Below are 68265 nucleotides of genomic sequence, written 5' to 3' on the forward strand. Positions count from 1 at the left end.
CCCAAATGCTTAAATTGCAAACCAGAATTAGCAGCGTATATAAATACAGATGAAGATTTCACATACATTTTGAAGATACCGTTTAATATCCTGTAAATACAGCATCACATAACAAGCAACCCATCGCTATTAAACAAAAGTAAAAGACAAACAGACGACAGGCAGAATGGTAATTAATTAAGTACACCCGCATGTCAGACCCAAGTTTATATTTGCTCCTCTTTGATTATAAATTCGCCCCATCCAATATTAACTCGGTGTGTGTAACAATGTACTGCAATACTTGAAGGTCGGTGACTTGGAGTTTCGTGGTCTCAGTATCACAAGAGGACGTGGATTAAATTTTTAATGTTACTTGTGTAAATTTATTTCAAAGTTGTTTAGTAAATTAGTATAAAACAAAGCTGTAGTGCGACTCTACTTATATTACGTTTCAGTTTAACGTCCTGTCTCTAGTTTATATCAAAAGTAGTCATCGTCGAAGTAGTCATTTACATAATGCAATATTTAATGCATTTGAGTGCTTTTATTTCTAACTAGCTTTTTCCCGCGGCTTCACCCGCGTTATATTTAGTGTCACAGATCGGCATAAATTATAGTCTTTATGTTAATCTGGGTTATAAACAATAATACCGTGAAGTTTTATCAAAATCCGTTCAGTAGTTTTTGCGTGAAAGAGTAACAAACATCCAGACATCCATACAAACTTTCGCATTTATAATACATATTAATAGGATCACTCTTGTTTACAAGACGCTATTGAAAATAATATCTCAGAAGAAACAAAACAATATAGGTAGAGTTCAATTAACAATCCTTAATATGAGTAGTTTTAATTATCTATGACTAATAATAAAGAGATAATCTTATCTTTTAATCATTCTAATGGCAGTTCAATTCCCATTGTAAGTCAGAGTACAACTTATGCTTGACTGGAGTTCCACGAAAAATCACACAACATCTTAAACAATTTAATTAAATCAGTTACAAATAGATCCCTCGTGCCGCTTCCAAAAACTTTATGCCCAAAAACAAGACAAAGGATTACAGATGAAAGATTACCGCTTTGTTGATGGGAAAATTTGATTAGCTGAGCAAACTATGCGCACGAGTCCAGAAGGGCCTTTGATGATCAAAGGGATAATTTGTCTCGGGCCAAAGTTCAGCTGCGAACTACCCGCAACAGTTTTAAAAGGTTCTCTACTTGGGGGATCCTATAGAGATAATGGGGTATGAATTGAAACAGATATTGTGCTTGCCATATAATATTCAGGGGGTTAAGGACATGTCCTGAAAAATGGCCTACATAATAGAATTTAATTTTAATAGAACAAAACTTTTAAAAGAAGTAAAACTCTCTACGTAGGCTTACGGCATGTAACGTAATCTGCAGCCCGTCCTTCTCTCTTAATAAAAAACATACACAAACAACTAGTTTAAAAACACTTAAAATATAGTACACGTCATAGTCATGAGAGAATTTCACCACTATGTGCATTGTACATGCTACACAAATATTAAAGCGTAGTTTCCCACAATAGCTCATAATTTCGACTAATCCGTTTGTGTTATCTCATAGCAGCTTCACCTCTGTTCATGATTATAAATATTCATGTGACGACGTCTGCTCCGTACGTTACTAGTAAATAAATTTGCATTTTGCATGATAAGAATTGCTCCGCAGTTACCTGCCATGGCAGAGTTGGCTAAAGCTAACTAATTACCCTTCTGACACCCTGTGGTGTTACATTCTAGACTAACAGTGGAGGTGAGAAACATCTTGTGTTTTGGACGAGGTACTTTTTTGCTTATTCGCGAAACCTAAATGTGAAATGTATTCATTAGCTAATAATTTCAGTTACTATAACTTTCCACTTGATGACGTTGCAGAGGCGATGTGGTCTGGGTGCAGAATTTGTTATGGAAATCTGTAAAAATTCTTTGCCCTGTAGTAAACATCTTTCGGATGAAAAGGATAGTAAAGATTACTAAATTCGATTTGACTTCTGAGTTTCTTCTGACACTTTTTATCAATTTGCTTTATTTGAGACGTGCATTAAGTGCGCTGTTAATGGCCCTCGCTCACGGCGACTAACGCGCGTTGGTCGCATTTGTAACGTACTACAGAAGTGATGCCAAAGCGCTACTAATGCGCTAATAGCAGCGCGACTGCATCGCTACAAAAAATCGCCGTGGGCGAGGGCCCTAAGGGTATACGTACGTACTTTACCCCCTTAGGGGTGGAGGTTCGTAAAATCCTTTCTTAGCGGATGCCTACGTCATAACATCTACCTGCATGCCAAATTTCAGCCCGATCCGTCCAGTGGTTTGGGCTGTGCGTTGGTAGATCACTATGTCAGTCAATCACCTTTGAGTTTTATATATTTAGATTTAGATTTGAAATGTATCACATCCAAAGATTCGCAGCTGCAGGACCGTCAGCGCCGTAAGTGACACAAATAGAGTGCCATCTCTGGCTGCATGCTGGCAATATAAAACGTGCCCTCGACTTATTACTCCCGATATTGTCTCTCGAGTGCGAAGTTAGATTTTATTACATCGCGGGAAGTGGCTTTCACTCTTTTATTGGGACTTAAAGCTTTTTTACATACAGGGTGTCCCAAAAAGTAGTGCCCAAGTGATGCTCTACCACTGGGCTTCGGCTTGACACTATACTTTTTGAGACATCCTGTATAAATTCGAATATTCCAAAGTTTGTTTGTTTGTTAGTCTTTCGCGCTTACTATTGGACAGATTCGGGTAACATTTGACAATAGGTTATTAAGTTAGAAAAGCAAGCACTAAGCTGTAACCAGTTAGGTATCTTTTTATAGAAATTTACGCAAAATTAGTTACCGGCTTCTTAGCTAACGGAACAAAGCTTAGCAGCGTCTGATTTGTTATACATCGAACCTTTGGATAATAGAATTACGAACATCCGACTTAATAATACTTTGATATTGTATTTATACGTTAACAATGTTAAAAAAGAGACACTATTTAATATTGAACGAAAAAATTATTTAGTTGATTGAACTACAAAAAGCAGTCAGCGGTAAAATGCGAACGTTTTATGCATAGAATATTTTATTTAATTAAAATGGTTCACGTGGCTGTAACATAACTGTTTTAGATTGGTTTGTTTTGTAACTGTGAGGGATTTAGCCGATATTCATTGTATGCTCAAACAAATACAAATAAACCAATTAAAAGTTATTTATAGTTAACATAAACTATACGTGGAATACTCATGAAAAATATCGAAGTTGTAATGACATTTCTTTAGATAAAATTGGTAATCAAACTTAAAAAATAAATGCAAAATGTTGTAACAACTGGAACTGTTAATCAACGTTTTCGCGCGTAAGAAGATGCAAGGTAATTAGCTTTCTTCTTTGCTATCTAACTAGATAAGTTATGAAAACAATTCATCAATTCAATTTCAGGTGTGCAAATTCTTTAAAAGGAATTTCTTACGTTTACCTACGTTACACTTTGTACGAGTAGTTATTCATTCTTTACTGAGGTTTAAAACAATAGGTAAGTATTTATTCAGACTCTAACTAAGAAGGTTTAAAACAATATCCGTTTCCTCACGACATAGTCACCTCCAATTGGAAATGCACCTAAGTGAAGTGGAAGGCTTACAACGTTAAGTAAACTGCTGCAAGTTCAGACAGGACAAAGGCTGCAGAGTTTGCGGCTTACGAGTGAACTACCTAACTTGTTTGGGCAAGGCAACCGGCGAAGTTAGAATAGCAGACACGCTACCTCTAGCTTGGCTATGGTGATTTAGCTTCTCTTTGGATTAGATGAAAACCTCACAAAAACCCCTTTTATGAAAAAATTTGTGGCGAGTACTATTTACTGTGTGTGTTAGAGTCCCAAACTCGTAATCAAAGTAAGTCATCCATCAAGACGTCCACCGCTGAACATAGGCCTCCCCCAATGCTTTCCATGTTGCTCAGTTGGTAGTGGCCTGTGTCCAGTCAATCAAAGAAAGTATTTCTTTAAAAACCACAAGGTGATCTCCCATGCCATTAAGGAAGTTAGTACCAACTCACGAATATGACTATAAAAATGCAATTCTATTTATTATAGGAATAGGTTTGGTTTTAAACGTACCTACATACCTACTTAAAATATACACCTTGAATAGCAGTAAACTACACTTAAGTAGACCAGCAGATAAATAGTAATTTAATTAACTTACGAGAAACCGGTTTTGTGACCGGTAGCGCCTTCTTCGAAAACATCTCGCACTTTAAAACTTCAAACCGCACTTGGCCGGATGTGTACCTACCAGTTTTTAAATAAATATTTTTTGTAATTAAATGCCAAATCATTAAAGAAACACACATCGCCTTGGGTTGCGCTACATTATCCGTTTCTCTCCCAATAATCTAAAAAACATTTTGTATTTAACAGCTCCTTTCAACGCATTAGTGTTACGGGGCGGCTTTATTTCCCTAAGTCGGCACATGAGGTGGACTTGTCCGAACTTCGAGGGGTTTACAGAAATAAGAAGTCTTAGTCCAGCCGCGGCTTAGCAGAGCTTTCAAGTTAATGGCTTGAATTGAAACTATAGCATTTCTCGAAAATGGGAATTTTACAGCAAGTTTCGAAAATATTTTTTTAGTTTTGAAAACCTTACTGATATTTTTCTATGAGCAATAATAAAATCAAACTTCAACGATTTTCTTACCTATATCGGTATATTTTACCCCTTAATGGGGGAAAACTAAGATTAATTTAATATTTCTGACATCAGGTTAAGAATATTTTCTAACTACTAACACATTTAATCGGTCATTCTCACGATTAGGCGTTCTCAGCCTAATTACCATATCATTTTTGAAATTTGGCTTAATTGACTTAAACTCATTTAAATATAAAACACATGAAAAGTACGAATTTAACAATCGTAAAGGCGTCAAATTATTCAAAGCGGTTTTCGCGTAAATGAGATCCAAAAATGTTATGGTCACGGTAATTAGATAAGGCTAATACTTAATATAACGGTAATTAGAAAAGCTATGTAAAATAGCAAAAAACCAACATCTTGCATAGATAAATTGTACACAAATATATAGCGTCATAAAAAACGCTGTAGGTACTCTTAATAACACTTTGAAAAAAGAAAAACACTAATTTCGATTATTTATTGTATCAAGATATTTTCAGTATACTGCAAGAATCGAGGCTTTAACAGGAACACTTAGTTTCAGCAAGAAGGGGCTACGTGTCACATTTCAAATGAGAGCATTTAGCTGAATCAAAATCTGAATCATCATTTATTTGCTTCAAATGTGGTACAAACGATGGATACAGATAATGGGTCAGGAGGTCTCACAAATTTGACTTTAAGGATATGCATATATCGAAAAATTTATAAATGATATTAGTGTTTTTTTCTCTTTATAATCAGCGATCACCCATTATCAGATTAAATTGAATTTGTAATAATGACAGTTCCAGGTCTGCATATCCCATGATTTGTCACCTCGATTCTTTTACAATAAGTTTACAGATTGATGCTATTCGCTTTCTCCTGAGCCTGAATGTAGAGTTCTCAGAATTGAGAAGGGCTGCAGCAAGTAGATTTCACTAGTCTTTGTTTGTAAGCTTTGCATGAATTTTCTACAACCTCTTTGACGTTTGGTATCACTTTAGTGGACTTTGTATGTAAACCAAGGTGCACAGCTCAGGATTTTTAATACTTTATTATTATCCCAGCGACGTCCTGCTGAAAGTGGATGTTAAAAATGCTTTTAATTCAGTTGATAGGGGCGTCTTGCTGACACAAATAAAAGAGCAGGCTCCGTTGATTTATCCTTTCCTTTGGCAGTGCTATAGCACCCCAAGCAAACTATTATATAAGGATAATATCATTGAGTCTGCTGTTGGGTGTCAGCAAGGTGACCCTCTTGGTCCAGCTATTTTCGGCCTATCAATTCATCCTTTCATAACCTTACTAAATTCCAAATTAAATGTGTGGTATTTAGACGACGGGACCCTTGGAGGAGACCCTAATACAGTTTTGGCCGATTTAAATATGTTAACACAAAACTTTGAAAAAGCCGGTTTAGATTTAAATTTTTCAAAATGTGAATTGTTTGTACCCGACTCCTGCCCTAATTCAGATAGGGTCATTTCGAATTTTAATTCCATAGCTCCCAATATTAAAATTATTAAAAGAGATTCCCTTCGCCTCCTTGGGTCTCCTATATTGGAGGAAGCGTTTGCTTCTTTCACAGACGAAAAATTACAGAGCTTTGAAAATGTTTCGGACCGTTTACTTAAAATTAACACACACATGGCGTGCACAATTATTCGATTTTGTCTTTTTGTCCCTAAATTCACATATTGCATTCGTTCTTCACAGTTTTGGAAATACCCTAGCTTAACTGCCAAATTAGATAACTCTATAAAACAAATTATTTCCTCCGTTTTAAATATTCCTTTAGATGATCGATCATGGACCCAAGCCTCTCTACCTATTAGGTTTGGAGGTTTGGGTATTCGCAAAATTTCCAGTGTTGCTCTACCGGCTTTTTTGTCTTCGGCTCATAGCACCAGTGGATTGGTTTCAAAAATACTGAGTAAGTGTTCTGACTCAACTACCATCCACCTAGCCGAAGGCATTAGCGCTTGGAGGCAGTTAAGCTCTGAAAATTTGCCGTTGTCTCTCATCTCACAAAGGCAGTGGGACGAGCCGCTCTGCAGACTTGTACGGAATAACTTATTAAACACGTCTTCCAGTTCTGCAGATCGAGCTCGTCTTCTGGCTGTAGCCGAGTGGGAATCAGGTCTTTGGCTTCACTCCCTACCTTCTCCTCATATTGGCACACTTTTGGATAATACCACTTTTAATTTAGCAGTCTCGCTCCGTTTGGGGGCACCATGCATTGTCCCCCATCGCTGTCCCTGCGGTGACATGGTTGACTCCCTTGGTCATCACGGACTGTCATGCAGCAGAAGTGCCGGGAGATTTTCCCGTCACGCCAGCCTCAATGACATCATACGCAGGTCTCTTTCTAGCGCTTCCGTACCGGCCATTCTTGAACCCAATGGCCTGGTTCGAAGTGATGGTAAGAGACCTGATGGTATGACTTTGGTTCCATGGAAGGTGGGACGGCCACTAGTGTGGGATGCAACCTGCGTAGACACACTGGCACCGTCTCATCTTCCGCAAACCTCGTCTGGGGCTGGTACTGCCGCTGCATCAGCGGAATCCCTCAAGCGACGCAAATATGTAGGTCTTAGTAGTACCTACATGTTTGAGCCATTTGGGGTCGAGACGCTAGGTCCGTGGGGACCAAGTGCTCATCGCCTGTACAAGGAATTAGCCAAGCGGCTGATTGACTGTACAGGTGATAGAAGAGCTGGCGCATTTCTTGGCCAACGAATCAGTTTGGCCATTCAGCGCGGAAATGCAGCCAGCATTCTGGGCACCATGTCGCGTTGTTTGGACAGCGATTTGGGACATATTTTTTATTTGTAAATATTTGTAAATATTTAATTTTAGTCTATGTAGGTTAATTATTTGTATTATTCTTAATCTCTTAATTCTATACTTTTAATAAACTTGTTAGGAATTTTGAAAACGTTAAAATATTTCTACATTTGCGAGGCTAAGTCGATGCTATATGTCTACATGGGTTTTAGGATGCATTTGTATATAGTTTGTTCTCCAAGCTTCTTCTGCCCAGTATCCATTGCATATCACGAAGTTTTTTCTTTGCATAAGAAAGCAGGTAGGATGCAGTCTAGGATGGTACAAAGTGCCTATACACTCTCGTCTTAAAAAGGCCCATTGTCTGTTCATTTGTTCCCTTTTGTTCTTAATGTGATCACGCCAGGTAGGTGTTACTGGAGGACAATCTCATCTTCTTAGGGCAAAGGTGATTAGGATAGATTTTAATGGTATTATATTAGAAAATTAATGATTTAACATGTTAATATCAATGATATTAATAGTAAAAATTAATATCTGGTACGAGACATGTTTCACGCAGGGGTGACATCTCCTGGCCATCAGGAAGCCCCGATTTCCCTCCAGCTAACTTCTTTTCGTGGGATTACCTTAGGGGTTAAAATATACTCCAACATTCAACAACCATGCAGCAACTGAAGCTGAACATTCGTCATGAAATCGAATCTATTTCGAGGTTACTCTAACGAAAGCTTTTCAAAATTTTGATGTCAGATTGGAAGAAAAGTCCGTAAGGTTGTTATGCGAAAGTCTAGGTATTTTATCAGGGTGTCCACTGCAAATGTTCGAAAAAATTCCCTGACTTTTCCCTGACTTTCCCTGACAATTTTTTCAAAATTCCCTGACCAACTATGTATACAACGTGTCCCAAAATTCAAGGATAAGCCGACGCCACAGGATGGACATAGTCATGACTACTTTAGGAAAAATAAGGAAAAAAATCTATCTCAATTATTTTTTAACTTACACAATAAATTATGAAATTCGACGAAAATTGACACCCCTTATGATATTTTACATTACCACGACCACAATTTTTCAATTATTCCTGGTTTTCTGTTTATATCGGCAACTTAAGTAGTGCTGCTGTTCACCCCAACTCTTAAAACCCCCAGAATCCTTGCAGTTTTTACACAAAAGTTAATCAAAATATGTTATTTCCTTAAAATTTTGAACGATTTTTACTTTCACTCCACTTTGACTCATCGTTTTGTAAAAAAAAAAGTATGAACACTACTGCGGCAAGTTTTTTATAAAGTTGACGCAACTATCCAAGATTCCAAAATGGTATAATACTCTAAGAAACCTAGTCGCAAAAAAGATATGCGTACCATTTTTACAAGCACTTCGCTTGTTAGTTAGTATGGGATAAATCTTACAACTGAATTTAAAACCAGTTCTCCTTAATCAATTGAGCTGAAATTTGGTATACTTGTGTAAGTACGATGACAATGCAATATTATGGTACCATTGAGCTGGATGGAGTCAGAGTCAGAGAGACATTGAGATAGGAACTCTTAACGAAACGGCGGAATTGCATCTAGTTTGGGTTCGTTGGACTTGTCTTTTCGAGCACTTTAGTGCTAGATGATGTCCAGGGTTCTGATGATGAAGTCAAGAGGTGGTAGGAGCTGGCCATAGGAAGTCCTAAACGAAACGGCGGAAGCTTATCGAGTTTGGGTTCGTTGGATTTTTCTTCCCGAGCACTTAGGCCATGAGATTGAGAAACAACTAAAAAGTTTAAAATAATGTTGTAATAAAAAAAAAACTTTTTTAAAAACAAGCTTGACTTCGTTGAAAATTATAATTGACTTCATCATCAGGACCCTGGACATCATCTAGCACTAAAGTGCTCTAAAAGACAAATCCAACGAACCCAAACTAGATGCAATTCCGCCGTTTCGTTTAGAAGTTCCTGTGGCCACCTCCAGTCTCCATTCAGCTCAATGGTACCATAATATTGCATTTTCATCGTAGTACTTACATAAGTATACCAAATTTCAGCTCAATCGGTTGAGGAGAACTGGTTTTAAATTCAGTTGCAAGATTTATCCCATACTAACTAACAAGCGACTATGTCCATCCTGCGGCGCCGGCTTATCCTTGAATTTTGGGACACGTTGACTTTTCGGATAGATCCAGTTAATTCTGTAACCTATTACTGATATCGTTTGAAAGAGCTCGTGAAGCACTTTCAAAATCAGTAAGCAGTTTTTCGATATCTTGTGTAGTTTAGAAATAATCGAATGAGATCACTTATCGTTTCCACCCTGTATTAATAGCACTCACAGTGAACTGCTCACTAGTTTGCACTCAATAATAAATCAATAAATAATTATAAAAAAATATAAATAAACATAAGTTATAGGTTGCACTTTCACATCGACAATAGAAAATATATCATTTTACTGAAACAAAAAAGTACAACTATTAAAAGAAAAAGGAGTAATCTAGTTATGACAAAAAAATCATAACATAGATCACTCTAATCCTGAAAGTAATCTAATTAAGAACAAAATTATGTCATAATTTAGATCAATCCACTTCATTAGATAAAAAACTAAAAAGGAGTAATATAATTATGACTAAAAACAAAGTCAAAATGTAGATCACTCCAAACCTGAAAAAAAAAATGCTTCGATAGTCAAGATCAAAGGTCTTTCTAGAGCAGAAATTAATTAAATCCCTCATTTTACAATCACTGGGAAATTTCGGGACACAAACAGTGTTTTGGTAGACAAAATCTCAATGTTTCCCTGACTTTCCAGGTGACCCCTCTATTTCACTGACTTTCCCTGACTGCTATGAGCTTCCCTGACTTTTCCCTGACTTTCCAGAATGTGGACACCCTGTTTATCATCATACTTATACGATCGTGAGTGCAATTTGTAGGTAATAATTTCATACAACGGTGATTATAAATATATGGTAATTAGTACATGGAAATTATAAAACGATAGTTTTTCTTCAAAATTTCCAAAATCTGCAGGGTTTGCAAATACTGTCTTACTACAACGTATGGAGGCCAGAGTACCGTTTCTATTTAAATTAACAATGTGGATCTACCTTCAAAAATCTAGTATAAAAATAAGGACATGGTAAATAGAAAAATTGAAAACCAAAGATATGGTAATTATACTCTTACGCAATTCATCGACGGTACGCCAACGCAATAGACATTTATTTGCTAACAGGTCATAGAACTAACTAATGGCTCGCGCCGCGCGCGTAAATGATGTGTCAAATATAAATAAATATGATTGTAATATGATTTAGGCTTGTGTGCCCAAAAACAGAAAACGTCGCGGGAATTAGGACTTTCGCTCGGACAAGCAGTTTTTTAATTCTAATTATTTACAGAATGGTTCTATTGAATTGATATTTTGCTATGCATGAGACAATCTTTTATACTCTTTAAAATGTTGATTGGAGTAAACCAAATCTATACGACATAAAAATTACAGCCAACTTTTAAACTTAAGTCGGTGTGCGGACGCGTAACGGTAATTAGAGAACAGAGGTTCATGAAATTAATTTAGTCACAAATACTTAAAATAGAGGCCTATGATTTAATGCACAACTGGATAGGGTTGTTAAGTAACATATAAAAATACTTGCATGTCTCTAATTTATCATTTTTAACGATTTAACAGCCCGGACACGCAAAAACTTGCTCATCTGAGAATGGCCGTATCCAGTCTCTTACCCTTTTAAAAATCTTTTCATTTCACTTGCATTATGGAAACCGTTGGCTATAAAATGCAATTATACCGCAACCCGCTCAAGCTCTCCACTCCACGCCGAGGAAAAACTATAGAAATACAACGATACGATTTACGAGTTGCCACCGCACTCTAGAAAGTCCACTACAAGTTGACATAATAGTGATTTGTTGACCAACTTCCCCCTACTTCCTCACACTAGCAGAAATAACTCCGCTCGTAGTTTCTTAACGAAATGATTGCCTACGTGTACGTTGTTAGCCCTATTTATTTGGGTGGGTTTTATTTGCCCTTTCTCCCCAGCGGATAATTCAGTTTCTAAGCATCCCGTATCGACCAACTGGGACGCATAAAGTATTTTTTCGCTTTTACAAAAGAAATAAAAGTTTCTGCGAATATGTACCTCTATGTACGGGGTGGAAGACAAGAAGGGTGATGGAATTATTGCCTATTTCTTAGATTGGTAAAACGTAGGGATACAAGTAGATGTGTTCAAAGTGAAATCTACTAACAGATGTCAGCAATGACTCAGAAATCTTAAAAATCTGTTTTCTTTGCAAAAATACTCATAGGAATCAAAAATCATATTTAGCTTGACGAGAATTTAAGAGACATCTGTTACTAAAAAGTTAGTGAGAAATCTGTGGCTGAGTTGCACCACCTAACTTTGAGCGTAACTATAACGATAACCGGTGTTTTTTGTATGGAGTTTGACAGATTTTTGACGTTTGTCAAAGTTAAAGTAAGATGCTGCAACTCAGCCTGTGAGTTCACGAGAATGGCTTTGGCTAATAATTGTGCTATAAAATGTAAATATAGGTTGTATCGTTAGATGTTAGTTATTATTGTGTACCTACCTAGAATAAGTTATGCTAAAGCATTTGATTTTCCATGTAAAGATAGTGAAAATAAATAAATTAATAAGTTTGTGCGTTTCATAAGGATATTTAATTGATTCAATTTCCGGAAATAAATAAATATCCTTGGGCAATTATCCCGCCAGTAATTACAAAGAGAATTGCGGAGATTATGAGCATTTGAGAGCATTCTGAGAAAGGAGCTAAATCAAATCAAATCCTTCAAGACAAAGTAAACGGAGTTTTACAAGCTCGTCAAAGGGTCTACTTTTGAGAATTTCCTAGCTCTGGTCACGAAAATTTCCTCATGTAAGTACTAAATACCCGTCTCACATATTAAACGGGCAGAAACACTTGACAAACTCCTGCGCTCATGAGAAATCCTAAAGAAAAATCGTTTAGCATTTACTTTGGGGATGTTATGGATATGTAGTTTCGGTTATGGATACGGTTACGGATATTTTTTTATTTCGGATATCCGAAAGTTTCGGTTACGGTTACAGATATTCTGTGCTTTAGAATGCAATTTGCAATAGTTGTCCAACACGGTTCATTCATGGCCGCACACTTTACAACAAACAAAAAGTGATAAAAAAAATTAAAATTAAAATACTAGATGGCATTATGAAGGTAAATCATGCTGTTATGCCTTTACATATGCTACCTAAAAACAATTTAAACTGCCTACATCCAAAACTATCCAAAACTTTTGAATCGGTTACGGTTACGGTTTCGGATATTTTTTTCTTTCGGATATCCAAAGTTTCGGTTACGGTTACGGATATCCATAACATCCCTCATTTACTTTACCAGCTATTCCGTAATACAAAGTACTATGCAATGAGGAGTTTTCTTAAAATTGAATGCAAAACCAAGTTGAACAACTTTGTGAGCTTACAGAGAGGTCTTGAGAAATTAAGAAGTTCGCCGAATGGTATATTTTGTTTGGAAAAAAATAAGTAAATTATTTAAGCAATACGGCAAGCACAAGAGAAGGCAGGGCCGAATAAAATTATTTACTCTTTTCTTTTCTCCCCTTTATATCTTGTCTCATAACTTTCTAATTAGGTAACAAATATCTATAATTATATGGGATATTGATTCGATACCTAAACTTGGAAAACGAAGTGTAAGACGTCCTTGTAATCAATTAAACTACAACCTTAAAAAGGTCACTGGCAATAATTGAATGAAACTAAAGTGTAGTAAATTAGTAGTAAATTCTAGATTTTTAAACATCCAGGATGAAAAGTTAGATAAGCCTTCACATGCAATTCAATAGTAATTATTATTAACCATTTGGATATAATATCATATGCATAGAGAATAAAGTTCAAATTAGAATCCAGTTCACCTATTAATATCACATACGAGCGAAGCTTTGGCAAGTATTTAAAATTTGATTGCAGTTTATATGAAAATTGGAGCCATCAACAATAAAGCTAACGGGCATCTGCCGCCATCATCGCAGTTACAGGCAGGTTATAACGTTTGCGCAGGGTTGCGTGGTGCTACTTTCAAGGGCGATGAAGCGGGCTATGCTCGGAGTTTCCCTGCATGATCGAATCAGAAATTATGAGATCCACAGGAGAACCAAAATAAGCTGCTGCAGCAAAATGAGCTGTGGGCGGGGCACATAGCTCGTAGAGACGATGGCCGTTTGGGCAGGAAAGTTCTTGAGTGGTGACCACGGGCTGGAAGACGTAGCGTGGGCAGGCCTCCTACTAGGTGGACCGACGATCTGGTAAAGGTCGTGGGAAGAGCTTGGATGTGGGCAGCGCAGGACCGTTCATTGTTGAAAACCTTAGGGGAGGCCTTTGTCCAGCAGTGGCCGTCATTTGGCTGACACGAACGAAAGAACGAACTTTTGAAGACGGGATAAAATTTATCCCGGTATAGGTTTTGATAAGTAACAAACTGTGAAATTGAATTGTAATTTCATTAAAGCTATGACAATGTCTGAAAATACGATGATTAATAAACTTTTTTGTAAATAATTATTAAAATGTTAATTGAAACAAAATAAGCATGTAAACCAGCAAGAATCATGACTTTGACAGTTTGAAGTTCAACCTGGGAAGACAGTGACGATATTGTAAGGTCGTCATTTCTTTGGACATTGCTTTAAGCATAAGCAGAGAAGGACTATGCCTAGCTGAATACTGAAGAAATCCATTATGTCTTCGAATCTGTTTATTCCTTTAGCTCAAAATTCCACCACGTTTTCTCCTACCGTTTGGCTCATGACCGATACCAAGTCAGTTACCAACCGAAAAATAACACCAAAATCACTGTCCTAGTATAGAAAGAAACTTAGGAGAAAAACTTTTAACTGACAACCCTGAACGTTTGTGATGCCTCCGGTTATTCGACACACGTGCCCCTCCCGCTTATTACGCAACTCAAGTAATTTGGAAGAGGGCGAATGGCTGTTCGTTCTTTTGTTTTTGTTATTACCAAAACTAAGCGCCGAATTTAATTCCACGCGAGTGTGAGCTAGCGTAAGCTCCTGAACGTTTCGATAACTGCCCGGGCGGGAAAGGGTACAGTGAAATCCGGGCAGTGGCTGCCATTGGTTTAATTTTGAAGTAGGCTTACAGAATTGTTACATTTTTATTTTGTTGCATATTTTTACCGTGCTACACTGCTTTGTTGCTTGTGGGCCCCATGCCTACCTACTCCCCTGATTATTTATTGATCCCTTTATTGTAATTGTTTAAAAATATTTATGGTTTTGATTAATATTTATTAAATTAATCAAACACAAACTAAGTATTAAATAAATTAATTAGGCTCTAAGTACTTACCTTCTGGGTCTTCGCGCTCGCTTTCGAACGATGTAGCTGGTCTCGTCTCCAACCCCTTGCCATGGTGAAAGTTCCGTTCCGCACTGCAGTTTCCATCCACCAGTTCGGCTTTGCACAAATAACAATAAGTCTTAAGAACACTAGGTACCTATGTCACAAATATTTGAATAATATGCCACAAAATCCACAAAGCACATAATATTTTTAATCATTTCTACGCGGTAGTCTGCTGCACACTGCATGAGTACTCAAAACACTTAATCAACTGCTGTTGATTTTTATTATTATTATTATTTATGATTTTTATTATTTTCTAGGAGGGTAGGTAACGAATATAAATTATTATTGAATTTGACATTACTATTTTTTTCTCGCGTATTAAAGCCGATGGCGAAGGAAATGCCGAAATCAACGACTTCGATTTTTACCCTTTTTTAAGGGGTTAGTCCCAACGACCCCGGTGGATTGCCCCGTCAACGGAGTCGATGGGAAAAAGTGTTTCATCGACCCCTCGATCGATCGATCGAAAGGATGCGCAAAGCGGACGGGTTTCCCATTGTCGCATTAACAATAAACTAAACAATGTTTTTTTACGTTCAAACGTCCTGTAATCTTTCAACCTTAACTTTACTTAATCAACTTCTACCAATGAATCGCCTTTTCCAGCGCCGCTTAGGAGTCATCGGTTCAAAAGGCGCGCAAACAGCGGATGATCGAGATTAGCAAACACCCGCGCTGTGGACTCAGCTCTCAGCCACTCTGCGGAGGGCTGCAGTTCACGCTGGAATCTAGCTTTGCTAAACGTTTGTGCTTTTTCGAGTACGGCTAAATGAAGGAATCAATGTTATTATAAGTGTTTAACTGACTTTATTTATTTGTCAACCGACCAAGTGCGATCAGGACTCGCGCACGAACCGAATCGCTAAAAGACGTAACGGCATTATAACTCCAGCGCAATCTACGCCTTGTTGTTGTGATTGTTTGTTATATATTTTCAATTAAATTATAGGCTAGATCAGTGGTTCCCAAAGTTCTCTGGGCTACGACTCATCTAATACAAGTTCCCAAACTCGGGTCCCACTTATAGGAAATTTTGCCCGCTGCCCAGTGGTTGGATCGGTAGGATGGTGTGTCGTTCTACAGGCAGGGCCCACTCAATGACCCATATTTTGGGAAACCCTGGGCTAGATCATTTGCATAAAAACTACTTACGATTCATATACTCCTCATACGTGCAAAAAACTTTTGGAAAGTTCGAGACTCGCTCAAATTCCAAGATCCCCGTATCGCTAAAAGGCGTAACGGCATTATAACTCCGGCGCAATCTACGCCTCGTTGTAATTGTCCATTAGCCGGCGAAGTAGCCAATTACGCGTCCATTAGGCGCGAATCTCCCTAATAGCAATTTTGTCACTAGAGACTGGTACCCGGTGTTGCCAGATTAAGGTGGGAGTTACAATTTTGGGTTTTAAACGAGGTAGAAGTGACGGGCTCATTGAAAATGCAAGAGGAGACATTAAATTGGTATTTGATCATTTATTTTTACTATAAACATTTTTATCTTGAACTTCATTTTTTTACGTATTTTGTTTAGATATGAATAATGCTACAATAATGACTGTTTCAGGTTACCTGTGACAAAAAACTGACTATGTAAAAGATATTTGTTGAAGTTTTGGAACTGAAAAAATAAACATTACAGAATGAAAATAATTCAATGAACTTTGTTTTCATTCAACTTGTTCGTTCGTTTTGTCGCTGATACCTTACTGTCGGATGATCATACTCATAATGTCTAGTTAAAACAGAGCAATACCGGTATAGCAGTAAGTTACGTCCCGTTTAATTCACGAAACAAGTCAAGGTCCACATTATGAACTTGAACAACTTCCTTATTATAATAGGAAAGTTCATGGGTCTAAAAGTTTAAAAAATAATAACTTGCAGTTGTTTGTGTGACATATACAAATAAGTTTTACTACATAAATTAATTGATGTTCAGTTGATTGCAGTTGTATTTTGGTCTACCTACCCAAGATGAGAAAATGTGCTATGACCTTTGTGGAGTCGAAATAACTCACTTATTAATTGTATTATTTACTTTTCTTAGAAAGCCTCATATCTCAGATCTTGTGACAGTAATTTAATAATATTAAACTTATCCGAGCTTTTCTCAAACATTGACACTGACGAAAGTTATAAAATATTTGCAACTTCGCTCAGGTCGACTTACAAAGTACCTCTGGGTGCTGTCGGTGAAATTAAAACTCATTTACTGCATAATCAGTCAAAATGTGAACTTCCAAGTTGGGTAAACACGACGCCATATTGAATGTCCCCTCGGTCTAGTACAGATTACACAACCAACTCATTCTTTACCAGCCAAGACACCATCTTACTTTAACTTGACAGACATCAGAAATCTGTCAAACTCCATACAAAAAAAACCACTGGCTATCATTAAAGTTACGGTCAAAGTTAGGTGGTGCAACTCAGCTTTATTTATGCTTTGAAAAAATTACTCTATACAAAGTAATTTTATTTTTACGGGTATCTTACTTATTTTAATACTCTCTAGAAATAGATTGTAATTTATCTAATAACCTAGTTATTTAGAGATATATGAACCATTTAAAAGCATACTTTCATCTGTGTTGTGTGTGTTTTTATCCCAAAAATGCTTTTTAATTTATTCACGAGTGCTTAGTATCTGGATGCGGGCGATGCAGGACCGTTCGTTTTGGAAATCCTTGGGGGAGGCCTTTGCCCAACAGTGGACGTCATTTGGCTGAAACAAACGAACGAACGAACGAAGTATCTGCTCTCATTGAGCTGTGGTTCTGTCCCCAAACATCTCCCTTTATGCAGCTCACCGTTGTTGTCCCTTGTTATTCAACAACAACATTAGAATATAGTAACAGGGATTCCCATTCAATGAGACATTTGGTTTTGTTATTACAAGTGCTCCGGGCTGTTGGAAACCAACAAAGAGTTTTTACACTTTTTATACTTTTTATTACTTTTTCTTCTAAACAAAATAAAATCAACTTCTTCACTTTGACAGCTAAAAGAAAGTCGTTTCATTTATACATTTTATCTACATTTTAATACATTATTCAGTAATTCATACATTTTACATTTAATTTATGTCATAAGCTACATAAACTTGGTGCCGAAACCCGTACATCATTTACATTGGTTTTTTTGTGTGCTGCTGGAAAATTATCCCGAGGGCCAACGCCGGCATAGTTGCCGATTGCAGTAGGTATTATGGCTACCCAGGTTTGTGGTGACACTAATAAACATAAAACCAAACTATTACAAGGACAATGCAAGGCCGCTATAACACGATGTGTTACTTTTTTGGACAAAAAGTCAGACCCGAGTGTGTTTGAACTGACGAACCGACGGAAGGCAATTGAAGAAGCGTTCGCGCGCTACCACCAGCTGGCGGACGATGCCATTCTGAAAGACCAGGAGGTGTTGGAAGGTGAAGAGGAGTTCGAGGAGCGCTATTACGATGCCCTCTCCTGGATCGACGCTCTTCTGGACCGCCGCAGCAGTGCTTCGCCGCTGGGGTTTGCGAGTGCCGTAGACGCTTCGACGCCGCTGTTCGAGACCACGAGGCTGCCTCCGATAGAAATCCAATCGTTTGATGGTAACAACGTCTGTGCATACAAGCCATTCATGGAGCTTTTTATGGCATTAATAGGCAAAAACTGTAAGTTATCCAATGTACAAAAATTATATTATTTAAAGGGCTATTTAAAGGGCGAGGCTTTGAATCTTGTAAATAATTTGCCTCTCATAAACCAGTCGTATGATGATGCTATTGCTTTGTTGAATAGGAGATACGACACTAAGGGACTAATGATTAAAACGCATATTAGTGCTATTTTAGATCTGCCTAGCATTACGCGTGGCACTGCCCAGGCCATCCGTTCCTTAGTGTCACAGATTTCGCAGCAAATGAGCGCGCTACGTAGTTATGATGAACCTGTAGAAAGCTGGGACTCCATATTGGTTTGCGTTATAATGAAAAAATTAGATTCACTGACTGTAAGATTGTTTAGTGCAGAGCAGGACTTTCGTAGCATGCCCAGTATGGAGTCGCTGCTAAGTTTTCTAGAGAGACGTGCTATATCGCTCGAGGCTAGCTCGGCTTGTGACACGAGCCGTACAGAAAGGGCTTCGATGTCTTTTCATATTTCCACTTGTAATACAAAACCTAATCTAAAGTGTAATAATGTAAAGTCAACAATGATTCCTTGTTTATTGTGTAAAAATAGTTGTCACAAATTGTACAAATGCCCTAGTTTTTTATTAATGAGTATTTCAGAAAGGCTGTCACTTGTAAATAATTACAATTTATGTAAAATATGTTTAAATAAGCATGCACAAAAATGTAGATACAATTTTACATGTTCTTTATGCAAAGAGAATTCCCATAATTCTTTAATACATAATAATTCATTTGAACAATCAAAATCTGTACATAATATTAATTCATTGCATGCATCCAACAGTGTAAATTATTCATGTCAATCTGAAACTGTACATACTCATCCAAATAATAATTCAAAAATTTTGTTTCCCACTGCTTATTCAGACAGGCAAAACAATAATATGCCTCATGTCGTCAAGACTGTATTAGACTCAGGGAGTCGAGCTTCTTTTTGTAATCAGGCCTTAGTCATCATGCCAGGTCTTCATACATATTATAATACAAAGGCTTTTCATACATTGGGTCAAACTCGATGGGGTTCTTGGTGACTCTGATCTATTCATATAGTCTGGATGGTTTTCATTGCTTTTACATTATAATATCTTTTTTATTTATACAAGTGAGGAAACTTGAACCAATTTTTGTTTTATTTACTAGCTTATTAATTTCAATTTTTAAAACCAATAATAATTTTTATTTCATTGATTATTCAGTTACTTTCGATATTACCTAATGCTAAGTGTTATAATGTGTGTGTTTTAATTGTTTACGCATACTATTCGAAAATTTAATGTTACATAGACCGGTAATTATATTTTAAGAGTAATTGCAAGTTCAGTTATTTTAATCATAAGTTTTTATTCATTGTTCAATTACAAATAACTTAAATTCTAGTGCGTGTTGCATTTCGCGCGCGAGACTATGTTGGAAACCAACAAAGAGTTTTTACACTTTTTATACTTTTTATTACTTTTTCTTCTAAACAAAATAAAATCAACTTCTTCACTTTGACAGCTAAAAGAAAGTCGTTTCATTTATACATTTTATCTACATTTTAATACATTATTCAGTAATTCATACATTTTACATTTAATTTATGTCATAAGCAACAGGGCTATGCGAGAACTCGTTTAGTTGGAAAGACTAGCAAACAACAATCATACTTGATTGTTAAATAATAAACGTTAGTTAACTTGTCTGGGGTTCTTAGTTATTGTTTTCTAATATATACGTCTGAATTAAGTTGTAACTTGCCTTCTGAACATAATCGCTAAGTACCTACCTACTATTATTTGATAACAATCAGTCCAATGTCTGCAATATTTTTCAAAATCAAAATCAACATTATCTTTATTTGTTTAGACTAATTAAATTAGTACTTACAAATCGTCAAATTCTCTTAAGGAGCCTATACATGTCTCATTCTTTTTTTGCCCTATCAGCGCTTCGAGACAAACATTTGGCAAGTGCTGAGAAGAAGCGCCGCAACAAACTCAGTCACCACTGTCTGCCGGTTGTAACGGCTCGTTAAATTACTCAACTTAAAACTATTACAACTTAACTTAAAACTCAAAACTACTTAAAAACTAAACAAATATAATACAAATATTTACATTGAATTTAACAACTAAAACTGTACATATTGTAAGCTTAGTCCGGCGCGAGCGCAAAGATGTTATTTAAATTATTTGGATTGCGCGCTCAGTGAACGTCAGATTATGACCTTGTGAGTGAACGCTTCCTATGCATTCAATGCACGGGAGCAACTTACGACCGGCTCGGCTCGGCGCTTATGTCACTCGCAGTCCCTGCGAAGCTTCTAAACGCACGGACGTACACCTCGCTTAGAAAAATATTACTCGCGATCCACGAGGTCGAACTTTCTAATACTTATCGATTTATTTAAATTACTTGTTGTGCTTCCCCAGTCTCGGGGCTCCTTCCTCCGTCAAGAGAACCGCTGCTGTGCGACCATCGTCTGTCGCCTGCCCCGTGACGCCGAACCTGACGTGGCAAGCGTTGCTTGTCGCTGCTGCCACTACGAGCGAACCAAGGACAGTGCGGTTGGATTTATAGAGACTCTAGTAGTGCGTCGGTTGAGACTAATTTTAGGAACTCACTCCCTGAGAATTAAATTAATTAATAAATAGATATAGCAACTTCTTTTGTTTCTTTTTTTTCTCTCATAAATAGATTTTGTTACCGTCAAATCTAGAAGGCTGGTACAATGGCGCCCATTCAAGGTATTTTTATCTCAACCGAAACGCTACTGAGATTTCTTAAAGCATTTAATGGTTTTTTTTTGGTGTTGGCTTTCTAAACCCTAGTTGTAAGGCTGATTTTTGCTAACTCTGTCATCCTTGTGTGGTATATACTGTACATCAAACTAGTATAATCTGTAATTTTAAATTATAAAAATTGTAAATTAAATAAATTGTAAGTGCTAACATAGCACAACATAATTATAATATTACCACGCATTGATTTCGCTTTTATGATCATTGTTGTAGTTTAGTTTTCTAAATTTTGCAACACACACCCGAGTAAAAATGTCATACCCAATTAAATTCTTTTCGCTACAAAAGGCAGAACTCGAATATGAGGTTGAACTACGAGGCGGATCCGGTGATTCCGTATCGGATCTACGTAAACAAATTTCCAAATTAACTCACATTGAACCTGAAGACATACTAGAATCACACTTAGAACCAAACGAGGATCTCAAATTTGTAAAAGAGTCTCTGCTAAAGTCTCAAAATAACATTATTACTTTAAAAACTAAATTTGATAAAAATCTATTTCTTCGAACAGAGACACTACTTAACCACCTATATCACCGCATCAATAGGATTACCAACACTCCTGAAGTCGCTGACGTTTACAAGGTGTGCACATCTAATTTTAACTCGCAATACAAAGATCTCACCGTCTTAAAAAGCCAATTATCGATCTCTAACGCCCCTTCCACATCTGCTACTTCTAATGTCGATTCACCTGCTATTTCGGTATCTTGTGAGCGCAGTCTGACTTCAGACATAGCGAAACTAAAATTTTCGGGAAAAACTTGTGTACACTCCTTTATCCAAAAAACTGAAGAGTTTGTTAAATCGCGAGGTATTTCTTTCGAAAAAATTCTGTCATTAGCTTACGAGATATTCACAGATGATGCACTTCACTGGTACCGATATAACAAAGATCGCGTAGGCACATGGCAAGAGTTGTGTACCATTCTCAAAAAGGACTTCAGTAGCAGTGACTATGATTATCGCCTCGCTGCTGAAATTAGGTCGCGCACACAAGGCGAAAAAGAAAATATTATAATTTACACTTCCATAATGCATGGCTTGTTTTCTCGCCTTTCCAAACCCTTTTCTGATGAAGAAAAATTAGAAGTTATTCTTCATAATATTCGCCCCTGTTACGCGAATACATTGGCTGCTTCTCCCGAAATTAAAAGTATAGACGACCTGGTATCAATATGTCGAAATTTTGAAAATATACAATCTAGATTCTCATCCTTTCAGGAGCCCCCTCGAGCATCTAGCAATACGCTCGCTCCTGAATTCGCTTACAAACATAGTACAACTTTTACAAATAATAATTACAAAAATCAACAAAATAAACCTTATTCTAATTACAAGTCTAACAATAACACTAACTATAAAAATACAACAGTAGCTGCCATACAAAGTGAAAATAATTCTGAACCGGACGATATCAATAATGTTAATGTTATAACTCCGAATCCTTCACAAGGCTTTTGCCGGAGGTGCAGAATAAACGGCCATACACTGAAAACTTGTCGTAAAGACAGATACATTGTCTGCTTTGGGTGCGGTAAAAAGGATTTCAAGTATCCTAATTGTCCTGACTGTAACCCGAAAAGTAATTTAAACCAAAAAAACTAGTCAACCTGGATTGGAGGAATGACACCGATAAGCTGACTCACAAATCTAAGAAATTCAATGCATCTGAGTGGCAAAATTGGCTAAATTTTGTTTCTTCTTTTTTTACTTACAACGCTGTCTCTTCAATCCAGGATAACAATGTTCCTGATATGAATGTATCCCGACCCTATGTATCTGTTTCTATTAATGGCAAACCACTAATTGGCTTGTTAGATACCGGTTCTTCCACCACAATTCTTGGAAATGGATGTCATGAACCCCTCTTAAAAGCTGGTCATGAACTTCAACAACCTGACACTTCTAAGTTTGTTACGGCTGGTGGCGAGAAACTGAGTTCTTTAGGAATCATCTACCTTCCAGTGAGTTTTTACGGACAAACTCACACTCTTAAAGCCTACGTAGTTCCAAACATAAAACACTCTTTTATATTGGGAATGGACTTCTGGAGGGTATTTGGCTTATTTCCCAAACATATTGACCATATCCTATATTATAAAGACACCGATAAAATTGTAACTGTTACTACTACCGATAACAACTCTGGATCTAATAACCTGTGCTCATACGACCATTTATCGGGCAATCAAAAAAATCTGGCAGATCAAGTCATTTCACTGTTTCACGACATCTCCTACGAAAAACGTGGTTTAGGGCGTACTTCTCTAATTACTCATCCAATTGACACTGGGGATGCTGCCCCCATTCGTCAACGGTATTATAGGATGTCTCCGGAGAAGCAACGCATACTAGTCGAGCAATTGGATGACATGTTAAAGGAAGACGTAGTGGAACCGTGCGAGAGCCCATGGTCGTCCCCAGTTCTCTTAACGCCGAAAAAGAATGGCGAGCTGCGATTCTGTCTGGACAGTAGAAAACTCAATGCAGTAACAAAAAAAGATGCGTACAGTCTACCGTACATGGCAGAAATTTTAGATAATCTCCGCGACGCTCGATACCTCTCTAGTATTGACCTCTCTAAAAGTTTTTGGCAAATTTTGATTAGAGAAGAGGACAGACAGAAAACTGCTTTCTATATTCCCTCACGCGGCACGTTTCAATTTAAGGCCATGGCGTTCGGACTGACTAATGCTCCGGCCACCCAGCAAAGGCTAGTCGATACTCTCTTTTATGGTCCCGAATTTGAGCATAGAGTCTTCGTTTTTATTGATGACGTCATCATTGCGTCTAACACCTTTGAACAACACTTATCTTTATTATCAAGAGTTCTCGATAAATTAAAAACTGCCAACTTAACAATAAATTTTTCTAAGTGTCAATTTTTTAGGAACCAGCTTAAGTATCTGGGCTACGTGGTGGACTCAAACGGTTTGCAGGCTGATCCTGAAAAAGTTGAGGCAATCGTTAACTACCCCACACCAACGAATCGAAAAGAAGTTAGGCGATTCCTGGGCACCGCCTCCTGGTACCGTAGGTTTATCGAAAACTTCAGTACCTTAGCTAATCCCTTAAATAAGTTGACATCACAAGGCAAAAACGCCCCTCCTTTTGTATGGTCTTCTGAGGCAGACCTAGCATTTAAAGAACTAAAAAAATGCCTCTCCTCTACACCTATTCTTTCTTGTCCTGACTATGACCAACCCTTTGAAGTACACACCGATGCTAGTGACTACGGTATTGGAGCGGTGTTGTCTCAAACTTTAGACGGACGTGAAAAAGTGATAGCGTATATGAGCAAGTCGCTATCGAAACCAGAACGCAATTATAGCGCAACTGAACGCGAAGCATTAGCAGTACTCACCGCAATTGAACATTGGCGTTGTTACTTGGAAAATGGTCTTAAGTTCACTGTATTCACAGACCATTCTTCCCTCAAATGGTTCTTAAACCTTAACAACCCAACTGGGCGATTAGCTAGGTGGGGAGTACGTCTATCTGCTTACAATTTTGACATCAAACACCGAAAAGGTTCCGAAAATGTAGTTCCGGATAGTCTATCACGTTCTGTTCCTGTCTCTGCTATTAATGTAGTCGACAATAACTTTCAAAACACTAACGACACCTGGTTTTTGAAAATTTTTAATGGTTGTCTCAAATCTCCAACATCATTTTTAAATTATCGCGTCGAAAATGGTAAACTGTTTCGCTTCATGAAATCTCTAAACCCTCTTACACGTGAATTTGAATGGAAGGAGGTGGTTCCCTCAGAATTCAGAAATGACATTATTACGAAAAATCATTCCGAACCTAGTTCTGGTCACTTCGGAATTTTCAAAACCCATAAACGTATAAGCTTGAAATATTTTTGGCCCAACATGCATCAGGATGTTGCTAAATTTGTCACTAGTTGTGATGTTTGTCTCTCTCGCAAACATCCCAACCACCCTACACTTGGCGTAATGGGTAGACCTAAAGACTGCTGTCGACCATTCCAAATGCTAAGCATAGATTTGGTAGGACCACTGCCTGTGTCCAGGAAGCAAAATACATTTTTGCTCGTTATTACTTGTTGCTTCTCTAAGTACTGTATGCTTTTTCCCATACGCCGTGCTACGGCCGAAATAATTGCTAAAATTATAGAGGATAACGTTTTCCTGGTTCACGGTATCCCTAGTACTATTATTATGGACAACGGGAAACAGTTTGTTAGTAATATTTTGAAAAATTTATTTAAATACTATAATATTCCTAATATTTTTTATACACCTTTATATACACCACAAGTAAATACTGTTGAACGTTATAATAAAACCATAATGACATCAGTTTCTTCCTTTATTGAGCGTGATCATAGAGTCTGGGATACAAACATTCCTAAAATCCAATTTGCCCTCAACAGTGCTGTAAATGAAGTGACTGGTTATACACCTTCATTCTTGGTTTTTGGCAGAGAGTTAATATCCTGTGGTTCTCATTACGTTGATTCAGACTTAGAAAATCAAATCACATTTGCACCTCGTGATGGTTACGCGGAAAACTTGGGAGCTTTGCACAAAATATTTGACAAAGTTCAACTATCACTTGTGAAAGCTCACTCTAGGAACAGCACAAATTATGACTTGCGACGCAAGAATGTTGACTTTAACGTTGGTGATATCGTCTGGAGAAAAACATTTTATCAAAGCGATAAAGATAATAGATTTTCTAAAAAGTTAGCCCCCAAATTTATCAAGTGTAAGATTATAGGAAAAAAATCTAAACTAGTTTATGAGCTTCAGGATATGGCAGGTAACAATTTAGGAACTTGGCATGTCAAGGACTTCAAGTTGACTTAGATTTCGTAGTACCCTTAGGCAAGCGGATTTTTCAAGAAAAATCCTAACCTAAAAAGGGGGGTATGTAACGGCTCGTTAAATTACTCAACTTAAAACTATTACAACTTAACTTAAAACTCAAAACTACTTAAAAACTAAACAAATATAATACAAATATTTACATTGAATTTAACAACTAAAACTGTACATATTGTAAGCTTAGTCCGGCGCGAGCGCAAAGATGTTATTTAAATTATTTGGATTGCGCGCTCAGTGAACGTCAGATTATGACCTTGTGAGTGAACGCTTCCTATGCATTCAATGCACGGGAGCAACTTACGACCGGCTCGGCTCGGCGCTTATGTCACTCGCAGTCCCTGCGAAGCTTCTAAACGCACGGACGTACACCTCGCTTAGAAAAATATTACTCGCGATCCACGAGGTCGAACTTTCTAATACTTATCGATTTATTTAAATTACTTGTTGTGCTTCCCCAGTCTCGGGGCTCCTTCCTCCGTCAAGAGAACCGCTGCTGTGCGACCATCGTCTGTCGCCTGCCCCGTGACGCCGAACCTGACGTGGCAAGCGTTGCTTGTCGCTGCTGCCACTACGAGCGAACCAAGGACAGTGCGGTTGGATTTATAGAGACTCTAGTAGTGCGTCGGTTGAGACTAATTTTAGGAACTCACTCCCTGAGAATTAAATTAATTAATAAATAGATATAGCAACTTCTTTTGTTTCTTTTTTTTCTCTCATAAATAGATTTTGTTACCGTCAAATCTAGAAGGCTGGTACACGGTTTAACCGATAGAGTCCCAGACGGCATTAATTAATGTCATAACAATTGATTATCTATTGTGTCTAGATTCGCGGAGCTTGAAGGATTAATCGAACTCTCTCCTATTCATTCACCTTTCGAGGTGCATGTGATAAATTAGTAGGCTTGCATGTTTTTATTTAGCCATTAAATCGCATCTAACGCAAATTGCGTTGCTTAAATAAGTAAATCAATAAAATAAACTGACTTTTAAATTAAAAGGACCCTTTACTTTAAGATCAGTCATAATATGTGTCAATAGTACACTAGCCATACCTCACACCTTTTCCATTCAATTAGATAAATTTCAAGGCAAAAATCAAAGGAAAAATTCTTTAGCACTTAAAACTTTGTAAGAATTTTCTAAACCAATCTTCTAACATCTAACTAATCGCATAATCATAAGAATAATGTAATCCTAAGAACCAAGTGAAAACTTAGTCCGATAAAAATGCTAATAGTCTAAAAATGCTAGTGAATAAAGAGCGCGACACTTTGTACCGCAAATAGCTTTTAAGAACTTTTGTGTGACCTATTTAGTCCTCTGAGAGATGTTTTATGCGCAATTCAGACGCAGACTTAAATAACCTAGACGTGTCTTTCATTAAAATTAACGATGTGAAGCAGATCCCTTAAATACAACTCTTAATATGTGTGAGCATAAATACGTTGAAGATAATACGCGTTTGAGTTGACAGAAGACTCTTAATATTATCAGCCATAATAGGACCGACGATCTGGTGAGGGTCGCAGCAGGTGCCTGGATACGAGCGGCGCAGGACCGGTCTTTGTGAAAATCCTTGGAGGCCTTTGTCCAGCAGTGGATGTCATTTGGCTGAAACGAACAATTACCAGCCAAACTTAAGTGACATGACAATGGGCAGGGCACACAGCTCTTAGAACTGATGGTAATTAGGGCAAAGTTCTCGAGTGGTGATCACAGACCGGAATCGTATAGACTAGCCTCTCACTCGGTGGACTGAAGGTCGCGGATAGCACCTGCACAGAACCGGACATTGTGGAAATCCTTCTGGGATTTGTTCAGCGGTAGATATATTTTGGTAAACAAATACTAGCACGTCAAACTTTCCTATATCCTTGTAGTAAGCAAGGTACGGCACTCGCCCGTATTTTACGAGTCACAATTACGCGTTGCTACATGTTTGTGTAGCTCCTTACGGCCTATTTAACGTCCTAGAGGCCTCCGTCCTGAAATGTTGAAGAGATTGCTTTGAAAGTTATTATTTTATTTTATTTTGTACCTACCTACCTTCTACTATATTCGAAAACGTAGTTAGCGTCTATGTGTGTGTTTCCAATTCCAATATTATTATGTAAAAGATTTTTTTTCAGACGAAAACTAAAAATTTTAATGAAAATAAAACTTCCTCGAACAACTACTTTGAACTTGCATGAACTGCTACCGAAGAACAGACTTTCATTCGCAACTGGGGAATACAATGACTATTCCAAGTATAATTTCTTGCCTTCAATTTCCAATGAGGTAATATTCGGGTAACTTCTCTGTAACACTCAACAACTTCTCCCACATAACTTGTTACTCTGAGACTTGGCTCTGACATTAGCGAGGCTTTAACATGAGTAGGTAGAACTTTTCGGATTGCTGTCTTAAGCATTAATGGACAGACGATGTGTCATCTTCAATACTTGTTCTTAAAACTGATAATAGGATTAGTTGTGTTAGGCTTCAAAAGTTCTATTATAAAGGGTGGAATTTTGTAATGCCACCTGGAGGGAAAGTACTCTTAATATTGTAGATAGAAAATTTTTCTCAAAGAAAACATTCCTTTATTTTTGAAAAGAAATAGAACTGCATTCAAAGATTTCCAAAAATTTGCTTGTCACACCCGGGAATCGAACCAACTAAAATCTGAAAAAAATTACACCCTGTATTTTTATTACATCGATCGTTAGGGTTAACTATAAGGATGAAATCTCTCTAACAAACTTGATAAATCAAATGAAAGGAAAACCATGAAATCTTAAATTATTTTAATTATTTTACAGAAAATTGTATGGTATGATAGTGAATTTTCGAAAACTTTTGGAAAATTTTTGAATGCAGTTCTCTTTCTTTTCAAAAATAAAGGAATGTTTTCTTTCATTAAAAATTTATATCTACGGTATTAAGAGTACTTTCCCTCCAGGTGGCATTACAAAATTCCACCCTGTATAGCAGCATAGCAGTTGTGCCTCTTTATAATCCTCATTTCAGCCACAGGTCCGGTAAGCCCAGCATAGGACTCCACTCACAAGATGGATAGATGGTCTCATAAAGTTTTCAGGAAGGCGTCATGGATTCAATAACACTATTATGAGTTTCGCTATCTTGAGAGAATCTCTTTTTATTAGTAAAATAAAATACTAATACCTACCTGTTTATACAAGGAAAACTCTAAATGGACCAGAGCCCTAAATCTAAATAACCAATTTATACAAAGCCGCCGGCATATCAATCTATGTTTTTCAGTTGGTTTCCATCTATATGGGATCCAATCTAACTGTCACCAGCTGATTGGAAAGTCTGAACGAGGACACTCCAACAATATTCGCAAAAACAATGTTTGAAACTGTGGGTTGGAAATCAATTTGCACACTAGACAAAAACCCTGGACTCGATACCTAAATATGGATGAAAGTTACACACGAACCAACAAAATAGTTGTAAAAGCACTTAAGAAGTTACTTTTGTATGTTATCTCTTAAGCAAATACTCACTAAACATATTTTTAGGTTCTAATATGTAGGGATCCTGTACATAACTTGCTGATAAATTCGAATAAGTAACTTATCCGTCAGATAAACTACAACTTTTACAGACTTCTAATAAAAATGTTTAGGCTGGGTTGCACCATCTTACTTTAACTTTGACAAACGTCAAAAATCTGTCAAACTCCATACAAAAAATACTGGTTATTGTAATAGTTAAGGTCAAAGTTAGGTGGTGCAACTCAGCCTTAGCAGATAGAGTCACTTAACCAATAACCTTCATCTGTTTAACAGATAGCGTTTTATGGCTGTGAACAACTATATTATGCTCCTCATAATCATCATTATAAATGGCTATAAGTCCTACTTAACTTAAACTTACATATTCCGAGCGTTACAGAATACCTTCAGCACTTATATTAAAGTAATACTCAAGTAAAGGGACCCTAGTATCATGGCAACAGCTTAAGATAGGGTAACGACGCGCCTTGGGACCCACACATTAACCTCGGACCTTGCTTACTGCTAAATTACTTTAAGTAATTTATTTAGTTCACAGGTTACCTTCAAGTAATTATTAGAGATACCCTTATCTCGTTAGCAGTAACCTTGAGAAATATCTAAATATATCGAATCTTCTTCTTCTTCTTTTCGTGTCGACAACAAACCTACACAGTGTCAGCCCAAAACTCCGCCACAAGAGTGGCGTATATCGAATCAATGTTACTGATTATTTAAAAGCTAGATAGAGTAGAATAAAATTCCAAAGTATAATAAATTAAAAACATTACAGAATGACAAATGAAGAGCGCTAAAAGCCTAAAAGGAATAAGACTAGCTCTACCTAAGACTTTTCTCATTGAATTTTATTTATCAATAGCATAGGTCTCTCAAATCTGAATATAAGATTGAAGCACCTACTCGTTAATAAAATCAAATGGGTTCGTTTGATTCGTATTGACGAGTACTTCAATCCTATATGTAACTAAGGTCTAATGATGGAGCTGCAAGGTGGTCTGGTCATAATAAGAACTTCGCAATAAAATGACACAACCTATCGACCTGTGTGGGGCTCGTACTCTTTTTAGAACATTTTAATAAAAGCTTGTCTTAATAAAAATAATAATATTAATTTCATTTAAAAGCTCTAATAATAAAAAGGTGTTCACCACTATACTCGGCCCAAAAACTCGTGGCAGATGGGGCCATAAGTAATTTTTGAAACAGAGATACACACTCGCCAATATTTTATTAATTATTACGTATTATAAACAACGCTATGCCAACCTCTGAGTGACGTCACCCATAACCAGTGTGAGTACGAAAGAAAACGTGATGTGATATGCACTGTTTTATTATGACACCGCCTGCCGAGTCTTTGGGCCGAGTATAGTTTAAAATATTATTTGCATAGGTGCGTGTAACCTTTACTAGGCTTTCACATAGGTTTTTCACTTAATACAAACGATATTATCTCAGTAGGCAAATAGACATGAGCTTCACTAAGTACAAACGTCCAAGTGTAATTTAGGGCTTCCTCTCTCGAAGGCTATTAACAAATTGCCTCGGGGCCCCACAGATTAGTCCGAGCCGTCTGCTAAATGACGGACGTCATTTATTATACTATTTAGTATCTAATTTCACTATTCACATCAGGTTAAATATAGTTGAAAATTAAATTAAACTGATAGGTATAGAACCCTCCATCTAGCGCAGTCGGGTAAAAGTTTTGAGAAAGAAAGCCAAATATAAGGCACACAGAATATCACTTCATAAAACAATAGATGCAATCGTCCATGTGGACAATGTGGACATACAACGCGGACTTTAAAAAAAAAGACCATTCAGGATCGAGTATGCCATGACGCTAGGATTCAGCAGCTGACCTTTGAGGTAGGCTTTAGAACTATCGCATTAAAATACATTTAGTACAAAAAGTTAAGTACCTACCTCTTTTATTACAGACGAATTCCAAGTTACAAACTTGATATTACCAACGTAAACACGAAAGACAAAACAAATCTTTCCAAAGACCTCTTAACAGAATTATTTTAATATTATTTGTCCTACAAAATACCCACTGTTTGTATAACTTTAATACCTTTGCGCCGGAGGGATAATATCGTACAAATTCCCCTGAAGGGTAGCCGAAATTTGTTTTTAAAGAAAACGGATTGCAAAAATATTGGACCCTTTCAAAATATAATTACTGAAGGCACCTGGACTGGCATCGGCAAAGGATCAGTCAAACGATTCAACTTTTTGTACGAACTTTCGCTTCTTCAAGATCGATTAATTTTCTTCTAGAATTTTCATTAACTGTTTTATTAATAGCGTTGTTTTAATTCGTTGCTGATAACACGTTTTATGGTATTTAAAAATTTCAATATGCCGAGTTTAATTAAGCTCTATACACTCGATCAGCGTTATAACGTAACTTACTAAAAAGTAAAGAAAACCAAATACCGCTTGCGAACTTTAAAAGTAATTTTGGAAATATTTTCCACTAACTGAGATTTAAACACGGTATACGCTGCCAAGACTACCTTGTTGGCAACATCTCCGAATTTGTCATGCTCAGCAAGAATAACGCTGTACTCGTCCAACTAGAAAAACATTGCGAAACTTGGACAAAGGTTGGTGACTGACCCCCTCTTTTTTCCATAATTCATGGGTATTCCACAAGGAATAGACAGTTTGATGTCGCCGAGATCACAAGCAAACTCGGAGACATGGGGGAATACCTTTACACGGGCCAATATAAAAGATCCTGGCCCATTATTTATGCCTGGCCGTTGGGAGACTCAGGCAAAAATTTTACTGTTGTAATGTTTTCTTTTCTGTTAAAAGTAAGGTCACATTAAACTGTTCGTTCTTTTCGTGTCTGAAGGATAAGCAAATATTTGAATCATTCGTTCTTTGAGTAAAGTTCGCAATATTAAACTTACATAAACAAACATAATAAATACAAGACTGAAAATACATTCGTTTACGCAGTTTTCTGTTTATAAATTTCTAAAACGATGTTTATTTAACTTAGTCGCTTAATACTGTGAGGCTAGGTGGTTAAAACATTAAATGTATTTATTATTTATGCCTACTCAAACTGTTTTGGTATTCTGATCCAAGAGAAATTACATTATTTTGTTTCTTCTCAACATTGTCGATAATTCAGTGCCAAATAACATGGACCACAAATCATATCAAAAGGTACGTTTGATAGTCAGTAGTACGCTCTCCAACCAGGCAATGTCTCCATTTACAAATTCAGCCTCAAGAAACTAAACTATATTTAATTTTCAGCTTCTTCAGACCAATCTTCCTTTCTTGTAAGCGGACTTGCCATTTCTCATAACCGATATTTATTCACACAGCACAGTGGGATTCGCGAGCTTTCCGCGCCACTTAGACGCAATAGCGGTTTAACCGAAAGAAAAATATACAGATCCTTCTTATTTCCTTTGCCTTGGGCAAAATAAATCTCGAAAGATACAAGCCACGTCGCGCCGAGGCACAAGCTAACTCAAAATCAACATTGCACCGCGGTTGTCCTGTTTGTCCATTAGCAAGGGAACATGACAAATAGAGGAAAGAATGGGGGACAGAGATTCGTTACTTGGTATCTGGCCACTTATAATTTTGTTGTTGCATCTGGGACAAGCGTATTTGCTTGAAAATGTGTTTTCTGCTGTTTTGAAATGGATGTTGTGAGAGATATTGAATTTGAAGAACTGCCAAGAAGTTAAGTTAGTATCAGACTTAAGAAAATGCCGCAAAATGCACCTATGAAAACAACAGAAAGATGCATTAATAATTTACCGTCGTGTTTACTTGGTTAAGCAATGCATTGACAAATTATCATGGAGATGTTGATAGCAAACTCAGTGTTTCAATATTAAGTACCTACCAAAGCTAAGCTTCTGTCTGTACTATGATCAAACCCTAGTTAGAATAGGATTTGAGCTCAGTAGTGAGATGTAGGTAAGCTGGACGGAGGCAGGTCATGATTCACAAATACAGCTGGGTCGCATAGTATGTGTAGAAACACACAGCATGGATTAAACAGTAACTGACATAGAGTCCTAATATTACCTTTGAGCCCACGCGTACGAAGAGTGTAGATATTTATGTTTGCTCGAATCGTCATTGAAAGTTTTCAATAAAACCGAACATTTTAAAACTTTTTGATCTTCTGACCTACATGGATTACTAATCTGTAATTTTTGATATGTCACAGGTGGGATTGTTTTTGATTGACATTTTGAACTGTTGTTGCTATTCTCACTTTTATGAAAAACTTTTATGAAGTATTTTATTCTGTTAGGCTGATGCCTTTATATCTTTCATGTATTTTTGTATGAGGTGATTTACATTGTTAACATTTTTTTTTGGTATTTTTATTATTTATCACAATGGCTTTGCTTCCGAAAACCAGTGAACTTGAATTTCAACAGAAGGTTCTTCATCAAAAAAGAATTGAGAAACCTTACCGACTCACACCGTACATTGTAACTATTTGTAAGTGTTTTGCCAAGTCTTTTTTCTCATGCAGAATGATTTGATTAAGCCATGATTTGGATGTTATGCCCTCAATAAAAGTACAAGCCTAACACTATTGCATCTGATTTAGTTATAATATTACATACTATTTTCCATAAAAATGTAGTTTATTATGCTGTTTATACTTTGCTACAGGTGAAGGAACAATCTCAGAAATCGACATCCGAAACTTTTTGGAGGCCGGCCTTCGGATAGTAAGATTCAAAATGACCCATATTGCTAGAAAAGATAAGGTGGTACTGCTCTCAAATCTAAGAAAAGCTATTACATGGTGCTGCGACAAATACGAACAGTCTACTTGGCCAGTTGCTGTGTCCATTGATTTGCCGAATGCCTGTATAAGAACTGGATATTTGAAAGATGTAAGACCAAATCCAAATGACCTTTTTTCTTTGTTTAGCTTGGCTTCAACAATTTCTCAAAATTACTCCCTTATTGACTTTAAACGTGGGACGTCCACCTACAAGGTAGACCGATGACATCGTAAAGGTAGCAGGAAAGCGCTGGACGCAGGCTGCTACCAATCGATCAACGTGGAAAGCATTGAGGGAGGCCTATGTTCAGCAGTGGACGTCCTATGGCTGAAATGACGATGATGATGATGATTGACTTTAAAAAAATGGGACATACAGAACAATTAGATAGAGACTAAACAATTAAGCTCCTATAATACCTAGTTTGAACTTTGCAAAGTGATATTCGAATCATAATCAATGTCATTTTCGAACACAGGAAATAAACAAAAACAGAATATTCTTAGAAGAAGGTAAAATAATTGAAGTTACAGCCGAAGTTAAATACTGGAACCAGTGTGATGAAAAAAGAATGTTTATTGACGACCCATTCACCCTTGAAACGGTCAAACCTAACACCGAAATAAGCATCAATTTTGGTGCAATTACAATGATTTGCACTGAAGTTATAAACCCGATAAGTATTAAATGTAAAATAGTCTCCGGTGGATACCTATCACACGCACAATTTGTATGTATAAGAGGAACCAGACTTTTAAGACCAACGTTATCAAGATTGGATAAGCAACTGCTCGCATTTGTTAAAGAATATGAGGTAATTCTCTAAAATACACTTTCTTTTCCATTTTAAATAAGATAAGTCCTTTTACCCCAAGGTTTTTGTGTGTGGATGATCTAGAATAGGTAAAAGAAGAAAAAGGTCTTAGTATAATAGAAATAAACCTAACTTAACGTAATATTATAATTTCAGCTAGATGTAATCACAGTTCATTCTATTCGTACAGCGAAAACTTTAGGGAAAGTGCGTGCCTTTTTTAAAGGCTGTCATATGCCAATGATCATAAGCACAATATGTGAGCAAGAAGGACTAGATAACTTAGATGAAATTATTGCTGTAAGTCATTAAGATATAATTAAAAACAATTCATTGCGTCACACTTAGTTAAACGAATTTAGTCCTTATCCAATTTTACAGGCATCAGATGGAATCATACTAGCAAGAGAATTTCTGGCCGAGTTTTTGGTAAAACCAAATCAGTTGATATCTATACAAATGTACATTAGTGCAAAGTGTAAACAAGTGAGTAGATAAACATTTTCATTTGAAATTGAGAAGTGGACTGAATCAGAATTATTTTTTAATTCGTTTTAGCAAGGAAAACCATTTTACTTGTCTGGCAATGTATTGGAAGATCATTTACAATTGGGCATTATATCGTGTAGAGAACTTAATGACGTCACAAATGCAGTAATGCAAGGAGCCGGGTTTGTACTCAAGAGCTACGCTGATGCCACCAGCCTTTTGGATTCTATGAACCATTTGAACTCGGTTTGCAAACTGGTTGAAACTATGACTCAGCAAGACGAGATGAGTTTCTGGAGGCTATGCTTAGATGTTAGCTTGTTTTGCTTTCCTGAATAAAATAGGTCATTAATATCACCGAAGTCAATATCTTCACCAATATCAGCATCACTATTAATTGGTACACGTGATAGCTTTGTACTTAAGCTTCAACCACACCAACGCGTGCAGATCGCCATCGCCGGCGCAATCATAGGCCAATGACAGGACGATATTTAGGTTTCTTGTTTTTCATTGCAGTCACATTTTTAAATGCGACACTGAAAGTAATTACTTTCAATAGCTACTGTTGTAATATAAATTACAAAGAGCGAGATTAATTACAAATATTTAAATTAATATTATTTATTAGTTACCACCACCAGTGACAGCAGTCGACGCCAGCATCCTAGCGTGCGCGATAACAGCGAGACAGTCAGGGTCAGTAGCAGTGGTGGTCTTGACAGTGACTGGCAAGACGGCTGTGCAGCTGGCCAGGTTGTCGCCAGACGCTATCATATTGAGTGTCAGCGCCGACCCCAGGGTGTCCAGGCAACTCCAGCTGTACCGGGGCATCATACCTATCACTTATGACCGTAAGTTCACTTCAGTCAGTACTTATCTGTTTATGGAAATAAATTTTTTTCATCCTTAAGCTCAATGTCCACATAGTGAAGTATATCTAGGGTGTAGAATGTAGAAACATAGCTGCATAAACTTATATTTGTGTAGGCCTGCTTATTCACAAACGATGCTTGCTTAAGTGAAGCAGCAAATCGTACGCATAGCGTTGACTAGAGCTCTGTGATTGGTTCGTGTGTCCTCAGAGTAATGTTTGTGAATACGGGCGTTAATCTCTGTCGTCAGGAGAACATGACTTACCCACCTATGCATCATTTTTTCTTATTGGCAACTGCCTGCTAATCTAAGTAAACTTAAACTGAAACAAACTATGATTGAGCATTTTTTCACAGAAAAATCAGTGAAAGACTGGTACGGCAATATAAACGCTCGTGTCGAGTTCGCCGTCTCCTACGGCTTGACGCACGACCTTCTGAAGTACAGTCAGATGTACGTCGTGCTGCGGAAAGGCAGCCCTTCTAGTGCCTACTGCGACCATGTCAGCCTGTGGAAGGTGGTCGTCGAAGAAACCAAAAAGAAAGGGTGAGATACTGGAGGATTTTCTATATAAAAGTCGTAATACCGTTCTTTATTTTATTTATTTATTTATTTACACTTTTGCACATACAACTGTACAGTGGCGGACTTAATGCCAGGTGGCATTATCTGCCAGTCAACCACAGGTCGAGCAGAGAGACTAAGGCGGTGTAATAAATATGACGTTTAATTAATATACTTACATAGCATTAGATAAAAGTCATAATCTGTTGCCTTAAAATAACGAATTACAAACTTAAGCTCTATTCGCACTATTGTATAGTTAGTATAGTTGTTGCAATTCACGAAGGCCAGTGAGCTTTACATGTGTGGTGGCTCGCTACTAGTCGCTACTGTTCGTATGCGTATACACACAATAAAGCTCCCTCGCCTTCGTGAGTTGCAAGAACTTAGAAGTGACTTTCTGAAAATGTGCGGTTAACGATTTAAATTAATTAACGATTTTTGGTTCCAGACTTGATTGCCCTGAACATGCGTCAGATCCTGTCCGCCATTATCACAGTCGTCTTAGGTTATAGTTTTACTTTTTAATGTAATTTTGTTTCTTTTTCTATTTTTTGTATGAATTTCTTCTTAATTTCTTACTTTTGTATTTTCTTACTTTAATTTTAATATTTTTGTAGTTGTTTGTATATTGTTTTATCGGAGTTTACTTAACTTGATTACATTTATTTATTTTTGGTCCTTTATTTTATATTATTTAACCTTTTCCTGTAACATCGTTTTGGTGGATTTGTTTGTAAAAGACTTCCAATTAACTTCTCTGGAACATACTCCATTACAGAAAAATGGCGTATTTTTTATTTGAGGTTCCATTAACTGGACAACTGGGAGTTCAATTCTTAGAAGTTTTTCCGCACAGATACGAGTATACTGTATGTGTGTGGCTTTTATATTATATTTTGAAAACATTCTTACTTTTTATGTTATTTTTAAAGATACAATAACACTTGATCCATTTAAGCAACTAATATTTGTTTGCTTGTGAAAAGTAAACGGCACATATTGTTAGGATGCATAAAAATCGAGGTAAAAAGTAGCTTTTTGTCTATTTAAAGATACAATAACACTTGATCCATTTAAGCAACTAATATTTGTTTGCTTGTGAAAAGTAAACGGCACATATTGTTAGGATGCATAAAAATCGAGGTAAAAAGTAGCTTTTTGTCTATTATTATTTAAACCAGTCATAAGCTTGAACATAACTGTGCTTTAGTTATATTAATGCTTGAGTTCTTGAGTCAGTTCCTGTGTAATGAACAATTCGAGTATTTAATCAAAACTATAGTAAAAACTTGCCATAATAATACATTATCTTTTACAGAAAAAAATAACGGATGTTTGAGGTACGTAATTTGTTTAGGCATGATGACTCTACTCAACTTATAATAAATTAATTATTAAATAATAGCTTCTCCCATATGATACGTACCACAAAAACTGCTCGAAGGTAATCTCGTGAACTGTGTTTTTCGTTTTTCTTGATTGATTGACGCCTTTGACGCACCCATAGTGTGACAGAAGTTTGTGATGATGTTTATGTCTGTGTTTATGTCTTTGTGTTTATCCTAGAAAAACAGCGTTTTTGAGTTAATTTGCTCTTTGTATTAATTTTAATTATTCGTATTGCTAAGCTTTCTAACAGTTTCTATTTCTTGAGGGAAGTAAAAAAGAGACACCCAAGCATCAATCATGGGACCAAAAGCAGATATGATCAAGTTTGCTGACGTGGACTTTGGGAAAGCTGCTGTCGTACGTCAAGACCCATATAAGCAAAGGAGAAGCCCCATTATAGCTACTTTATGTAAGAACGTTGTTACAAATTGTCTAAGAATCTAGAAGTACTCGCACCTGGGAATTGAACTGTCGCTTGAAGATACTGTACTTACGTATTCAATTCAATTTTATTGTTTGGTTCCCAAGTGTGGCACAATAAGGTGACCTCTTAGATACCTGTATCATTTTACCTGTAAGTTGACTATACCTACTCTTATACCTATCAAAACAAACAAAGGTTTCTCCATCTAATAGACGTATGTAGGTAGAAGATTTAAAATTATATTCAACATATTTAGCGGATGCAAAGCTCACCCCAGTAGACATCCAGAAGATGATGGAAGCGGGTATGAATGTGGCCAGATTCAAGATGTCGAATACAACAAAAGGGGAGAAGATGAGGATGCTTGGAAAGGTGGATAGAGCGGCCTTGAATCTGTGCAAGAAATTTGGGGTGAAAGACTGGCCCATCGCCACTTGTCTGGACCTGAAGACTTGCGTGGTCAAGACTGGCTTGCTTGAAGAGGTCAGATAAAATTCACAAACTTTCTAACAAATTGTGTTTTTCGAATACACCAACTAAAGCCCAAATAATTTGTTCCAACAACAACAACTTGCTTGGCACTTTATACAAACTTGTTCTTTAAAAGAATTTAAAATTGGCCTGACATACAAATAAATAAATAGGTCCAGACTCTTTCATTCTAAAACTTTGACTGTATTTTAGTTTAGTCAATCTTTTAGTTAGTTTGATTTACAAGCCATTTTTTCTTACAGGAAGTAAATTCCATCCCAATAGCAGAAGGTTCTCACATTCTACTCACATATAACTTGGCAGATTTTGACAGTTGTACCGAAGAGAAGATATTCGTCGACAACCCATTCTTGACCACTGAAGTCAAGGTTGGCATGGAAATATCTATAGGGCAAGAGGAACTGATACTACATTGTACAGAAATAGTAAATAATAAGACCATAAGATGCATAGTGTCTAAGGGTGGCAATTTGTTTAATATGGAATACGTGTCAATGAGAGGAGCAAAGCGTCAAAAACCATTGCTGGGCAAACGGGACTTTCAAATTATTCGGTTCGCTATCGAGTATCAGGTAGAGAACTCTTTAAATTTTGGGTAATTCAGTTTGCAATGTAACATAGCAAGCAAGGTTTGTCTGTACTTTGGTATGTGTACTTTTAAAATGGCAACATTTTTACAGGTAGATATAATACTTATAAACTACGTACGCGAAGCAGAAACATTGAGGAAAATAAAAAAGTACATTGGACGTAAAATAAAAAGACCCATTCTGATAAGTGGAATATGCACGCAACAGTGTCTGGATAACATCGATGAAATAGCAAAGGTAATAATTTATGTATTCCTTTGTACTGGCGATAGGTGAACGAACGTCCTGTGTTACACGTTACACACAAAGTAATTTAAATTCTGTTGAATAGGTAATTATTTTTTATGACGTTCTAACCTTGCTTGAAGCAGCAAGGTGGCAACATAGACATAGGTAAAAATTAAATATCTTACATAGCTGAGTTACATAGATAACTCTTTGCGTATACCTACATAAAATTATGAAATGACCGATCTTTATGTCAGTATTAGACATTAGCCATAGAGTATATTATATATAGGACATTAGCATTTGACACAATGTATGACACTGACAATTATTTTTTATATTGTTTACAAGAGATAAACACAGAATTTTATCAAATATAAATTTTCGCTGATTTCAAACGTTTCTTATTATCTTTGATTTGAAAACCAACAAGTGTAAAATAACAAAAGAAATAATGATAAAGGATAGTTCACCCAAAGATCCAGACACGATTACATTAGACATGGATGTTACGGAGAGTCAAGAGATACCAATAACATCACAAGAGTCAGAAAATACAGAAGACAAAGAGCGAAAAGTAGAAATGGACTCAAATACAACGAATAACTACGTCGTATACGAGTATTTAGGACAAAATATTAGGCCAAATAAAGTTATATGGGTTCAATATGGTGGTGAATATGGCCCTGAAGGTGGTGGAGGTGGTGGTGGTGGTTTTGCTTATGAACCATCCAGAAACTCATTTATACGGCTAGTCTTTGGGATTGTGTTGTTCATGCTAATATGTACTGCGGGGTTTAATGTACTGGTGCATCTTTTGCCACCTCTTCGTAGCATGTTTGAGAGGTTTGGCTTCTTTTTTGTCATTGGCGCCATGATTTTCATGATTGGTTTAAGCTGCTCGATATCTTTCTGTCGCTGCGCAAGGGTTCCGCCTGGCAGTTACATTTGCCTCTTCCTAGCCGTCGTCGGGATGAGTGTCATAACCTCATGGTTCACGGTAAAAGCAAAAACTATTTTAATCGTGTACGCTCTGATTGGGACAACTGTGACGGTTCTTGTTTGTATTCTAATTGCGTGTTCTTCGTTCGATTTCACACGTTTTTGGATCTATATTATAGTAGCGGCTACAGTTTTCGCCGTTTTGTCCATGTTGCTCACGATAGGCATGTTCATATTTGATTTTTACATTAAGCCTCTTCACATAGTCATCCTCTTTGTAGGTACCCTTTTTAGTGTTGTGATACTCATAGCAGAGCTTCAAATGATTATCGGTGGGAAAAGCATGGAAATAGACGAAGAAGACTATGCGCTTGCAGCGTTTATGGTGTACACATCCATTGTCGATATATTCATAAGATTGTTAATGTTGTCCGATTTGTTAAGTTGACCATAGGTATTTCAATATTCGTGTCTTTTTCGTGTAAATCTGATAGAGTTAAATAATATAAACAAGAAAACTCATATTTGAAAGAAGAATCTGGACAACGTATCGGAGTGGCTTTAGAAAAAAGCTACGGCTACGCTTTGAATACGTTGAGAGTAAGTAATAAGCTGTCGTATGTCGATAATAAGTATTCATCTCATTAACTTTTCATACATCATGCATTACAGACTTAAACAAATAGATATTCAAATCAATGACCTATTGATAAAATACAAAACATCCTAAAGCTTGAATGAAGAAACTGAATGGCTGACTCAATAAATGACTCGACATAATTTAATGTAGAAAAGAAAAATGTCGATGAAACTACTTTCAACATAAAGAATTTTAGTACCTAAATTAAATAAAATTTATCTTACTTAAATACATCTAATATAATACTTTTCAATTTTATTGCACAGGAATCCGATGCGATTGTATTGTCCAGAGAATTTTTGCCTTACGAACTGGAGCCATCCAGACGATACAAATTGAGTCAAATACAAAAGTGGCTGGCAGCAAAATGTCAATCGGTAAATACTTTTTTTTTCACAGACCAGCAACTCTTCAAGTAATAACAATATTATTTATATTGTTTTCTTTTGTGTTTCAGCATGGAAAACCTTATTACATATCGGGCGGTGTTTTCCAAGACTCTCTTACAAAAGGCGAATACAGTGATTCTGAGGTATCCGACGTAACAAATGCCTTGCTCGAAGGAGTAAATGGATTTATACTGAAGGATTGCAACGATACGGAAAACGTTATTGAAACAATAAAGTCCCTGAATGAATTGTGCCGCACGGTCGAGCCTTATACGCATTCGAAGACAGACTTCTGGAGGCTTGTTGATGAGGTGAATAAAATTTTATTTATAGGATTCCGGGTAACTAAAGTGAAAAAAAATGTCTAAATGCATGAATTGGTCTCGTTTGTGATAGTTAAATTATTTTTTTCTGACTACTGAAATGCTTCATGCTAATTCATTATCAAAAGGCAACTAAATATTTAGAAAAAATGAGAAGGATCTTGATCCTAATATGCAACAACAACACTAAGAACCACTTACATTATTTAAAAAAAAATTAAAAAAAATTATGAGCAAAAAAAATGTTGTCTGCCCAATATCATCTACTACGATTATAAAATGCAAAAATGTCTAACTTCATCTAACATTTCCCATAAATATACTCGATACTAGGATTTTAAAAATATTTATTGATGATTTTAGGTGAAGATGCCCCTAAACGCAGCCGAGGCATGCATGCTAGCATGCGCAACGGTAGCCAACCAATCGCAAGCGCGCGTCATCGTCATGCCCACCGTGACTGGTACCACGGCAAGAGCACTCCTGCGCATGAAACTAGCCTGCCTCGTCATCACCGTCAGCACGCAACCCAACGTCACTCGCCTGCTTCATACCTTCAGGTGTATTGTGCCGCTCATGTATACAGGTTGGTCATTATCACCAGGGTTTTTAATATCCACAGCAGGAATACGATCCTCACCAGTTTTCTAGAAGTAAATGAAGGATGTGGCGTACACTCCCCACACTAGCCAGCGGGTTGGCCAAAAAATATTTTGTCACTAAAAGTAAACTGGTAAATTCCTCAAATAATTCCTTACTACTTTGTATGCCGGGGGAATTAAATCTAAAATTTTTAATAGAGAACTTATGCCCGTTTTCACCATCAATCCCTATTTTTTAAGTGACCTCTATGGTAACATTTAACATATTATTAACAGGAATTTGTTTTCATTAAGGTCACTTACAAATTAGGGATTGGTGGTGAAAACGGGCATTAATCTAACAAAAATAATATTTGCGTCTCCAGCCTACTCTATCTAATCTTTCAATCCTCTAGATTATACGATTTTTTCCTACCCAGGAAAACCAAAGAGTACTTGGAACCTTAACGTGGAAGCCAGGGTCCACTTCGCCATAGAATATGCCGTGAAGAGGGGCTGGTTGACATATGGTGACATCTACGTGACTCTTCAGAGAGCCACCGAGGAGAGTTCTTTTTGCGACCTGGTCAGGATTTGGCCAGTCACCATCTCCATAAAAGCTTTAGTCGAGTAAGTTACGAAAGATTCATGCCATATCCATACTAAATGAGTCCAGTTTCCAATGACAAATAATTATGAAGCAGTTCAACAGTTTAATTTTCTTTCCAGATGTCTTGATGATGAAGAAGCTGAAGAGGCAAAACATTCTTGATAATTTATATTTTTTATGTGTACTATTTGCAATTCTATGTAATAAATCTACCCCTAAAGTAATTATGTTTTAATTACAAAACCCTCAACCCTCAAACTTTTCTAGTTATTTTCATGGTCTCTATCATACGCCCCATACGCCTTAGAAGTCCGAATATAGAATACCTAGAATAATGCATGGACGATGGTGATTCTGTCTCAGGGCTAGCTGGTCACATAACATCACAATGATATGAAATATCAAAACACAAAATACAATTTTAGCTCAGTTTCTATTTGCATAGATATAAAATATATTTCGAACAAGCATCACGATCGCAAATTTCATTGATTACGGGCCTCTGGGAATCATTCGGTAAGTTTGCCAACACAAAGGGTTTTACCCACATACCGACAAGGTTTTTATAGATGTCCAGCACTAAGACCTTACTTGCTCAGTCTCTGATCCTGCCTATCCTCGACTATGGTGATGTATGCTGTACGGACATCTCACAGGAACTTTTAAACAAGCTGGACCGCCTCTTGAACAACTGCATCAGATTTATCTTCGGTCTCCGCAAGTTTGATCACATCTCACCTTTTCGCTCGCAGCTTGGTTGGCTTCCCATCAGACAGCGTAGATATCTTCGTTCACTTTGTATGCTTCATTCAATTCTTTTCAATCCTGACTCTCCATCTTATTTAAAAGATAAATTTCAGTACCTCCACTCCACTCACAATAGAAATCTTCGCTCTAGTCAGTCTCTTCAGCTTGCCACCCCTCATCATAGCACTGGCTTCATGTCCAACTCTTTCTTAGTCTCCGCTGTACGGCTCTGGAACGGCCTTCCGGCCAAATTACGCAAACCTTCTTCCAAATTTACTTTCAAAAAGGCACTGCGCAAACATTTCAAGGAATGACCTTTTTTTCTCAATTTTCTCGCTATCTCAGACATGAGTGATGTGTACATATATAATATTATTATGTTTATGTATTTATGTGTATGTCTATTATATTTATTTGTATTATGTTATTTATTTTATGTAATCTTATGTAAGTAGGTTTATTATCAAAAATGTTAATTTTTTGCACCGCCTTACTCTTTCTGCATGACCCGTGGTTGACTGGCAGAGAATGCCATCCGGCATTAAGTCCGCCACAGTGCATTTGTTACTTTGTGTGCTGAAGTATAAATAAATAAATAAATAAATAAGTATCCCCAAGAGTTTTCACTAGACGCACGAGTTGACGTAAAGAATTCGTTTTGTACAAAGTCTAGTTCGAATAAGATGTGCAAGGAATATTGGGAAACTTTGGGAAGTCGGGCTTGCAAATCTAAAGTTTATTTTGCATGTTTCCAGCTATGAATCGACAAAGGTTTGGATAAAATGTAATGTAGACACCAAAATTATTTAAATCTGCATAAATTAAAAAACTTCATTAAAATAATGAGTTCATTTATTGAAACAAACCGTGATATCAAATCAAATCGTCTGAAATTTTGAATAAGCGGATATCGTAAATCATTTCATCCACTTTGTACGAGTATAACCACTTATTTCTTATCGGACAAAGAATTACACAGGCAAAGTGTTTAGTTACCAAAAGCACCCAATTCCTCCCCTAGGTTTTTCATTTATCTGTTCCGCAAACTTATCCTGATCCCTGGTTTTCGCACAAATAAATCCGGCTTTGTTTATTTTGGCGGCTTTATTTATTTTTGTCGGCGTTGTTAGCGACAGCTGTGTTTATCATTCCGCTTACGCTGATCGGGCTTCTTCGGCCCGTTTTGTAATTCACCTGACGGCTTGCTTAGGCCCTGAGGACACGTTGACATAGTTCAGACAAGATACAAGTGAGAAAGAAATGAGCACAGTAGGTGTAGGAAAGAAACTATTAATTATTGAGGAGATAGAGAAAATTATAATAAGCTTCAGTGAAAGCACGTTCTACTTACGTAGTGGCATAGGCTGGACGCAGGGAAAACGATAAGGCGAAGAGATGGTTGAGACATTAACTCCAATTATAAGGATTCCTAAATTACATGCCTTAAGTAGCATCACTTGTTGTGAGCATGTAAAATACCTCAGCATATTTAATAAAAAAATCACATTCAGGAGGATTCATTCAAGGGAACAGCAATTAAGTTTCGCGTCTAAATCGGACCTTACTACCAAGTTGCGTTTTGTCGCAGGACCCGCGAGCCTGAAAGGGGGTAATCCGTGTCTGATCCGGTTAACGCGGGAATCGGAAAAATCGCAGCTGTTTGACAAACGTTTGGACGGTAGGCTGCTGCGTCAACAAACCCCAATCTTTTGGTCAAATTAACGTAGAAAATAACAGAAGAAAATTAACTATTACATACGAGTACAAACTACAAGTTAGTTTTAAATATAAATAGGTACAATATAAAATAATATAAAAATACATACGTTTTTACAAAAACATCGCGTCCATAAATAATATTAAATTACAACTAAACTTTGGCGGAAACAGAAAATACCTTGACGTCCTTTGGCGTTGAGTCAATTCTGACATTTCGTAATCTCTACATTTGCTTTACAAAAGAAAAGTTATTTTACTGATTTTAGATTTATTTTAGTATAATTATAAAATGGTGTGGCCTACAGAATTTGACGAAAAACTAGGCGAAGTAAGTACGATATTGAACTGTTTGTTTGACGAGAATTTTTCCAACGTAATCACAAAAAAGCAAAAGTTAGTATCTTTGAGTTACTGATGGATAACTAACGGGTAGTTTGCTACGAGCTACAGATAAATACCTTATGTTTCTATGTGTATTTGAATCCGTTGTAGAATACAATAATGCGTATTGTAAATAGGCTGACAAAGGTGACTGACGGCACGTATTCACAAACATTACTATGAGGTCTCACAGTGCGCGTGAACGCAAAGGGTGACATACGAACCAATCACAGAGCTCTATTCAACGCTGTGCGTTCGATTTGCTGCTTCACTTGAGCAAGCATAGTTTGTGAATACGGGCGTGAGTTTCTTCCGCCACTTCTTCTAAGCACCTGCCCATATGTTGTCCCGAAGTGGTGGTAGGGCAAGCTATATTTAGGACGTGCATAAGTGCCCTGGAAAGGGCCTATGTACTTAATAAACTATTTGTATATTATTTTACAAGTATGATGCCATGGAGCTGCCTGGTCAGCAGCTGCCAGCAACAAACGCTTTTACGCCATTGGACCATCTGCTGAACTTGGACATCAAGGCGCCACCAGGCTGCCAAAGATTGACTCCCATTATTGCCACTATGGGTAAGAGCGTTTCCTTTTAAAAACAATAAAATATGAAAATGTGTTGAAAAAATCAAGAGCCCTTTAGGAGGAGCTTCTTGGAGGAGCTTTCATCAAAAATTATTTTAGCCCATGCGAAACCAGGTCGCTATTTAAATATATATATAATAGACCCTATAAAAAAGTAGATAAGATTTTCCTGCTCAAATTATTATTCATTTATAATATGGTGAAGGAACAAGAAATATAAATACAATACATAGTTACAATACAATATAGTTTTGTTTAATAAAGGGGTTAGTTTATTCGCTTAGCTAAATCTGCTGTACAAACTTAACAGTCTCACTGAACAACATTGTGGTTTACGTTTGGTTTAACTATCCTGATCTGACAAGCGTTAGTTGCAAGTGAAGGTACATTCTAATGCACCATCTTATATGCTAAATAGTTGGCTGCATTTAAGTACACACCTGTGTTTAGTCGGATCGTGTTACTGTCAGTTTCGTTACGCTCCGGTTAAACCACGCGAATTTCAAAGAGGTATAATACTGGTTTGTGGCATTAACTTCGCCATGTATACCTCACGTAGACTAAGTAAAGTTTTAATTAGGTTGACTTAAGAAATCATAAATGAATTAATGGATACCTCCTGAATTTTATTCCATATAACAATACTAGACTTAAACTAACAGTGGTATTTAAATAAATTGAAATAAAAGTATTTCCATAAAACTAGTCAAGTATAAGAAAACTACGAAAGTATGAGCTAAATAATAGACTGGTTATTTTAAGACAACCATTTTACTAGCAACAGTCAGCCCAGGAATGGAACTCGTGTCCCTTTGCGGCAAAGACAATTTACCGCGCCACTTGCGCCATCGTGTATCTTGTAATTTTGTTCCATATTTAAAGTATATTCGCCATCACATGTTATAATGTAATGTTCCACAAAATCATAATTCTTCGGAAAAGGTTGAAACCTAAAAAACAAAATTTATTAGGACATTTTGTAGTTTAGATTTGTTTGCTACCGACCAGGAATTGCATTAAATTACTTGGAAGGTATTTTCATAGTCTTTGTTTCTCTTGAAAGGCAAATCGACGAACGAATTAGAAGTAATGGAGAAAATGATGGCAGCGGGAATGAACATAGCCTTAATCAACATGTCGTTCGGGTCGCGAGAGGAGAATGTGGATACGATTAAGATGTTACGGCAAGCTGCGAAGAACTTCAGCGTCAATATGGGCAGGAATTACCCCCTGGCCATCGCTGTCCAACTAGCTGGCAGGAAGATACGGACGGGACGCATTGCTGACGTAAGTAGAAAAAGGAGAGAAGTTATGAAACAGGTATACACCGCGCGCGAGCTGAATGTAGAGCGCCAGAAAGCAAAATTTGCAAAAATACTTACACTTAAGTATTTATGAAGATGACAACTCATGATGATGACGCGACTCTCGCAACAAATTACGAATGTGAAAACTAACTTTAACTCACTTAGGAGCGAAAGATAGATTTTTCTAGCACTAGATTAAATATTTGATTAAAGCCTTGATTGCTTCCTAGTTAAAACTTTTCTTTTCAGAGTTATGGTGAAAGTGTCGAGTTAAAAACTGGTGAAGTGGTTCGACTCACAACAGATGAAACGTACAGAGAAAGATGTTCCACGTACACAGTTTACGTCGACTTTATGTACTTCGCTGATCAAATGAACAAGAATGACCTGGTTCTCTTAGATAATGAGACAATCATGTTGAAAGTGGAGATGATTTCAGCCACAACACTTACCTGCAAAATCGAAAGAGGGGGCTTTTTGGGTTCATACAAGGATGTGTTTGTACCCAATGTTGTGTTCGATATGCCAAACTTTACTGACAGAGACAAACTTGATGTAGAAATGGCGATCAAGAACCAGGTAGACATTCTTATCGCATCATTTGTAAATTCAGCAAGCGCTGTCACGGAGCTCAAAGGAATTTTAGGTGAAAAGGGAAAGAAGATCGCCATCATTGCTAATATTCAAACTATTGAAGGTTTTAACAACTTTGATCAAATTTTGACTGTAAGTTACCTATAAATTAAGCTTAATAAAATTCAGCATATCTAGTCAAGACATGCTATAGTACGAGAGCCCACGACCAAAACCATGTCTCATAGCAATACGGCAAAAACCCTATAAAATCGTTAGATTGTATGATTCTGAACCCGACTAGGTGTGTAGTAACGGTCGAAAGTGTAGCAACTGCGTGGGAGGCCATTTCTGCTGTGTCAAAAAAAAAGACAGTCGGTATTATAGCAATACGTCTGATAGTGAAAATGTACATAGATTTTATAATTGTATTACGAAAAAGTTTGTTTTCAGACATTTTGCGCGTAGCATATAGCCTGAGCGCATTTTTGAAAATGTCAACAAATTTAGCCGACCTGTATCATAGCAATACGGATAATTTTTTTTTCAACTTTTCGTATTGCTGCCATGATTACCAAAAACCTGTTTTCAGACACTTTAAGTGTATCAAAAAGTTGTATGATAGAGAAGGTGCTACACTTAATTTGTCTGATATAAATTTTTTGCACATGTGGACAACTTATTTTATCATGTCCAACAATTTTCAGACATATTGCTATGATACCGATCGGTAAAATTTGTTAACATTTTCAAAACGGTCTCAAAATTTAATGCGTTCACATTTCCGTCTGAAAATTGTTTTGTTCGCATCAAATAACCAAAATTTACTAATAAAAAAGATTTTCAGACGTATTGCTATGAGACATTTTTTTTGTCTCATTTTTAATTTTTTTAAGTGATTTTACGGGTTTGCGCTACACCACTAACGTCTGAAAATAATGTTTCCGGTATCTCAGAACTATCATTCAACTACAGTCTGCAAATCAGACATATTGCTATGATGCAGTTCGGTAAAATTCTTTGACAATTTTGAAAATTCGGTCAGATCAAACGCTACGCGGAAAATGTCTGATATTGGTATTTTCGAGTTCAGGATAATCGTATCTATCGATTTGATGCGGTTTTGGCCGTATTGCTATGAGACAAAAATTTTGGTCGTGGGCTCTCGTACTACTAGATAAGAAACAAAATTACAAACACTCTTCGAAACTTTTAGGTTGCAAACGGTATCATCATAACTAGACAAGAGCTTGGATCAGATATTACGCCAAAAAAATTGGTCATAGCCCAGAAGAACATGATAGCCAGAGCAAACAAGGTTGGTTTCAACAAATGAGCTCTTATTTTGCGCTGGTCAAATGTAATTCAATCTTTGATTATCTTTTCAGAATAACATTCCTGTCTGCATCAGTGCACATTTGTTAAGCAGCATGAGGTACAAAAAGATACCTCTAAGATCGGAACTGCTAGATATAGCCAATTGTATCTTAGACGGTGCGGATGCTCTGATACTTACAGCTGAAACTGCTGTGGGGCAGTACCCAGTTGATACAGTGGCCTGTTTAGCAAGTGCTTGTAAAGAAGCAGAAGCTTGCGTTTGGACTAAGCAACTTTATCATGATCTTATAGAAAAGGTATTGATCAAAGATCAATTAATTCATTAGCATTTGAAGTATACTAACCACTGATCTCAGCGTCTCTTCCGAGTCTTAAATAATAAAATGCCAATGATTCTAGACACCACTACCCTGCGACCAAGCAACAGGCGCAGCTTTAGCAGCAGTACTAGCAGCCCAAAGAGTTATAGCGGCAGCAATCGTCGTAGTGACCACTACTGGAAAGTCAGCTCAGCTCGTCGCTAAGTATAGACCCAGGTGTCCCATCATTTCTGTGACTCGATACGCACCTATAGCTAGGCAGATGCATATGTGGAGAGGAATCATTCCTTTGGTTTACGAGGGTAAGTTTTTTTATTGCTTTACTCTTAGATCTCCATTTCATTTTCGTCTAGTAATTAAAAGGGTCGTGTTCTTGCAGTGGATACCTAATGACCTGATAAAAAATAGTAAAGTATCGCTTTACATACAGGTTGGCGACTACTATAGCTAAATCATCTTGTTGATATTTTTCTAGATTCTCCGGACGTTGACTGGCAGAATGATTTGGAGAAGCGTGTCAACTTCTGCACCAAGTGGGCCATGGGTTTGGGCTTCATCAGGGTGGGAGACCCCCTCGTCATCGTCTCTGGGTGGAGGCAAGGCTCTGGCTTCACCAACACCATGAGAATCGTGTACACGGCTGCTGATACCACAGTCGCTTGATTTATTTTGATTTTTCTATAATTTTAGTTGTTTTGTAAATATTTTAGTTGGTAAATTAAATATTTTATTCACATTATTTTGTGTTGTTAAATTATGGCCTTTGATAACGCGTAAATTTCAGTTATGTTATGAATGGTAATTTTAAATTCTTCTGGTAATTGGTAAAATTCAATTCGCTCTATAGTATGACCGGTTAAATGAGACCTCGCCTGCGGAACGCGGGGGCACAGGGGCGGGACGAGAACGGGGACCGTGCGGGGTGCGGGCGGGGATGATATAAAAGAGATAAAATTTCACTAGATAGTTCTTAAGATATGTGACGTCACAGACTCACATTAACGGTAAACAGGCGGTGATAATTTTTTTTAAATAAATTATTTTCTAATAAAGAAAATAAATTATTTTTAATAAAGAAAATAATTTATTTTAAAATAAAGAAAATAATTTATTTTATAAAATTTTAATGTAACAATTCATGTCGTATTTCATGCAAAATTTATTGTGTGCAAGATGTATCCAAATTATTAATCAATCACTTATGTCCATATCAATATCACTAGAACTTGATTCTTCACTTTCAAAGCAGCCATCATCCGAATTATCTGAATCATCGTGCACATTAATAATAAAATCAACAACGTCATCTAGAACTCCGTCGTGTTCGCAGTATTCATCCTCTACAATGCTCCCACTTTTCTGCGGAATATTCAGCAAATAAATTTTCCAACATATTTTTTTTCTGGTCCAAATTGGAGTCGATACTTTTTTCTGCTAGCTGTCTTTTTATATCACCCCAGACCAACCCAATTGGGTTCAGGTCTGGGTGGTAAGGAGGCAAACGCAACACTTCATGGCCCTTTGCTTTCAATAACTCATCAATTTTATATATGTCCTCTGTGTAATGGATTTTAATTAATTTGGATAAATCATCCTTTTTTAATTTATCATCAAAAGGCACCTCATGTCGTCGTAGCCAATCTTGCATTTCTGGCTTGGTAGAGGCCATCGTCGGCTTTTTTCTACTCTAACCGAATGATAAGCTGCATTATCCATTACTATTACTGAATTTGGTGGAATATTAAGGCATCAGCTTTTCATTTAGCCATTTACTGAAATTCACGAAATTCATTGTATCGTGATAATCACCTGTTTTACATTTGGATTTAAATATCACAAGTGCTCCATCGACAAATCCAGTGTAGCCACCACAATGTATGATGATCAAACGCTCTCCTTTACCAATATGAGACAATACTCCGTGTTCATCCTTTGATTGCCAACATTTTGAAACGTTATGAGACGCATTGGCATAAGTTTCATCAAGATATAAAATATGTCTTCCTTCTCTACGATACTTTTTAATAGTATTTAGATATTTCCACCTCCACGATGTTATATTTGGCTGTTCAATAAGGAGTTTCCTTTTAGATCCGCATTTTTTAAATTTAAAACCTAGGTCATGTAATAATAATCTTAAATATTCTCTGCCGCAGTATAATACATTATCTTCTCTAAGGGTAGCGTTCAAGGATTTCAGAGTTGGTATTTTTTTTTAAATGTGTAATACTGAGTAACTTTTCTTCTTATCACGCCTTTTTTGAAATCATCTACTTCCACCCTTTTCCTGCAGCTTTGTTTCGATTTCTTCGGTGATTTAAATTTTTCGTTGTTTTTTAATAATTTTCCTTGTTGTACAATTCTGGGTACAGTCTTTTCCGATAGTCCAGTAACGTTTGCTACGGTTTTGTTTAATGGTATACCTTGTTGATATTCATCAGAATTTGGATCCAGTTTTTTTTTCTAAAATATTCATAAACGTTAAAAGCTATTTGCTTGCACTGACTATTAATTTTATGTCCGAAAATCTTTCGACTCATCTTAAAAATGTAATCTCATGTATAGCCCTCACAAAGCGTCCGTAACAAAAAACACAAGCGATCGCTAGCCGCATCGCCAGCGAAATGAAGTTTGACAAGAATGCGCCTGCCGCCCGCACCCCGTACGGACGGTCCCCGTTTTCGTCACGCTCCTGTGTCCCCGCGTTCCGCAGGCGAGGACTCATTTAACCGGCCTACCTATAATACATCCGCCATTTTGACTCTGCGTATTTACAAGCAGGCGATATAAACTACGACGGAACGGTTGGTAAGCCACGCGACCCTATAACACTAAACTCGTAAAGTAGAGGCAAGCCTCGATAAATCTTAAGGTGGGATTTAGGAGGACCTCCGGAGTCCTCTTTGGATTTAGTCTTGTATGATTGACTGCTTTTACTGAATTCTTAAATACATTATTACATTTTGTACTTATGATGTCTGTGTATTAGCCTGAAATATCTCGCCCATCTGTTCAAAGCGATTTTTATTTCGCCGAAGATAAATAATTATAATTTACTCAAACCATGGGGTCTAAAATAAACATAGGTACACATGTGACCTTAGAAAATCTATTTCAAAAATATTTTAACTAGCTTCTGCTCATAACTTTGACCGTGCTAATTACAGTTTATTAAGTTTTAGCGGGAAAATAATATATTTTCTTTCATCATAAGATCCTTTCTCGGACTTCAACGGATATACATATAAAAAATACCCAATAATGTTCTACTAAAAACAACAGTCGCATCTTACCGCTAGTTAAGACTTAACTGTTATCACATCTAACGCCTAATTTAAATATGCAAATGGTTATAGAAAATTGCAAATTACTGTCTTCGTAACCCTACGTGTAACCCAACGTACTCATTATACAAAAATTCACCTTTCGCAATCGCTATTATTTCTAATTCCGTCATCCCCGAGAGAATCAAATTAAGTACACAAATAGGTAGAAGCGAGGGCGCTTTCGTCGCGAGCCGGGGAAACAAATTGTGCGTAATCTGCCAGAGACCACCACAAAAAGGTGAGGCTCCATTATGAATAACTTCCACCGCCCTCATCTAATTTAACTTGTAAACATTACAATTTAGCCTCCCATCTCGACTTGATGCCTTCAAAAGTGCTATTCGCTACCTTCGCGCCGGTATTTTTTACTTTCTTCTTTTTATTTTAGTGTTATTTTTCGAGTAATGCCGTTAGGCACAATGCCTGCGAACTCTTTGTAATTGTTTACTGTATCAGATTCAGAGTTTTTTTTATTTTTGCCGTCTCTAGGTAAATGGATTTAAAATATTGTGCTCTTACATAGCCTACTCGCTTAATAGCTTTACACACATCAATATTTTAGAATATCAGATTCTCACCTTGTCTCAAAAGTTTTCGTTGCAATTTGGATGCATAAAATCATTATGAATGTACACACGCCCACACTGTTAACTATCCATTTCCGTTTTTGCTCTCGCTCTAATCAAATGGCGATTCTTTGCGATGGAACGAGATGACATGACATTAAATGGGCAGTTAACACTGTTGGCGATAGTACATTCTTCAGTGTGTTTAAAAATAATTACATTTCTTTTATCGCACACAGACTTTTTTGAAACTCAAGTAGTAAGTACCAAAACCTAATTGCCCCTAAAGTGGGGTTCCTAAATAAGATAAGCTTTGAGCAGACCCGCATTAGCCCGGCCGTAACGAGTCCGCCTTATTTCACCTGCCAATGTAACTTTTAACAAAGGTCAGTCCTCGGCGCATCGTCTGTAACGGATGCAATTACTGTGACGCCGTTAGTGATGAGACACGGTGGGACAGATGCTCAACTTTCAACTTTGTTGTTACGCAGGCGCAGAATTGTTTTAAACTTACTGGAACGCCTTTAAACAGTTGAAGGATTCAGAAAATTTCCAGAAGAAGCAGAATTTCAAAGGTTAGATATTCATTCATCAACGCTAATGAAGCGCAAATCTCGTTAAGTCAGAATGATAGTTATTAATTCAGATTGATAATATTATCTATCGGGATAACTCTAGAGATATCTAATAATTTTAGCAGTCATGGAGCCAAGATTGCAATCCAATTTCTAGAGACAAGACTCGAAAGAGCTTTACCTAATGATCAGACAAAAGGGGGTCAACTAGGTATTTAATCCTAGCACAGTGGGACATCCCAACGCTTCTCCCCACCACTACCCCTGCACTGGACAAATGCCGCCGCATTGTCAAAGCTGCAGGAACAAGGCAATTTGCACGGAGGTATGCTTTCTACCGAATCCAATTTAATGGCCCGGCTTCTGTTAACACTGCACCGGCTCATATATTCACCCCGCTTAACGATGACGATTCAAATGACGATATGCGTGCTGCTTTTGGCGTGTGTCATGCAGATTTTAAGCCACGTTTGTGTTGTTTTGCAAAGTTGTTAATACAGTGTCTGATTGATTAAAAACCTTCCCAACCCGTTTGGCTGGTAGGCGTAATCCTTCATTTGCCTCTGGTAAAGCTTCTGCAGTGGAGACTAAGGGCTTGATGATTATGGTGATTAAAAACCAATGGGATTTAACTACCACGTGTCGACGTAAATTAAATGTATAGCCTGACCAGGAACATAAAAACCCTGGCATAGAGGCGCCTCAATTGCATTTGATAGTGCAACACTGAGTACAGTCGTACCTGTGTTAAATTAATAGGCTAACTTTATGTATCAGGATTCAGGATTACGGGCTAATTTGATATTTTCATAAATTAACGAAAAAATATTATTATAGGTAACCTGGTTTAAATAAATTAAATAAAACCATCAATCGAGCTAGTAGGATTTATTTTATTATTCATCAATAATCAAATTCAGAACTTGAATATTCAACTACAATGTCTGCTCATGAACGCATCAAACTCGGTACTTCTTTCCCAATTTCATAAAATTCAACACTTAGAAAGTGTCAAAAAACTTTAAAATAGTTGAAACAAACCACAGCTAATTTTCATAGTGGACTGTACTATACGATAAACATGTCAGTCAATTTGACAACCTTTGTTGGAAACATTATTCAGTGAAAATATTGTCCGAACCCTTAGTATTTCTCTTCGACAAATACTTTAACACATTGTGAACCACTTTTCTTTCACGACTTTAAAAAGATTTTAGCAATTTAATTCAAAAAATCAATTGCACACATTAAAATAAAGTTTGTTTACACTTTGACAGCAATAGACTGACATGCAAAGTGACAACTCAATGAAGTTTTCAGTTACTGTTGCCATTAAAAGAAATTAGTACCATTAGTTTTCCGCAACATGGCGAGGGTTTTTATGTTCCTGGTCGGGCTATATTTATGTCCGCATGTACCTTTGACTACTTATACATTTGTTAAGACACATAACTTGATGATTTAACCCTTTTTCGCAAAGATTTGGCTTCACATTCATCCTACCAGAGAGAAATCATGAATTCTAGATAAGTTGACACGCCTTTGACTAGGTTACTCCTTTTTGCTCTTGTTGCGTCGTGTTCGTGCTCTAATCAATTCGCTTGCACCTGCTATCAGGTGCGCTTTGAACTTTGACCTTACGAGAGAATATCAGATTTGCATGCAACGATTCCATTTATATTAATTGAAAATCTGGATGAAATTATTAAAATATTAATGTAAAAATCACAAATCATCGTCATCAAGCATCTTGCAATATAATTCCACTAGCTTTCCGCCCGTGGCTTCGCCCGCGTGGAATTTTTCTGTCACAGAAAAACTTTATAGCGCGCGTCCCTGTTTCAAAAACCGGGATAAAAACTATCTCTATACCAAATTTCATCAAAATCGGTTCAGTGGTTTAAGCGTGAAAGTGAGACAGACAGACAAAGTATTGTACCAGTCATTTCTAAAAAAATAGCGAATCTATCAATAAAACCTACCGCACTATCGGGCAGCTATAAAGCGTTGAGGACCATGAATAAATCATTTGAATCCCGAAACGTCCATCGACAGCCCATCCATAGTCTAGTCCCGACCAGAGAGAATTTAAAAACAAAAACAAAGGGAATTCCCGAGTGAGGCCGTAAACTAGCAGTGCGACGTTCAGTGATGACTTTTGCTGTGGTGGGCTCTATCGTGGAGCAATATTGGTCATCTTTGCCATTAGGCCACGCACACAGCACTAGGGTTAGGCCAACAAGATGTCCTAAAGTTAACCACTATAAATTAAATGAAAAAAACAGACAGGTACAACTTATTATCTGTTACATGCCATGGCTAACAAAGTACAGTCGCGGAATGAAAAGGTTCGTCACCTTAGTGTCGGTTTTCGCTTGCACTAGGTACTGTAAGAGTCAAACCTGCCAACATAACAGTGCAAGAAACAGTGCTGCTAACATTTAAATAAATATGACGTTTGCTAACGAATAAGGTTTTGCTTGTTTATTTTTCTATCCCATTGACCAATTGACAATAGTTTATTTTATTTTATAAGAAATAATAATGGCAGGTTGAACCAACAAGAAGGTTTTAGTTTATCAATCATAATAATCTTCTTGACAAGATAAATCGTCAAACAACTTTGATCTGAATAATTTTGAACTTTACTGACGAACAGTTAAAGATTATTTTCTCTAACTCGAGATTATTCTGTAACATAGTCTCAAAAGGTAATTATGTGCTCGCGATTCGTTGAAGGAATCAATTTGAAAACTGACGAACCTTTTCATTCCGTGACTGTACATAGAATCCCAACATTCCTTAGTATTTTGAAAGTGTGCACTGACACCAGTATTCACAAACATTACTAGGTATCACAGTGCGCGTAGACGCAGTGTCCCAAAAACCTATTCATAGACAATACTTGAGTGGCGCGAAGTGACACACGAACCAATCACAGAGCTCTATTCAACGCATTGCGTTCGACTTCGCGTTCGAATACGGGTTGGAGAAACTGTAGCTCTATTATGATAAATTTAAACTATGGGAAAATTATCCAGAAAGTTGTCGCCTAGAAATTCCACTGGTTTTCATTTTAGAAGCATGGTCCGAACTAAATCGAGTTATCCCTTTTTGTCCCTACAAATGGGATTAATCGTCGACAATTCAAGATAGTTTAGATCAAATTAAAGTTAATGTTCTCCTTTCTACATGGCCACAAGCTCTAAGTTTTCATTAATGTTTATGATACTTCAGTTTTTGCATTATAAAATAGATAAAACTTTCAATCAAACGTTTTATATGTTAAAACGCGACTATGTTCTTAGATTTTGGGAATGAAATGCCTACCATTCACCGTCATTAAAATTTGTTTGCCAATTCAATAAAAGTGTGGAAAGAATGTAGTAAAAACTTAAAATCATTGGTAGGTAATGCAGCTACCCTATTGAATATAGGTACAGGGTGGCCCAGAAGAAAGTTCACTTTTGAAAATTCAAGGAAACGAAAACTGTACATTTTTATAGAACTTTTACTGTTGCAATTTAAAGGAAATTTAATGCTATTTATTTTTAAATTTAACTTTATTTAATTACATCGCCCAGGAGATTTCCTTGTTGCTTACAACATTCGATCAACATACATCAAAATCTTGAAATGCGTTCGTTAGAATTACCTCGAAACTTATTTTCAATTTTTTTCCGAATGCTCAGCTTCAGTTGCTGCATGGTTATTGGATTATAAAAGTACACTCTATTCTTAATGTAACACCACAAAAAAGAATTTTCTGGAAAGAGATCAGGGCTTCCTGGGGGCCAGGAGATGTCACCCCTGCCTGAAATTATTTTTTTGTGGGAACATGTCTCTTACCATCTAAATGCTCTCATTTGAAGTGTGACACGTAGCCCCATCTTGATGAGACCAAGTGCTCCGATCATAGCCTTGCGAATCTTGCAGCTTTGAAATCAAAAAGCTTTTCAGCCTACCAGTATAGCGCTCTCAAAAATTAATCATCCTTTCAATGCAACAAACCAATTAAGCAGGGGTGAAATCTCACTGCCTCTAAGAAGCGCTAATTTCATTCCAGCAGACTTCTTTTTGTGGGGTTACCTTATGAGCAGAGTATACTCTAATAATCCAAAAACTCTGCAGCATTCATCCATTCATCCATCCTGAATCCATTTCGAGGTAACTCTAACGAAAGTTTTCCAAAATTTTGATGTATGTTGACCGAATGTTGTAAACGTCAAGGGTACGTGTACGATAAAATTTATGAAAGAGAGTAAATTTTAAAATAAATTACACTAAATTTCCTTTAAATTGCAATAGTTAAAGTTCTACAAAAATGAACAGTTTTCGTTTCCTTGAATTTTCAAAAATGAACTTTCTTTTGGGCCCCCCTGTACTTTTAATATTATAAGATTGGTAGTGTCACAGGCAATAAAAGTCTAGTATAGATACATCACTTTCCACTTTTCGAGAAAATCGAACAAACTTCGCCGAAGTGTGAACGATGTTACATGAAGTTTCGTAACTCAGGGATACAACCACTGCAAGTTGTGCCATTAGTCAGTCGCATCTAATCATAAGTTTAGTTAACATAATTACAGCAAGTTGGGCCCTGGTACGGCTCGGTGGTTTGGCACTAATGAAGTGATGTGACCTTCAAAACTCATTGAGATTCAGAAATGCTGAGCGTAAGCTTTTTAACACAAGGTTAATAAAATTCAACCTCAATTTTCATGAAAACATGTACAAAATCTGTTGGTAAAATGACTTTGTCTGGTGTCATTGAATTTTTTGCATCTTGATATCATTGAGCTTGATATTATTTAATTTATCTATAACTTATAATAAATCTGTAGAGAGCTCAATTCTCTCCATGAAATATATTTTCAAAATAACTATCAGGGGGTGATTAGTGATCGATACTGATGCCAAAAATGCAATCAGTAAAATTTTACAACAGCGCGGGCCCGCGTTCGCACCGCTTCTGTCCCGCACCCGCGCCGCCACGTTTGTATTTCGGCAGTTGCAGTGCGGCGCGGTTGGAGCGCGGGCCCGCGTTCCAAATTTGGTGTTTGGAGACATACTTCAAAGAGTTTCTTGTATTACAACTTGCGCGGGCCCTCATTCAAACTGCGCTGCTACTGCCCCGCGTTTGGTCTGCCCAAGGCTTTATAGATCGGTCCTATCATGTCCAAATCAATTCCGTAGTAGGGTAACAGAACTAGGTTTCTGTGTCGACGCTGCCAATTGGATTGTCCACGCCATTGACATCTTACCAACACTATCAGTTAGTCGGCTTTTGCCAAATACCCCACTAATACAAGTTCGACTGTCCGCCTGTCAGTGTCTAGGTGCAAATCTAAAGGCGGGGTTACATAAATTCAATTTGGGCACCTCAGAGAGCGGTGCAAATTGCCCAGCGAACGAGTGGAGCTAGCCCTTTGACGTTCGACCACGTTTCGTCACCGACACCCTATTGTGGAAGGAGATAGGAACTGCTTCTGGTTTTGCTTTGACGGTTTCACAAGTTCGTCAAACTTCCATAAAAAATACCTATGTACTACTCATTATTTCTAGAGCCGTAAACAATTTTTCAATAATTTATGTAGAAAACGTTGTCTCTATGATATAGAATTTATCAGTAGGCTGAGAAAACTTCGATCTTAAAAATGTGATAGGTTTTAAAAATCTCGAAGAATTTGGCTAACTCTTGTATGGAAGCATTAAAATTAAAAAATGAGGGTCAAATAGATAAATCCTCCACTGTTCTGATTCAACTAGCTAAATATTTTACCACTGTAAATAATACGTAAGTAAGTAAGGTATGAAAGGCCATTGCAACCAGTTGCTATACCAGTTCCAAACATCCCCTTCGTGCTACGGGAACCCATTCGAGCCTGGAACCTCGATCAAGGCGTGACGTCACGTATAGGTAAAGCTAGATTTGTAAAAGCTCTTTAGACGACCGAAAATTCAAGTTTTCTGAAATTGCAAAAAATGGACGCTTCACGCTTATCATAAAGATACGACATTTAGATACCTACTTACGACATATTACTTTTTTGCATTGCGTATTCTTTTATGTTTTAACATTTAATATAATAATGTTTTGTGTTTGTTTTCTCGTGTATCGTTTTAAAATCACAACAAACAGTTAAGGATATTTTCTATTATAAACTTACGATCTGAAAGGGGCGATTTTAGTGCTCGGTCAACTGTTACCTACATGTTTTTACTTCTCGCGTAGTCCACACCACCACACATAATGTATCATTTTATTTTTACTGAAAATAAAGATGGTAAAAATGAGATTCTCACAATACACTGCCCTAAATTACTTACCTCCTTGTTCTTCAAAACAACTCATCTCCATATCATATAATACTTTGCGAACCGAGTGTGTATTGATTGCGTTGCTGATGCAGTCATTAGGGGCTCCTTTGAAGCCGTAGGCAGGGCACGGAGCCCTAACGAGGTTACTGTTGCCCACGTTGCGACTGTCTCCGAGTTGCTCCTTGTTGGGTTCTGCTAAACAATCAATAGATATGTTTATACCAACATGTGATATTACCTTCATAAAAACTGTGTTCAACATAGTTTTGACTGTAAACATAACTGTTGTATGTAGGTATCTTATTTCTTTGCAACAAAATTTTATATCATGCATAAGAATGGCCCATTAATATAGGTAATTATGTATCTCGTAATATTTAGGTACGAATAAAATATGATTTTGTATTTAAATCTATGAAAATACTTTCCCCCTTACTAAAAAAAAGTTACACAGTTGTTGAACACTGTTTTAAAATGACATTTCCATTCTAAATGTCACTTCAAAAACTGTTCAACGAGCGTGTAAGTTTTATTAGTAAGGGGGTTAATGAGTAAAGTGTGTCTATTCAACGTAATTAATTAATTAGGTAACTGGAATGTGCAAAGATGTTTGCTAAAACGCATATCGAAAATTTTCTCATTTAACTTCGGAAAGAAGGTGTGTTATTTAAGGAATCGCGAATATATTTCCTTCCTCAAACATTTATTAGAGGTGCTTTAAACTTAATCGACGGTCGCCCCACATTGAATAAAATGCCAGTTATTTATGCCACCATAAACCACAGATAAGGGCAGCTCGCCGCCTGCTTACCAACAAAGGATTCGACTATTTATTCGATATTTCACTGAATAAATGTTTAGAGTAACTTACGAGTTCTAACTCTCTAACTCCTGTGCTGAGCAATTTATACTTTGCTGATAAAGCTCGATCTTACCTAATTAAGAATAACTTTTCTTAAAGCAAATGTTGATATAAATCTACTTACAACAATAGTAAAAGCCAGTATTTACTCTTATACCTACCTAAGTAAATACCTACCTATACGACTGGTTTGTATTTTGTTGCTGTAGGGGAGTATTTAAATAAATGACTGCTTAGGTCTGAATCAAGATTTGCACTTTGTTTTTACCTAAAGCATGGTTAAAAGACAAAAATAAATAAGTTATAAAAAATAGGAAGTGAAAGCTTGAAAATGTTTAACGGTTGAATAATGTTAACCCTTTTTCCATCGAACTAGTTTTCCACTACAATAAAGATGGAAGCATGAAAGTACTTCTAAACCCATCACCGTCCTAAAACCCCGAGTATTCCCATCCCTGTCTCCCAAAAACTCTATTCTTCAGCATCCACTAAACGAGCGTCGAGAGGTCGAAGGGAGTGATAGGGCACACTCACTTCGGACTCCCGACGGCCCTACACTCCCTTTTGTCCGATCCCTTTGCACCTGACTTCACAGATGAGTGTCAAGCACCTACTTTGAAGCGTAAGGCGCAAAATCACACCGTAATCCGGAGACTATTGTGGAGAATTGTTCTTTAACAAGGCTGAGGTTGCAATTAACGCACGACCAAATGAATTAATTTTGCCGTACGATTTGTTATATCAATTGATTATAATAAATAACTAGGTACCTTTGTGATTATGCTAATCTATGCTAATCACAAATTAAACATTGTGTGTCTCAGTGATGCGAATGTGTAGAATTTAGTATAACTTGATTGATGTGCATTATATTTTCTGTAGGTGAATAAAGAATCCAAAATATGAACTTCAAAGTTTTCTGTTTGGATTTTTATGGGAAACTAGCTGACCCGGCGAACTTTGTTCCGCCTTAATGGCAATAAATAAGCAGACTTTTTTTATTTCGAACGGGATAAAAAGTATCCTATGTCCTTCTCCTGGCTCTAAACTACCTCCCTGACAATTTTCAGCTAAATCGGTTCAGCCGTTCTTGAGTTATAAGTGGTGTAACTAACACGACTTTCTTTTATATACGAGTATACAGGGTGGAAACGATAAGTGATCTCACTCGATTATTTCTAAACTATACAAGATATCGAAAAACTGGTTACTGATCCTGAAAGTGCTTCACGAGCTCTATCCAACGGTACAAATAATAGGTTACAAAATAAATTGGATCTATCCGAAAATTCAATGTTTCCAGCTTCCATACATTTAGTAAAACCACTTAATATTAAAAACTATACAAGTTATCCAAAAACTGGTTACTGATCCTGAAAGTGCTTGACGAGCTCTATTCAACGTACCCATAATAATTTACAAAATAAACTGGATCTATCCGAAAATTCAATGTTTCCAACTTCCATACATTTAGTACTGCCACAGTCATGGCACTCATGTCTTGATAATATTATAACAAGCAAAGCCTAGAACCAATGTTTTTTTCATGAATAATTTAAAATAAGAATGCAATTACGAGTTCATTTTGTGTTTATTATTTAATTAAAAAAATTAACACTTTAAATATTGTGTGGCTGGTATACATTTAGTATGGAGGCTGAAAACATTGAATTTTCGGATAAATCCAGTTAATTCTGTAACCTATTACTGATACCGTTAGAAAGAGCTCGTGAAGCACTTTCAGGATCAGTAACCAGTTTTTCGATATCTCGTGTAGTTTAGAAATAATCGAGTGAGATCACTTATCGTTTCCACCCTGTATAGAAGATTCGACTTCTTTTTCAAGCAACGTAATAATTTCATCTATTTTCCAGCAATTTTTGTTTTTATGAATAATATTTTACATTTTTAATATCACTGCATAAAGTAAAACAGATATTCGACGTAGCGCGTGCTAATATGGCGTCAGTAGCTCAACAAAGTCTATGTTCCATGAAAAGCTAAGACATGCAGCAAAATATAAAAAATTGTAGGTAGGTACCTACTTCTTTGTCCTCGGTTGTAAACGATTTTAGATTTTGTATTTTAGGCAAATAAAGTCACGTAGTTAAATCTGTAAAATAATTAGTCCGTCCATTTACAAGAATCGATTGGATTCACCAAAGGCACTGTTTTTAGAATACAAGTAAAAATTAATTCTTACCGTAACACAATTTAAACTGGATTGTGGGACTGTAATTGGATGAATTTGAATATTTAAAGAAAATTACAGGTTTCAATATATTCTTACTTCTTAGATTTTATTCAAAACACATCTTTCGCCTCTTCTCCTCTCCGCTTTAGAGGAAAACAGGCCTAACGCGCGTTTTATACAGTTTTTGTGTGGCACGCGTGAATCGAGCCGCTGCCTAATGAGGCACGTTACGATATATTCATTTCATCTCGCGTCTGAACACGGCTTCGTTAGTCAGCAATATGTAGACTAGGCGTAATGATACTGGCGGCCATTTTTCACAAAGAAAAATAGTTTGTGAAAAAGTCACATTTTTGACATAGCGGCTTTTGCGTAACGAGCGATTTTTCATGCTAGAGACACATTTTTGTTTATTAATTTTAATAAAGGTACAGTCGCGTACGGAATGTTGCCATCGATTTTTTTGCAAAAACTATTATTTTTATAAAATATGATAGGCGGCAGTAACTTATTAAAATTTCTTAGCAATTACAGTCGCTTCTCAAACTAAATTATAGTGTCTAAACAGCTCAGATGTAAGAGCAATCGCCTGACAAGTGAAAGGTCGTAAGTTCGATATCCACCTTAGGCAGTTTGATTTTTTCATGTTGTTTAATTATAATTTGGCAGTATTTTAATGTATTATAAATATTATTAATTATACAAAATATCTTATTATTGCCCTTTTCGACTTCTTACCTATATTATTCAAGAGCTAAGCTCCGTAATACTCGTATTATTATTAAGACTTACTTGATACTTTTTTGCTTCGTATAATTCTTATTTGAACTCAACTGTACTGTACGGAGTAAAATAATGAAGTCTGGGCGTTAGATTTTTAATAAGAATTTATATCCACCTGCTAAGACATTACATTGATGGCTTCCCAAAATAGAAATCCCCTACAAATCCAAGTCTTGTAATACGGCGGTAAACATTGACAAGGAACTCGATTGAATTGATTTTTTATTTGTTTTGCGAGCTCGAGGTATCGGAGCAAACCTAGTGCCTACATGCAGGATGTTGATACTAACTTCTGAGGGTACTTTTAATACCGCCTGAGCAAACTGAAAACCAGTTAGGTTATTTGCGTTTGTGAACGTTATATTCGGGGATTGCTTTGAATGTAGAGAGAGCCTAGGTGTACTTAATATTTTTCGTGAAAACTTTTTATTAGACCTTTTTTGTCTGGACTGAGACTCAAAATAGAATGAGTTCTAAGATGGAGTGGATATCCCAAAGTGGAGTGTCCCAAAATTTGCACGTCACCTCTGTGACGCCACCTCCACCACGTAAATGAACTTAGATGCATCTAACAAGTATATTAAGTCAATTTTAAAAAATAACTAATATGAGTCATATTTCAAAACTCATCAAACTTTTCTATGGACATGAATAAATAAAATTGGTCATAATATCTTAAAACTTATGAAAATTTTCTAATGACATAATTAGGCTTGTTCGATGCGTCTTAGACTCAGCTACCTTCAGTGTCAGTGTGACGTGCTAATTTTGGGACACCCTGTATATTAGTTTAGTATGAGGAATAGGAGAGTAAAATGACGTATTTACCCAGTATTTTTCCAGTCTTACTCCAGGCTTTTAAATTCATTCCAAAACATGAAACCTCCGAACCCACCACACACTAAAGCCTAACTAATGACCCTACAAAATTTCATAGCATAAAAACAAAGCCTTGCTTGAGACTTCGTACTAATGAGAGCGTCCCTTTAACTTGCGCCCTGTGCAGTCGAAATCGCAGCAGACAGTATATTTTTGTCGCAAAATAGCCTGTATCACTACGAGATAAGACTCTACTGTATTTAGTTTGAGGTGCTGTCGTCTATACAAAAGACCGCGACGAAAAAAAACCTCAATTAGTGTTCTACAAAACGTACCCAGTAATTAACTGATCGCCTTCGCCCTTTGCATGCGACGCGTCTTCCCTTCTCTGGCTAGTTCAGTGATTCGTCCCACAGCAGGTTCGTCCCACTGAGACGAAACACTGAATTCAAAAAAAAAATATTTTTCATTCTGGTTTCGTCCCATTTAATTTATTCTTTAACATAATGAGATTTAGTACCGTCAGAAAGTCAATGAAATAAAAGAAAGCATGAATGTTAGCAATGTCTGTATTTAAAAGGAAATCAACATAGAAATTCTTAACTACTTGTATTAATAAGAAATCACAGCTTAAAGAAACATGATTTTAAATTTTGTTTATTAAAAAAATTTGCTTGTCTCCGAGTATATTTACGTGTTGATTTTCTTTTAAATACAGATATTGTTAACAAATTCATGTTTTCTTTCATTTCATTGACTTACTGACGGTACTAAATCTCATTATGTTAAAGAATAAATTAAATGGGACGAATCCAGAACGAATTTTTTTTTTAATTTTTTATTTCAGTGTTTCGTCCCAGTGGGACGAACGTGTTGTGGGACGAATCACTGAACTAGCCCCTTCTCTATGGTTTAAGCTAGACACTGTATATCAAACTCGAAGAAAATGAGTATACTAATAGCTTCAGAATTATCGAAAATAGTTTCGTTCATTCGATCAAATCAAATCATTTTTATTTGCGAACATGGGTACTACAAGTAGGTGTTACAAGTTTTTTAGTATTTCCATCTTCCACCTTTTGGCATGCAAAATTATAAATTAAACTTGTCGTTTCAGCCTAATGACGTCCACTGCTGGACTGCTGGATAGAAAAGGCCTTTGTTAGGCCAAGGATTTCCACTAAGACCTCTCCTGCGCTGCCCGCATCCGGGTGCTTCACGCTACCTTCAGCAGATCGTCGGTCTACCAATAGCGTTGCTTACTAGTAACAAAAAAAATCCACTGAAAATTTCGTTAGATTTTTTCATATCTTCAACTCGTCAAGAGATAGATAGGTAGGTATGCTCATTTCCTTTTGTAGAAATAATTAAGAAATAGATATTTTTCTTATTCTTGCAGACAGACCAATTATAAGAACTGAAAAAAAGATACTGAGCAAAAAAATTTTTATTTTTGATTAAGATCGAGTTTTCTTTTTCAGCATTATTATTAAGATTCTTCATTATCTAGATTTTACTTAGGTAGAGAAAGTTCCATTCGTTTTAAATTCATGAAACTTGTTACATGAAGAAATATTTGAATACAATCTGAGCTAACTAGACGCATTGCAGAGATCTGAAGGAGAGAAAATGTTTAACGCGAAATAAGTTCATTCTCTTTATTTTAGTCGTAATGTTTTTTAGTCTTTTCTACTTTACTCTGAAAATACTTTTCGTACAATTCAGGCACCAAATGTAAATAAAATTACCTTTGAAAATGTGAATTTTCACGGAGACTAAATCACCTTCTCGAGAAGGTCTCTCTCTCACTCACTTAAAATAACTTATATTTATGTACCTACTTACATAAATGTTTGTGAATGACTATCAAAACGTTTTATCACGTTACAATAGTGGCTCTGTGGTA

The 68265-nt window shown here is 36.7% G+C and overlaps 3 protein-coding genes across 5 annotated transcripts; all 3 read left to right on the forward strand.

The window, feature by feature from the left end:
* Positions 1-34038: 34038 nt before the first annotated feature.
* Positions 34039-44165, forward strand: LOC135073981 (pyruvate kinase-like). Of its 2 annotated transcripts, none has more exons than XM_063968262.1 (11): positions 34039-34291; positions 34469-34695; positions 35066-35401; positions 35558-35701; positions 35783-35887; positions 35960-36202; positions 36522-36744; positions 37123-37312; positions 37782-37838; positions 38652-38673; positions 38973-39041. In XM_063968262.1, exons 1-10 carry the CDS (start codon positions 34186-34188, stop codon positions 38659-38661), a joined length of 1641 nt encoding a protein of 546 aa, XP_063824332.1. In that variant the 5' UTR covers positions 34039-34185; the 3' UTR covers positions 38662-38673; positions 38973-39041. The 2 variants fall into 2 exon arrangements, with proteins under 2 accessions (XP_063824332.1, XP_063824333.1); XM_063968263.1 differs by lacking the exons at positions 34039-34291; positions 34469-34695; positions 35066-35401; ... (3 more) ...; positions 36522-36744; positions 37123-37312 and adding exons at positions 39403-39629; positions 39881-40210; positions 40319-40465; ... (3 more) ...; positions 43772-43961; positions 44061-44165 and having other exon boundaries at positions 37792-37838; positions 38973-39131.
* LOC135073982 (uncharacterized) lies at positions 40791-41988 on the forward strand. Its single transcript, XM_063968264.1, has one exon. The coding sequence runs from the start codon at positions 40911-40913 to the stop codon at positions 41844-41846; it is 936 nt and encodes a 311-aa protein (XP_063824334.1). The 5' UTR covers positions 40791-40910; the 3' UTR covers positions 41847-41988.
* A 2463-nt stretch (positions 44166-46628) lies between the features above and the next one.
* Positions 46629-51652, forward strand: LOC135074232 (pyruvate kinase-like). Of its 2 annotated transcripts, none has more exons than XM_063968526.1 (8): positions 46629-46735; positions 47234-47366; positions 48439-48662; positions 48932-49408; positions 50472-50573; positions 50644-50889; positions 50993-51215; positions 51389-51652. In XM_063968526.1, exons 1-8 carry the CDS (start codon positions 46697-46699, stop codon positions 51574-51576), a joined length of 1632 nt encoding a protein of 543 aa, XP_063824596.1. In that variant the 5' UTR covers positions 46629-46696; the 3' UTR covers positions 51577-51652. The 2 variants fall into 2 exon arrangements, with proteins under 2 accessions (XP_063824596.1, XP_063824597.1); XM_063968527.1 differs by having other exon boundaries at positions 50993-51129; positions 51389-51500.
* Positions 51653-68265: the final 16613 nt, after the last annotated feature.

This window comes from Ostrinia nubilalis, chromosome 8 (assembly GCF_963855985.1).
Source record: "Ostrinia nubilalis chromosome 8, ilOstNubi1.1, whole genome shotgun sequence".
In the NCBI taxonomy this organism is placed as follows: Eukaryota; Metazoa; Arthropoda; class Insecta; order Lepidoptera; family Crambidae; genus Ostrinia; species Ostrinia nubilalis.

What these genes read in the sequence shown, in the direction of transcription:
- LOC135073981 (XM_063968262.1), top strand. Translation starts at nt 34,186, where the DNA reads ATGGCTTTGCTTCCGAAAACCAGTGAACTTGAATTTCAACAGAAGGTT. An exon ending in GAACTGGATATTTGAAAGAT is followed by an intron (nt 34,696 to 35,065) that starts GTAAGACCAAAT and finishes TTTCGAACACAG; the next exon opens with GAAATAAACAAAAACAGAAT. An exon ending in CATACCTATCACTTATGACC is followed by an intron (nt 36,745 to 37,122) that starts GTAAGTTCACTT and finishes ATTTTTTCACAG; the next exon opens with AAAAATCAGTGAAAGACTGG.
- LOC135073982 (XM_063968264.1), top strand. Translation starts at nt 40,911, where the DNA reads ATGATAAAGGATAGTTCACCCAAAGATCCAGACACGATTACATTAGAC.
- LOC135074232 (XM_063968526.1), top strand. Translation starts at nt 46,697, where the DNA reads ATGGTGTGGCCTACAGAATTTGACGAAAAACTAGGCGAA. An exon ending in GGACGGGACGCATTGCTGAC is followed by an intron (nt 48,663 to 48,931) that starts GTAAGTAGAAAA and finishes TTTTCTTTTCAG; the next exon opens with AGTTATGGTGAAAGTGTCGA. An exon ending in ATCATGATCTTATAGAAAAG is followed by an intron (nt 50,890 to 50,992) that starts GTATTGATCAAA and finishes CAATGATTCTAG; the next exon opens with ACACCACTACCCTGCGACCA.